Genomic DNA, 72,089 nt, shown 5'->3' with positions numbered 1-72,089 from the left:
TGCGTAGAGTATGGGCCCATTTATAAGTCTGAAATATTCATTTAGGACTGTTGATACTGAAACTTCAAATTATTATTATTACTCTTTATTTATAGAGGGTAATCTGAGTTACAAATGAATTGTAATTTACATCAGAGCCCTCGTCAAGAAAGCAACAAATCAATACAAAGTAATTAATTATACATCAAAAGAAAAAAAAGAAAAGATACAACGAAAGCATCTAATCCAGTGATGAACCCTCATTAATGAATTTCTGAAAAAGAAAATTGCGCAATTGAGATTTGAACTGCGATAGTCTTTCAACACTTCGGATTGAAATAGGAATATTATTCCAAATAGTTGTGGCTCGATAAATGAACGATCTCTGTCCAGTAGCTGTTTTGAAAATTGGAGCGCATAAATTCCTGTTACTAGAACTACGGGTAGTAATACTACTCACGTCAGAGATATAACGGAACTGATGTAAGTAATCAGGTGCAAGCCCATTCAAGATTTTAAAGGTCATTACAGCAATGAAATAATCAATTCGAAAGTTAATGGGTAGCCAATGAAGGCGAGAGAAAAGTGTACGTGTAGAAACTGTAATGTCAACACCTAAAATAACCCTGAAGCCTGTAAATTCTTTGTAAATTACTCTTTGTGGTGTTTCCCCATACAGTACAGCAATAATCAAAAAAAGAAAGAAAAGTGGCATTGTAAACTAAAATAAGGACACTATAAGGAGTTAAAGGACGCAGCCTTTGCAAGACTCCTATTCTCATAGATAATTTCTTACACAACTTATTTACATGATTATCCCAGCTTAGAGTACTGTCAATCTCAATACCGAGAAGGTTGTGACTGAAAACATTTGAAATCTCACAGTTGTTTATACATACATTAATTGTTACATTTGACTCTTTTAAATTTTTAACCTTCGGGTTAATAAATATATTATGATAAATTTTATCAGAAATAAATCTTATTAATTTAAAGACACATCCACCATGAATTTGTGTCAAGTGTAATATGTTTTGAGCAGTATTGACCAAGAGTTGCAAACACGGGTGAAGAGTTCACATTTTATTGCAATGAATTCAGGGGCGCTGTTTCAATAGAAAAATAAACTACAGAATTCATATCACGGGCACTCTGTAATTTTTCGTCATTGTTTAGGGTTTTAGCGCGGTTACATCATAGGCAGTAGAGGGGAGCTATCTATGGTTGCACCCAGGCTGTACTCGGGCTCTTGTACTCGAAAGGGACGAACGTAAAACTAAGCGTGAACGATAGAAAACACCAGGTGAACTCAAGGTGCATCCAATGCGACATTGTCTGAACACTGTGTATATCGCCCTCTCTTGACGAACCTTTGATAATTTAGTTCGTAGAAACTGGGAAATTCCCCGTCTACCGTGTCAGAGGCCTACCTGTCGCAGACGGACGTTTAATACTGGCTTGAATATCATTTGTAATGGTTTTATTTTTCATGCGGACGCTTTCTAACGATAACATAAAAGAAGTCGGATAAGGTCTAGGCCTTCATTCATCATTTGTTCTACAGGTGAACGTCAAGTCGCTTACGAACTCGGCTGATTTCTTCTCAGATATATCCGGTTTCACTTTGTTAGCCTATCTTCGGTCGTGCAGTATAGTACAATTCATGGCGGCGAACTTCGACCTGTCGAAAGAGCTCGAAACAACTCCAGGTAGGACAAACTATGCTCGTCTCTGTCGACTGCTCATCGAGGGCGGCACGAAGGCGCTGCGCCAGGTATTCGATACGATTCACCCACCAAGCCAGCTAGCCACAAATTTAGCCGACCCGAAAACTCAGAGCAACCTGAAGTCTGTTCTGAAACGAAAAATCATAACGCAAAAACAGTATGATATGCTGTACCCGACGCCGTCCAGCGCGGTCAACTCGGTCAATTTCGACATTACTCTACTCATGATTTTGCTGCGCAACATATGCAAACTGAAACAGCCGCAGGACGGATGGGACAAGCTGCCGCGGCCTGTCGACAAGAGCGTCGGAGCCGACATCGCACGTATCAAGTTCTACCGAAACAAGCTCTGTCACGGTCAAACCGCAAGCGTGGATGACATCCATTTTCACGGATTCTGGGGTGATGTCAGTGACGCACTGGTACGCCTTGGCGCCAAGAAGGCCGATGTGGATTGGTTGAAAACCGACGCGATGGACAGGGAGCTGGAAGAGAGGTACACCAATGAACTTCTAGATTGGGCGAAAGCGGACGCCGATCACATAGAGTTGTTCAAGAGTATCCTTAAAGCCGTGACTGCTTCCGAAGAAGAAAAGTTGTACTGCGACGATCACAACGCGCATGCGAATCTTTACTGCGCCCACTGCCGGGAGTTCATCTGTTCGGCTTGCTCGATCGTAAAACACCAGGAGGAACGGTGCTTCGTCACGGATACCAGGGAGGTGGCACGGAGACTGCGTCATCGTATCGGACTCAACTTACCGAAGCTGCAGGAAAAGATTGTCGAAATTCGTGCAAGCCTTGAAAGGGCAAAAGAGGTAGCCGAAATGGTAAAGTCAGACTTTTTGAAGAAAGATAAAGAAATCACAGAGCTAGAAAAAGATGAAACGGAAAAAGCTGCGCTGAAAACGAGACTGAACGATCAGTACGAGGATATTATGAAAGAAACGATTGACGGAACATCGGCTCTCCGGAAACAGGCGGAAAACGCCGAGCAAAGTGCACGTTATCTGAAGGGCCTTCCTCAAATCGACAGCGACGATAAGCTGATGACCGAGTATAAGACGGCAGAAATGCATATAGAAAACATCAGTAAGTTTGAAACGTCTTTTCAGGTTTCCTACCAGAGCGAACCGGACACCTTTCATCTCTACCACCGAAACAATCCTGCAGCCTCGTCCGTGAAACCGACAAGACCGCCCCACGAAATAAGAGTAAACGACCAAGTCTCGTTCGATATCACTGTTCGGGATTTCAAAGGGGGCGCTGTTTATGGCGACAGCGAAGACATGAAGTGTGACGTCAAAGACCCTGAGAAGAAAAAGTTGACTCCGTCGTTAGAGAATTTGACAGGTGACGGCAAGACCCATAGAATAACATTTCCAGTTGAAAAGCACGGCGAGTATGAAGTGAGTGTGAGGCTACGCAATCAGGACGTCACTGGATCTCCGTACACCTTTACAGTTGGTTCGGCGTTCCAATATAAGTGTTCAAAGTACAAAAGTGATTCTCTAACATACAGTCAGATGAAATATTACGCGGAAAATCCCCATACGATGGGAAACGACTTTTTTCGCGAAAAACCATCTTTCCTGGCCTTGGATAAAGAGGGTAAGCTCATTGTCGTCGACGGCTCGGGGTCACTCGAGGTTCACCGGTTTAATCAAAGCCTCGTCCTGGAGAATACCATTAAAGTAGACGCGAAGTGTACATTTTATTGCTTCAGGCCAAAATGCGTAGCGGTATCCCCAAGTGGCACGTATCTATTCGCGAACGAGTCCATTCCAACCTTTTGCAAAAAACACCCGATAGTCGAATGTGATATGAACGGACGACGGCGAAATATCATCGGCGAAGGGCATCTTGAATCGGCCTTCGGCATCGCCATGAGCGACGTCACTGACAAGTTATACGCAACGGAAGAGAATAAACACCGTCTACACATCTTCCAGTACGACTCTGACAGTGGCCAGTACACTTACGTCAAGGCCGTTGGAAGTCTGGGCAGACAGCCTGGCCAATTCAGAAACCCGACTTTCGTGACCACAAACAGCAGTGGAGACGTCGTCGTTTCGGATTCCAGTAATCTTAGGGTCCAAGTGCTGAGCGCGGAAGGTGAGTTCCTATTCAAAATCGGCGGCAGAGGGGAAGAGTTGTACAACATGCAAGACCCATTGGGCATCGCAGTGGACAGGGACGACAACATCTATGTCTGTGACAAACCGAACCACAGAGTGCAGAAATTCGACAAGTCGGGTCTCTTCCTCGCCTGTTTGCTTCTACGAAGGGATGGCTTCAAATGGCCGCTGAGCATAGCTGTTACCAAGGACACACCATTTACAATTTTCCTAACGGATAACGAAACATACGCAGTCAAATCCTACACATGCGAATTAAATATTCAAGAATGAATCAGACTTTCCATTACTGTTCGACAGGACAGGTCCTTTTCAATTTATGATTTAAAACTGCTAAATTCTCTTTAATACTAGCAGAGCCCCAAAACCGTGGACATTCGTCTGATGACCAACTGTACTAAGAACTGTGCTCCGCTGAACACGTCTTATTCTGTGCGTTATTTAAATACCCCATTGCTTTTTCATTGAGACACTTAATCGGCATATATATCCTAACTGGAAACCATCAAATCTCCAAAGTATCGTTGTCATTATGAAATCACCGCTCAGTTGAGTCAATGATTATAATTCTATTCGATACAGTGCTGTATGCAGATTCCAGTGTTAAGTTTTTCGAAAGACTATTGTCGAGATAATTTCATACAATTACATTTTAAATCCTTGGACATTTCATTGTACATACTCAGAAATGACAGAAACTTCTCATATTTTTGCTAATAGTTTTGGAACGCGCTATCCTAATCTCTGATAGTTTCTTAAATAGGACGGGCAGGCTCTGTGTGTGAGAACGTTGCGTTTCGTCAAAATGTATAGGATAGGGACTTCAAATTAAGAAATAATCGTCTTGGTATATTGAGAGCGTTGACGAGTCAATACTTTGGTAGTATGACAAAGAAATCGTGCGGGATTCTGGATATGAAAATACCAGTGAAACGAATACAATGAGAGCAATTACGTCACGTATAATCCGTCGATCCTATTGGTCCGTTTATACTTCAGACTACGCCGATAGCAATGTTGATTTCGAAACTGCTTAGCATTTTTTCGTATTGAAATCGGTTACCAGGAACCAGTCGTTTTAACACTATTCTTTTTATAGTTTCGTCAAATCGCAGAGGTGTTAAACCGTTGCCATTGCTAATCTGTTCAATACATGGTAGAGAAAGAAAATTGAATACTGTAATCTATGCATTGTGAACTCTTAGTTTGTGATCAGAGAACTAAGTATTTCATTTCTTCTACAGGGAGTAAAGTCAAGTCTGTAGTCAATATTCAAACGTGGCTTCAGAGTCAATTTGTTTTGCCTGAAGGTTTCACCGCTGACGTGCGGCAGCTGCAGGATAAGGATGTCTCGTCGTGTTACCGCCATAAACGAAAGAAAACAATACAATATTTGCTTGTAATTTCCTTTTTGGTGCTCATTTACATGTTTAAATGACAAAATTTGACAACGGTCATGCCAGAGTAAACGAAATCATGTCGGCACTGGTGTGACTTGCACGATGTATCACCGTTAACCGCAAGGGCGCCCTCTCCATTCGCAGAGGGTGCCAACGCCCGGCTCCCTTCCTTCTGAAAATAAACAAAAGGAAAGCGAATTAATTTTCTGTTCACAGTAAAAAGGATATACGATTGGCAAAGTTGAAAGCATAGTAATTTCTTCGGATTAGACTCTCCTTGTTTGTTGGTTTGTAAAATCGAAATTCATGGTTAAATACTGTTTTTGGTTCGGCTTGCGATATACTTCTTGATCAAACTGAAGGTAGTGGAATCGATGGATGAAGTGAAAACACACCGTTTCAAGTGCCGTCAACTGTCACGTTACGTGAAAAATCAAAACCACTGAATTTCATGTCTTGGATTGTATTCACACTAGATATGCCCGGTGAAATACTTCTCATTCCTTTGCATTCTACCAGATCCGCTCACGAATCTAAATCATTCCACAGAAATGTTATGCACATTTTCCCCGCACTTCCACACTATATATACAATTTTCCCAAAGTCTCTCCGTAATCATTTTTTTACGGAAGTGATGGGGTTTAACTTCCGATGAAAGGACTGCAAACTTTTCAATCATTTTGTCTATACCCAAGTATGAAGTCACTTTATTGTACACGGGTTGCAGGGAACACATAAGTTCAACATCAAGCAATCCACGAGATATAACAGCCAGGCAGCAATCAGAACCTGGTCGGTATAATACAACTGTGACTTTTAACCTCAATCAGATTGTGGGATTCAATCTGAACTGCCTTCACAGAGATGTCGAAGGCCGGTCAGTCAAATCCAGTGGAAAAAATCGAAAGGTTTTATGATTAAAGCATCTGTACTTGTTCCATTGTATAAAGGGATGGTATAGCACGAGATTTTGACCAGTTCACGACATATATGCACGAGCGATAGCGAGTGCATATATGAAGTGAACTGGTCAAAATCTCGTGCTATACCGTCGCTGGGTGTGATTTATTGCTATTATATCATAACAGTATATTGAAATTCTGGCGTGGAACGTCATAAACAGATTTTTGCTCAAGCTGAGAGCTCGCGCGTATGCCAGCCGTGGTATATCGCCAATATACCACGGTTCTTTTCGCGTCTCGACCAATCAGATCGCTGTATTTGCGCCATCAATATGCTGGTATGATACAATAATGGATATACGTTCACTGTTAATTTCGATATCACATATTGATCTAACAAAACAGGGAATCCAATCCGATTTTTCAATGAAAATCCACAAAGTAATACAACACCCGCTCAGCTATTTGGGGTTTCACTCATTGAGAGTTTGCTGAGTCACAATGGCCAAAAATTGATTAATGAAAGAAAACTAACAATATATATAGGTACACATACCACATACCACAGTCCTCAGTCAACATACCTTTTCAGCTTTATTATAAATAGCTGTTCTCTTCAAATCGAGACGCAACCATGAATGACACTGCAAAAATTAATAAAGTGTGGGCCACTTTGAAAATAGATGAGCGGGTGTCGTACATTACGTTCTACTTCGTCTTAAAGTATGTTGGAATACAAGTTATTAGCCGTTGGAAACACAATGCATTGTTTATTGTATGCAAAATCATTGTTGTCAAGTAACTTCCAGTCTGAGCCAATTTCAGTTGCCAGTAATGACATTAGACATTACATTCGTTTAAGCTGTGTTGAAGAGTTAGCGCTCGATATTTTGAACTAATTTGGGGACAAGAACAAGAAAGAGTAAAAGTATTTTACGACGCAACAAAATCATAGAAAATGCAACCAAGGTTATGTATATCTTCTTGAACTTGACTTGCCTTCTATGAGCGTAACTAAGCTACATGAATCACGCAAATTTCACCAACTAGTCAAGTTGTAAAAATCTGACTTATCCTGGACATTTCCCAAGGGATGCCCAAAGAGAAACGAAGGTGAGAAAATCTCGGTCGTAGTATCGTTGCCAATATGACTGTACCTTGTCTAACTTGTGTACAGGAATATTTGCTAAAACAAAACTATGCACATCACCAGATCTTTGCAAGTTGAATGAGAAATCCTTGTGGATTCATGCAGGGGTTACAGTAGAAGAACTTTGCATTAGGGACCAGTGAAAACCCTTCTTTTCTGCTCAGTTGTCATATTCAGTAAATTATTCTGTGCTAATTTAGTCGATGTCGACGGCAGCCTGCAGGACCGTTGTTGTGTGCACGAGTTGCTTTGCCATTGAAGGAATCAATTGAACTGTAACAGTCTGTCTGTCCGTCCGTCCGTCCGTTTTCATGCATGCATGCATGCATGTATGTATGTAAGTATGTATGTATGTATGTATGTATGTATGTATGTATGTATGTATGTATGTATGTATGTATGTATGTATGTATGTATGTATGTATGTATGTATGCATGCATGCATGCATGCATGCATGCATGCATGTATGTATGTATGTATGTATATGCATGTATGTAAGTTTGACAGGTTGTAACTTGCGGCGCTGATTACAAGTGTACAAATGTAATTTGTTTTGTTCCTTTAATCCTTGGCGCATCAAAACCGTATGATGTATCCTACTTGCAAGCTCTAATGTAACTATTGTCTCTTTTAATGTAATTTATCTTTTCCATGATTTTTTTTGTCCATTTAAATTAAGTCGCCTCTCGCGTGCACACGGTGTGAGGTATTGTCCGCTGAGATTGGAGCTTGTCAATCTGTACTGTGGAGACTGTACTTTGGTGGTAAATCCTACTTAGCTGTTCCTGTAAAGACTTGTATCCTTATCTTGTGAAGGGATTTTACTTTGGTCATGTAAACTGACCCGCACCTCCCCTCGCATTGTACAACGTCACTCTTGGCCGCTCTGACTGCGATTTGATAGATAGGTGCTTCACAAAAGCAATCAAGACACTCACCAATTGTATTCCTCGCAGTCCTTGGATTCACCCTTTCTACCTGCAGGTAAAAAACTCTCTTTAGACAGAGAGAGTCTGCGTGCCCACATCATCCCTACTTTTGACGTAACAGTGTGTGCGCACCCGCGAACCAGCGTGGGCGCCTTCCATCGAGTCTCTTTTCAGAACATTCTCGGTTGTCGTTTTGTCGCCGCGATCGAACCGGCGTGATGTGGTATGTCCAACCAGGTTTCCAGGTGTCGCATCAACCATCACTTGACATCAGTCTTTAACACCTCACAATCTTGAGTGGTCCACGGCGTCGGAACGGGCGTGGTCCCCAAGCACCCAGGTTTTTGTGACATCGAATTCTCGAACCGTTAAGTTGAAGCCCGATTGCATTTTAGGCACGGGGGTGGTCTACGCTCTGTGTGCTGTATAAAGAGTTTGCATAAGGTTTCTTTTCTCCTGTCATTAGCTTGACAACATTTGTTGAATCGAAAACCTCAAACACATCCACTCAGACCCTTTCGTTTACAGTAGAACGCAGATAGCCCACTTTAATTTGCTGTCACCAAGAAACAGAACAACATTCCTATACAATTATCGAACTATTTCATTCTTGTCCGGATATCAAAGAAATCGACAGCACTGCTAATTTGAGGATATGAAACGTTTCTATACCCAGATCAAAAAATTCGAATTTATGATGATTATACTGACTGAAATTGCAAAGTGTGTGTGAGTGTACTTTATCGCTATAATTTGGTTTCGTGTAATTTTTGTTCGAAACTTTTGTGTGTGTGTGAGAGAGAGAGGGGGGGGAGAGAGGGGGCGGGAGAGGGGGTTACGTGCAGATAGAGTATAGTACTAATTGAAGACATGATGCGGAACCATCTTGTTATAATAATTATGTAACTGTAAGCCGTACAGTCAATTAAAACCACTTACAACGTTGCAATTCCAATAAATCATTGTATTTTCAGAGAGGAGGTATAATTAATGTATACTATACCCCTCAGCAAAACTCTGTAAGTGTTTAATTTATGTTTAAAACTTGATACTCGACAAATGTCACACGATAGGGAAATTCCAACGTCGTGGAGTACGGATGAGAAAGCCCGTCCCTTGATGAGTGTGCGTTGTCTATTCGTGCCAAAATACCGAGGATGTATATATAAAGAAAGGCAGAATCCGTGTGGTTTGAGGACAATGGCAAATTGTAGCCTATCCGGGGAAGGTAAACTTTTTCCTAGGTAATTATAATTCAAAATACTTAAACTGTCTGTTCTATGGACAGGTGAAAACAACTTAAGACTTTTGATGTGCTGAGATCTGAGGCGGTATATATCAGGTTTACAGCATGTGAGACTTAGGACAGGTGATGTTTTTTCGAGCTTGAAAGCTTTCCAAAGTCACCAATACCCGAATAGTATTTTCCACTGATTTCCTGCATTGACGTCTTCAGGCCTTGAATTCAGACAGGAGCTTGGCCGCTGGTAGCGTGCAATCACTACGGTGGGAAAAAATGTATTGCTTGCAAGTCTGTGCTGTACTGACAACCAGAGGAGACACTCGACCTATCGTGAGACAAGCAAATTTATTGAAGTCTCGCGTCCTCGCCCTCGTTATTTCGTACATACATACATACATACATACATACATACATACATACATACATACATACATACATACATACAAAATACTCCTGTTCAACTTAAAGTGTATCACAACAAAACTTTCTTTGATACTGACATCATTGATGACTGATAAACAGACTTCGAGTTCGTCAGCGATTTTTACAAGTTATTTCATGACATGACAAAAAAATCAGTGACCATGTCCCTGCAAATAAGAAAGACATCACTGTGAACCGTTGACAAATGGTTGGGAATGGTTCTATAGTTTCCAACAAATACAGTCCGATACAAACATGGCTCTTCCTAAAGTTACTCCTGTCCTGTTTTAAACATTCGTAACGTTCGGTGAAGTAACAGTTCCAAGTTCAACTTCGGAAATCATTGTGAAATGTCTAGTTTTCATACTGTGAACACAACCCGTGCATGCGCAATGTCCAATATTACTGTTAACCACAGAGTTCTTGTACGGACCCGAATTCACTTGTCAGCAATTGACGGTGCATATGATACACAGTGCAAGTTTGTGTTAGCAAGGATGTTACTTTTCTATTTCTTCATACTTAAGTACGCGCCTCGAAATTAAAAGACTTGAACTTTGCTCAAAATTTCCCCAATGAGACTCAACCACCCTTGTTCAAAGAATAAAAAATTGGCGATTTGAGATCACCGTGCAAATTTTGATATTATGTAAACGAATTAAATTCAAAATGGCCACAATCTTTGTGTTAACTTTTCAGGGAAAAAACTAAAGTTTCGTTAAAAAAAACTATGCTGGTTGATAATTTTGTTATCTATGAGCTTCAAAATGAGCCCCGACATGTCAAGTGGCATTGTAAACCAGACATGAACTGAAAATGCTCACGTGTTTAATTATATATTGCAGTTATGTGTAAGTTTGAACCTTTGCAACATGTTTGCAACTTCATTGAAAGTGTTATGATCAACATAATGAATAATATTCACCACAGATTGATTCTAAAGCCAAGTATATATCCCCAATCAGGAAAGTTCATTAAAATATGCAAATTAGGAATTGACTGAAATGTTCGCATTAAATATGCAAATTATGAATTGGCTGAAGTAAAAATTTAAATGACTTTCAATAATGTTGTATCATATTATGTACAAAGCAATTGGTCAACTTTGGTCTAGTCAAGACAGATAAATATCCTAAATTAGGAAATGCATTAAATTTGCAAATACGGAATCGGCTAAAGTAAAAATGCTTAATGACTTTTAACGATGTATCATAGTATCTTTAATGTACATAGCAAGTTTTGTCAAATTTGGTCTAGTCAATACAGATAAATATCCGTAATTAGGAAAGTTCAATATATACACAAATTAGGAATTGGCTGAAGTAAAAAAGTTTAATGACTTTTAATAATGTTGTTTTATAGTATCTTCAATATATGAAGCAAGATTCATCAACTTCGGTCGAGTCAATTCAGATATATATCCCTAATTAGTGAAGTTCATTAAATATGTAAATAAGGAATGGTTGAAGTAAAACTGCTTATTGATTTCCAATAATGTTATATCATAGTATCTTCAATATACAGAGCAAGTTTCATCAACTTTGGTCAAGTCAATTCAGATATATATATCTAATTAGGAAAGTTCATTAAATATGCAAATAAGTATTTGGCTGAAGTAAAACTGCTTAATGACTTTCAATAATGTTAAATCATAGTATCTTCAATATACATACCAAGTTTTGTCAATTTTGATCAAGTCAAATCAGATATATATCCCTTATTAGGAAAGTACATTAAATATGTAAATTATCCATTATCTTTTATGTCACCCCTTAATATTTTTCACAGATGATATATCTTGGTGTGATCAACATTTGTAGGAAATCTCATCGAATTGTGTGCTGTCGTTGTCAATATATATCTGCTTTTTCTAAAATCATTAATTATGCAAATGAGCAAAAAGTAAGCAAGCCACACCCATCATTTGCCATTTGCAAACTGAATCTATGTACCAGATTTGATTCTGATCTGATGAGCCGTTTTTTAGATACCGAGCACACAGACAGATAGACAGACAGACACACAGACACACAGACAGACAGACATCGCTGCGACATATGCTCACGTATGTCAACACGTGAGCAAAAATTGTATTGTAAAGTTTGAGAGTCAGAATACCCATACCTGGGGAGCATTCTACCTTAAGATAAGAATAAGATAAAATATATTTTGCTTTCTAGAACAAAAAGAATGAGACTATTGCATAATAGCTGTTGTCTATACAAGCGTCAAACCATGGGTAGAACTTAATTTCAGCTTTCTGTACACAAGTTATACTACCACACTTGAGGCCAAAATGCGAAGTAGGTTTATTTGGGCTACAGGTCAAACTACGCTGAATTTCCACACAGGAGTTGATGGACGACCGTGGTAAGGCGTCACTGTACTTTTAATATACCATGGATGCACTTCAACAGAAAAATCCCGTCATAATAAAAAATTGCCCTTGTCGAGGGAGAAAATATTACCACTCAATGTCTATTGAAGTGTCTCTTAACGTTCACCAGGGCGCTGAGGGCGTTTTGGCGCTTGCCTCAACTCAATTTGAATATGAACGCTATTAAAGTGATCATGATTTGCCCACTGCTGTGAGTCACAGCGCGGGAAAGAAATTTTATAGATCATATCGTTGATGCTACTACACAAGCTGGCTGGAGTTCAGGAGTCATCACCTGTATGTAGAGCATTAGTAACGTTATATTTGTAAGCTTACGCAACAATCACAGGAAATTGATCGAGGAATGTACGAAAATTGTCAAACTTCGGTAAACATCGAAGTATGAATGAGAACGTGACATGATATTTGATGTGATTTTGATGCGAGCGTTCAATCCTCTCCGCTGCGCGCTAACAATAAACAGTGGCCGATAATCATTATTATCCTCGCCGTGGCGAGGGAAAGTGTCTCAACTGCAGACATGAGGTCACATTTGAGTCCCGAGAAATGACAACGCTGGGAGTTTTTCTTCCCTTATTTTACGACGGCAGGACCTTTCATTCAGTCCAATTATACATGGCATAGTTATACTGCGCGGAACCGCTGTTCTGCGCAACAATGAAAGATGACCCCGCTGACCCCTATTGTGAGAGGACAATAGACCTCGGCATACCTGAGTTACCCACAATGCATCAATGCGTATATTGCTATGTTAATGTTAATACGGAGCATGCCGGTACATGCTCCCAGCTCCTTGTCCCGATGACAAATCTTTGTTTATCGATCACTAACCCAGTCAAACCGAGCGCTGATTAAAATCAGTGGCGTCGAGTGCTTGAAGTTCTCACCAGAAGTTCAACTCTCCGTCGCAGCTCGCCAGTAGCTATCTGTTTGATCAACTTGATCTCTCTCTCTCCCTCCCTCATCGTCAGGATCAAGTTAAAGAATGTAGAGCTCTAATCGCAAAGTTGGAGACGTCAGAAGAAATGAGGTAGGTTCTTGTCAAAATGTGGTCACCAAGAATTCAAAAGTCTGCGTACTGAATGATAATATTTACACTTCTTCTGGTTTGAAGGAACAGCCTGTCATGGGTACTTCTTCTAGCGTTTGAGTTGCCGATAAGAACAGGATTTATGTTACTGATAGACCGTACATGTGTTAACTTGAATATCAAGATTGTCCGTCTCGTGGGGAAACCCAAACCAGGGGTACATCAGTTTCTGGCTACCTTGCATAAGCCACAGTGCAGCGTGCTGCCTTTTATTGGGCCTTCCGCGACTTCAGGTGTTTTTTTTCCGACGCCATTGCAAAGCCAAGTGAATTTGTCGGGGAAAAATATTTTATTGGTCAAAGGTCATGCCGTTTGTCAATCATTTCCACTAAAAGAAATAGTCAAGTCGATATCAAAGCGAACAGAGTTCCAAAAGTGGGTCTATCAAGCGTAATCTTGTTAGACAATGCTGTAAAAAGAGACAATGTCCGACTATTAGAGTTTGGCCGCTGATTTGTGTAACAATGCGCTCTGTTGGCGTGTAAAAATATCCTCTTCTCTTATTTATCTTGAAAGAGAAGTCAGTGGTTTTGGCACAAATCTTAGAAGAAATATGGCCCCGGGTATGGCCTCCACCACCACTCGTATAAATCCGCTCATTAATTCATCACTTCTCCAGGCTCGTTAAATTATGTTGCGTCGCAAAGGACTTCCCGCGCTCCTGAGAACTTGCAAGAGTTTGTCGACTCAAATCATTTGAACTGCTTGAACTTGGGTGTTATTCTGCTATCAACGCCGTCCTTGATCATGACCCCCACTGAGAGATGATAAAAGTACAGTAGCCCTCTGATAATATTTTTTATCAACCAAAACCAAGCCCTTGAATCAATCTCATGATCACTTCGTGACCTCTTTAGGGTCAGCCGGTCAGTTTAGATGCCAACTTCAAGATGGCGGCTGCAGTCGACCCAAGAAACACGGATTGAACGTGTGTTGAAGGTAGAATTATGAAGATTTAGTCTAGTTATAGGGGCTTGTTGCAGAAGACAAGTAAACAAGTCTGAGCTGTTGCGGTATTTCTGCTTTGCTTTAAGTTGAATATTAAACTCGAAGATTCATAATTCAATGTTGGTCAATTTTCCTCATCCGTTCGAGGAAATAGGAAACTTAATTGCTACATATCCGCCCGACAAACGATTGTCATATTTTTTTCGAATCCAAATTAAAGTACATTTTGTGGTTGGTAGGTACCAGGTCACAGAAAATTTGACGTGTTGGCGCTTTGTCCAGTTTGCCGATTGACGAAACAGTGAACCCTTGGACGTCTGATAAGGTTTTCAAATGTCTCGATGAATTTATAGCTAGCAACTATGAGCCTGCACAATGAAAAATCAATAACTGGCGAAAAAAAGGACCAGGCCTCCGGTTGCGTTAATTTCTTACTTTGACAGGTACAGAATAGCAATGGGGCAATAACTAACACAATTATTACATACTCAATTCGTTTCACGTCTCCAGGAGTTTAAATATTTTAAAATCGAATCAACTGCGTCGAAGGGTAACTGAGTAAAATTAAACAATATCAGGAACTCACTCATTAAAATTGTTTACGCTTTCGAGTTGAGGTTTCATGCATCCCGGCCGAACGTGAAAATTTCGCTCAAACTTTCTCGAGGAAACTGCGACAAATCTGTCCCCAAATTAAGAATAACAATCAAGGGTCAAAAAGTTTGGTAGTAGAAAAAAATCACCCAATATTTACATACATTTGAAATTCAAAATGGCCGCCATCCCTGTGTTATCTCTACGGAGGAAATAAAATTCTCGATTTTCAAAAACAATAAGGCGGTGAAACCTTTATTTACACCAAAAGCTTCAAAATAAGCCCCAACAAGTGATAGATCAGAAAAGAATTGTAAAACTTCGAGAGTCCAAATATCTGTCCCCGAGGCGCATTCTACCTTAAATTCAGGACGGCGTCCATGATCATATGGCTCGCTTTTACCACTGGCACATACATAATGCAAGCATACATCACGGTCCCTCCACAAACCGTGCATACATACACCCACACGGATGCAGGCCAATACATCTACAAACACACACATAGCGATGACCGAACACAGAGACACACAAGGGTAAACTGGAAATCCGTTTTAGTCGATGTTTACCTTGTTTTGTGTTGTTGGTTTTTTTTGGCGATGAAACAGCGCTGCCGACAACAATTGATTTTCGATCGAACAATACACGGTGGTCCTTCCACCCACATGATAACGAGGCCACCGCAATCACAAATGTCATTTAAAAGAACGGGTCTATACTACTAGCAACAAGAAAAGAAATTTGAACCCAGTATGTTATAATCGATACCCTACATTTTACACGTTGCAAAGACGGCCAGCGGACGCAATGTTAAATTCCTTTGGTTGCCTGTCAACGGTTGGGACGGCGGTATCACGGCTCTGCGTGTCAATATGACCTCCATGCTGTACAGCTTAGACTGGTCGACAAGCCCCTGACGACATCTGTACGTGTGTGGGTGTGAAGGAACCCGTTGACGTACACAACAGCTACCTGCGCCCTTCATTGTTGCATGCACCTTGCTAACAATTGTTGGTTTTGCTGTTCTTTCGTTTCTTAGGAATGCTTTATTTTTCAGAGTGTCGATAAGAGTGCACGATTTTTTCACCTCGTTTGAGAGGCACACGCCAAGTTTCATATCAACCGATGTTTTATGGTTGCACAAGCTCGATAAGCGAAGAGCAGCCAACTAGCCGAATTTAATACATGTAAATGTACCATTCTCTAACGAAATTTAAACTATATTATTTTTGAACTGTTAGTAACTGTCCTACCGCTCCGATTCATAAAAATTCCACTCCCGTTCCCCTCTCTGCCCTGCCAGAATATCTTCGTGACCCCCCTCCCATCCCAGGCTCCCCCACTGCGAAGGCCATCTCTGTTCCAACATACTTACTCTGTACCCATTGGCAAACGCCCGAAACCAACCGAATGATACAATCCCCGGCCGCCCATGGCCCAATGCTCAACGGAATGAAATTTCTCCGCCTGCTAAAATGTAGGAAATCGGCCGGTCCTGGCGGAGACCAGTAATACCTGCGCGAAAAAAATTGCTCAGCCGTTCCCCGCCCGCTGACACTTGCAAATTAATGTTCGTCTGACCAGAAAACGTGTCAAGTTTACACGTTTGCTTTATTAATTATCCCGAAAGTGCTCGTTTGGACCGTAGGGGTACAGAGAAAGTGATACAATTTACTCACAGTCCCCTAGGGGGACTGCGATTTAATCATAGCACGGTCGGTAAATCTGGGGGTTATTTGTGCTGTGCTGCCGTGTATACCATTGTGAGAAGGGGTGCGTCCGTGTGCGATTTCAGCCTCCTCTCAGTTCCTCGACCTCCAACTCTACCAATCCGCCACTTGACGAGCCAAAACAGCTTAATAGTCACGCTGGTATTCTATACTCCTTGTACTGTCAGAATTGATTCAGTGAGATCCGCTGGCTCGCCGATAATTTGGTTACTAAGCTTTCAAAGTTCACCAACAACCTCAAATATTAATAAAACAAACCGTGCACATAACCGAGCAAACGGCGTTGCGTCACACAGGTGCGGTGAAGTGTGTCAACTCTCCGACATGTTCACAAAGTGTGACGTCTGTGCGGAGAGCCGTTACGCAAACATGCCTATCTGGGTAGGAATGCTAAACATAACGTAATCCTGTGATCCGGCTCCATCCAACACGACATGCTCATTACAGTTCTGGTTGAACAGGCGTTTCTAAATATTCACATCTCGCCGTCCATCAAGCATGTTAATGCGAAGTTATGGTAAACATCTCCTAAAGAGATCAAAAGATGCCGACACAGGTGTTCACAGAGTGTATGACAGCGCTTGTTTTTTGGGTGACAGTCGTGCACTTGAACTGTGGAACAAGAATGGATCGATCCCCATCTAATCGACCTACATGACGTATGTCAAGCGAGACTTACAAGTTACACAATTACGGATTTTGATTGTGCCCCAGACAGTCCGTGATTGTGCCGGCGCTGAGCGCAGTCGTTCAAAATCTTGACTCTGAACGCCTACACGCGTCAAATCCTAACAATGGCCACCTACGGTAGTACCACCGGCCGTCTCTGGCTTGTCAATGAAATTTTTCATAGCTTGTACCGGAGCAAAGTTGGGAGTGCTTTATTCTCGCGAAGTTCAGCGATAATCTCGAACATCAGCCGACATCTAGTCTATTGACAGTCATACCTGTATCAGACTATATGTATAGTGTGAAATTTGCTCTCCACAACCCCTAGGGGTACGCGTTGTCTTTGCTAGTGCGCGCGTGTCCAATACGTGCTATTCACAAACTATGCCTCGCTCAAAATTGCATGCATTTGCACAGGAAAATGATCCTCATAAACTTCTATAGCTCAATCTAAAATCTGAAGCTATTTGGTGAGCAAATTTTAATATGTGGCGCAGGATTGATATGAACTCTGCCTGATATACAATTCGAGGGCAAAACCAGTGGATGAATGGCCCTTTTGTTCAGTTTTGTCGGTCAATCTTGGAACTCTGCCGGTTAATAATCGTTGCAGTGATAAATTCGCGTGCTATCGAGTATATAACGATTAATTAATTAGTACACAGAACTAAAGAGTCAAAAATATATCGATCAGGTTAATTAATTAGTATCAAAGCAAGCTACAGAATATCATTCATGGTGGTATATATGTCGAGTACAGCACGGGTTAGGACAATTTTGCATATGACCCAAATATCTATTGATGCGTCGCGGTCAACCCATTGTGAACAATTTTGGGTTCATTTTCAAGTCAAGCGCCCCTGGGTGCAGCAATAGACCCACTGGCTCGAGGGTGTATGGTGCAGCGACAGAAAAGCCCGATTTTCATCCCCCCCCCCCCCGCCAGCAGTTTATGAGGAGCTCGATCGACGGTCAAGTTCATGCAGTTCACCTTGCCTACCCCCAGCCTCTTGACTCGGAGGAGGCGCTATTCAAAGAGACGACCATGAGTCAACTGGATGCCTTTTTTCAACGAATCGGCTGTACCCGACACGTAACTCTTACACACAGTACAAAAAGCTTCGCCATGAAGTTTCATTTGTGACCCCTTAGGATGAGAGCAGCGCTCCGGTTGAGTTCTATTTTTAGAACGTAATCCGAGATGTGAAAAGCGAACTCTTCAGTCGGGTTTCATTTGTAAACAAAGGGCTCTACACAAGATGTAAATGCAAGTACACAGCGATCTCGATAACGGTATTGTACGTATTGTCCAAGGTACATCTATTGCATGTGCATTGTGAGGTATATATATCTGGCGGCTAGATTGCTAGATACTTACCTATGTAACCTCAATGTATTGCACACACAATTGCCTGTTGGTGCAGGTATTGTCGTTGTTCCTGCTCTGATTTGCATACCAAAACTCATCACCTTTCTTAAGAAGTTTCTATTTCACTCCTATGCACGGTCCTAGGTGAACAGCTTAAATCGTTTGTAAATAAGTGTAATTCTATTTTCAAGGTGAAACGTCATACTGTACAGGCGACAATCCTGTTTAAACAGAATTGTCTTCTATAAATTCGAAATGCAGTGATATAACCGTCTTGCCAGATGTATACTTGCCTTTTTGTTGGTAAGCCTAAGGACTGATCGCTGAGCGGATCATACAAATAAAAGACAATTTTAAGGCAGTATGCGCCTCGAAAATGAAAGACTTAAACTTTTGCTCAAACGTTTCTTAATGAATCTTTCAACAATTCTCTTTCGAAATTAAGAATAAAAATCGGGGGTCACTGTGCAAATTTTGGTACTAGAGACGCGTTCTAAAGTTTATTTCTGAATATTGTACATTCAAAGGTAAGATAATCTGTCCAGACAGACACTGTGCAAATTTTGGTACTAGAGAAACAAATAAACTAAGATTTACCGATATTTAAAATTCAAAATGGCCGCCATCCCTGTGTTAACACTATGGAGAAAAAAAAAATTTTCGAATTTCGTAAAACTAAACCGGTAAAAAGTTTTCTTACACCAAGAGCTTTAAAATGAATCCCCACAAGTGGTACATCAGAAAAGAATTGTAAAAGTTTGAGAGTCCGAATATCTGTCCCCGAGGCGCGTTCTAAAGATGATTTCTGAATATTGTACATTCAAAGGTAAGAGAATCTGTCCAGACAATCTTAGCTCCTGTTGACTGCCGAGCAGTCAGTCCCACATAATCTCGGATCTGAAGAAGCTTTCTGAAAACAATGTTTACAAACAAACGAAGCCTGGTAATCGTGATCAATATGCAAATAAAAAAATATCATTTAGTAATACAAATTATTGGCCGTAAGCAAACATTTAAGCTTTCACACGACACTTTCTTGCTTACTACGATATGGACCCTTTTCATCATAGACGTATATATTCATCGTTAGTTGTACAAATAAGAAAAAAATTAACCATCGTGTTGCATTCTTCCTATCCACGTGACAGGGTCAGAGTGCATCGACACATGTCAGTCGAAGGTAGTTTTTACTTAAGGTTGTAAGCGTCTCCAAATTTAAAGTTTAAACTCCCACTCAAACTTTCTTTCAGGAAACTTTATACCATTCTCTTCATGATCAAGAACAAAAATCAGGGGTTACAAGACAAATTTCGGTACAAGAGAAGTAAATTATCCGTACGTTCCCGATAACTAAATTCAAAATGGACTCCATCACGATGTTAACTCAGCGGTGGAAAATTGAATTTTCGATTTTCTCAAGAACAAGATTCTTTACTGAAAACTTGGGTTGCTACACAAACTCCAAACCAGTCCAAATAAACAGCAGATCAACAGACTGAACAGAGTATTGTAAATATTTGAGAAGCGAATATCAGTACCTCGAGGAGTATTCTGCCTCAAACATACTTCAAAACAATTTCTCGGACGCTGAGTGCAATGCTAGGGTCAGCAAACACAGCAGAGACTGAGAACAAGTAGCCATTAACAACTTTCCTGGTAACAGTTCTCCTTCGGTCGCTCGGAGAGTAGAATTGTCTCGTTTGGATTCTGTCCTCAGCTTTTGTGATTGGACCGAATAAGAAATATCTGTATACCTACTCCGACCTTAAACTCTTTTTCGGATCCGCACTGGCATTGTTTTGCCAAAGTTTGCTCTTTTTTATGGATCGCAGACCATTACAATAGATCATAAAAAGTTCCCGATGGATCCTATTGCCGAAATGCATGTTAACGGGAATACTTTTTTTTCATTATATTTTTTTAACCTTAAACCTTGAAAAAATATTCACTAGAATCAACATTATCCGAATCTTTATTTATCTTATATGCCTGCGAAAGTAATTATTTTATATGCCTGCGAAAGTAAACACCGCGTAACAACACCAAACGAGTAGAGACTGGATGGTATTTGAAATCATACAGAATACATAATATTTATCATGGTTTCTCGTTGTTATCTCTGGGTGATATAGCCGTATAGCCTATGCGTGGGAAACTGATAGGGACCCATCAACTCCCAGTCCCGTACCTTCGCCATTTCATGAGTGGGCTGTTCCTCGCACGGTCACGTGACGCAAGTACCTCGACAAGTGCACTCTTCATGATCTGGAAGAGACGTGTGAGATCTTGCACTTGTAGACACTTTTGGCGCCTATTTAGGAAAAGCCTCTGTTACATTCTGTAAACCGTCTTTGTCTGTGCGTCGGTCGGTTGGTTGGTTTGTTTGTTTGTTTGCTCAAGGTGTTGTCAGGTTACAAGTTGAAGTCCGGGTTGTAAAGCTACCTGTACCAAGTGATGGATCTTGAATCACCGGAGAATTCGATTATTAAAGTCCCATTAGCAGTAACTTTCCATGTTTTTTTTCGCGCGTAAAATTCAGCTTCTTGTTCTTCTCCCAAAATTACGTCGACTATTTACCTCGTGTAGCGTTCAACTCGTCAGCCGGGGGCCTGGTTGTGTGCCGCATGTCGTACCATAGGGTCTTAGGTTCAACGTTATTTGTTGATACAGTGCTAGTCTCGACTACAACACAATGCATTGTGCTAGCTGAGAAGAAAATGTATGAGTGAGTACATAAGAAAACTAATAAAATATTACCAAATGTTAGAGCTTACTGGTCCAGTAGTAAAGGACTGTGGAACTACAATTTTTGAAATCTTTTTCGATTCTTTGAGCATATAAAATACGTTATGACTCTATTGACTCGTTGAGACGTTAGGAGAGATGAGACGAGGGGTCAAAGGTCAGCTATACTTGGCAAAATGTAATACTGTCTGTCGTTTAGAGAGATTTTCGAACGAGAGATTTGAGCAGGAATCTTCCTAAACATGCAGGATGATAACTCCTCATGTGGAAATATTCATGCTCTGCTAAACCAGAGTTGGACAATGGCCACACAAATATCGACACGATCAACCAGCTGGACTGGACAACTCGCCCAAAGCCACTCCTGGTTGTAAATGGCAGAATGAAGATGCATGACCTTGCCGGGACAATAGTATCAGCAAATCACCTATTCTTTGTTATTCGTGTGTGAACTAGTCGGGCCGCGGACCATTCTGCTATCTAGATTTGACAAGTTTTGTCTGTCGCATTTGTGTGGAGGATAAGAATGTTTATATACACTGATAATGGACTCTGAAGAAGAGTAACTCTAGATTTCATGCAAGTGACAGGAGACAGAGAAATCGTTGTAGTGGTCGACCCGTAATTTGACTGCCTGTCCACCAAAACACCTGCATATAGACTGATGTCCTGGGATGACCAAGATAATGGAAAGAAAACCAAAATTAGCCTCTCACCATTTTTTCACGTTAGTCGTTCATCATAGGCTGGCTATCAGAACGAACACGTTTTTTATTAGCGTAATTGCGATGTGTATGCACCGTTCCATACAGAGTCTACGGGAACTTATGAATACTAGTACAAAATTAACACTCAGTAACCGAAAACGTCGCTCCTAATCCTATCATAAACATGTCAAAGGGGCAAATACACATATTAAGAAATAAAATGTCCGTATGTTTTCTTATATAGATTTTATCAGACTGAAATATTACCTTCAAGTACCAAATCTATATTATATATTATTAGTAAATATATCTCCATTATTTCGATAACGTTCATACAAAGAACGCTGCTGATGATTTGTAGTTGCTATCGGGGAATGTATGAGCTACAGGCTCAACCCTAGCCCTCGGGCCTGAGATGGTTGCCGAAGAAGCCGAGAGTAGCGGGTAAATATGAAGTCATGCTGCGTGTCAACGCACTACATATTTTCAAGACTGCACAAATATTATGGCCGTCGTAAATTACATCCCCCTCCAGGTAATAAAAGATGGATCTAGTCCAGTTGACGAGTTTGGCTTTCTTCGTTTGAACTCTAGCGCGACCCTGATGACGTCAACCGTGATTTCGCTGCTCGGACACCGGACACTTGATGTGTTGCGACGCAGTTGGAATGTCAACAACTTGCAGTGACTTGATTCAGAAAAAATATTGTCCCGAACAAAAAAGCCACTGTTTAACAGTTGCAGTACAACTCCGGTCAGTGTATGAAGATGTTTCGGTTCTTCACCGAAGCGTTTGTCATTTCTCTTCATTGTAATATTTTCCTGCTTTGTTCTTTAAACAAAATAGCCGCTTAATCGTTAGCCGGGGCAAGTATGGACAGCAACTGAACGCTCCACACGTGCCTGGGAAACATGCAAACAATACCCATGCTTACAACGGTTGCGCTGCGTTGCTATAATTTCAGCAGGGACGCTGGCATCTATATTTTCCAAATTTACTTCCACTTGAGTGTAGACCAAATTCATTTAAATGGGGTGATAAAATGATTGCAACGCGATTAAAAGCGCGAGTAGGTTCTTCTCGGGGTGAAGGAACTGGGTACTTTTGAGACGTTGAAGATGAGACGTCACTGGCGTTTTAAGGTCACGGCCGTTCATTGGTTTCTTGGTGGATGATGATCAAACCAGTTGTCATATTGCAGTAGTTAGGCAACAATCCATTCAACGCAAAGACCGGCACTTCACACCCTAGGCTCCTCCTAATCCATGGCTATACAATGCAGTGTTTGCCTACGAGGATTACAAGTAGTATGTCTTTTTGAAGTCTTTTGTGTGCCTGCAGTCCTTACATCTAGCTAGCTATAAACGTTGCGTGATGATCATTTCAGAGAAATTTGTCCCTTTTTTGAGAGGGGTATACACAATGCACTTTATGAACTTAGCTTGCATCACATGAAAATATGAACGAACAATGATAGTTTGCCCAGTCAGCGAATACTTGGAGTACAATGTCTTACCTCTGTAGAAAACATTTTGATAGGGTATGCAGTGTACACATCGACCAAAAATTGACAATGAAACTGACAATGGACAGTAAATGGCACATGAACCCACTGTATAATTACACCAGCACTTTGTATATAATTTTAAAATGTTGTGAACCTCCTGCGTTTGTTAATTTGACATTGAAGATAGCGATGTGGGTCATCTTTGGCCAAAGTTTGAATACTGTGTTTGCATTTTTCGTGTGGATTTCTAAGTTGTCGGGTAAAAGCAATTTGTGTGCCAACCATTGCAAACACTTCTCTGCCAATCACGACATTCAAGGGTTTCATATAGTCCGTAACAATGTCACATCTGTCGGTTAGTCCATTTATCATGGCTGAAGTGACTTGCTGAAATTTAGCGTTGTTGGTTATCAAAAGCGTACGGCTGCAATCACCAAATTGCGTCCAGTCACAGTAGTTGCATCGAGTTAATCTGATCTCATCACTTTTGGTGAAATTTTACACAAAGTGTTGTATAACAGAGCGTTATGCTCCGAGATACGGATGTACTCGTCTGAGAGAGAGAGAGAGAGAGAGAGAGAGAGAGAGAGAGAGAGAGAGAGAGAGAGAGAGAGAGAGAGAGAGACAGACAGACAGACAGACAGACAGACAGACAGACAGACAGACAGACAGACAGACAGACAGACAGACAGACAGACAGAGACAGAGAGAGACAGAGGAAAGGGACAAAGTTAAAGACAATTAGAGGGCAAAGACGGAGACACAGACACAGACAGAGCCAGATAGATAGACAGACAGACAGACAGACAGACAGACAGAAAAATATAGCAAGACAAGTTATAGAACACGAAACAGTAAGAGATAACAGGGAGAGACAGAGAAATTCAGAGACAATGACCAGGAGAGATAGTCACGGACAAGGATAAATCAACAGACTGACAAAGAGCAAAATAGACAGACAGAGCTGTGGACAGAAGTGATGTCAGGCTGAGTGATTCTCATCTCTCCGTCAAGAGTCAGAACAACCATGAATTCAGCTCCTGGTCCCACTGTTACTGTGATGTGAGGGTACATGCACCGTTATTTATAACAGGGCGTTCTCTCTGACAGCATACGTCCATAGCATGATATTAACCTGTATGCATTGCACGGTTGCGAAGACTTTAAAAAGGTCGAAGTACAATGGGAAGGTCCGTCTTAAGTTTGTATGGGTGCGGTTGACTTCAGTCTGTTTTCACCGGCCCAACGGCGCACCCGGCACCCGCTACCGAGGCAACCAGTGGACTATGGCGAAAATGCCACCGTATTGTGTGCGCCGATTTGGCTTATCCAGTCGTGCATAGGTAAGAGCGATTTCAGAAATTGTGGAACGATTGTCCCCTTTGGACAACTTTCATGCCTTGACGTTTGTTGTTCTGTCAAAATTACGAAGGCAAATTATATTACAAATAACTATTCACAGTTGGCCGTTTAATGACGATAAGCTTCGAAACAATACGATACTAATGATATATACGAAGTATAAAGCCGTTATATTAATTATCATAAATCTCGAAAGACAAAAAAAGTCGAAATATTGTTTCTGATATTTGCAGTCGACCACATTTTGATCTTTATTGCAAAAGTATATCGAGAACAACGCGTTCGAGAGATCTCTCATCCACAGCAGTTAGAGAATATTTTGGAGGGTTGACGGCCAGTTGAGATTACATTCACGACCCGAAAAAGGCTGACCTGGCAAGGTTGACAGGCTTGAATGCTCTTGCATTGCAACCGCAGAAAGAACTCTGCCCCTTGCTATGACAGACAAAAGAAATTTTATTCCACGTGCACCGTTGCTTGATGTTAATATCATAAATGGTTCATTTGCACGCAAAGATTTGAATAACGTGTATCTAGGTCAGTTGCCAACCAGAGCCACGCTCCCCACTGCGCAATTTGAACATTCTCGATTTTGAGGCCAAGGCATTGAAAAATTTAGCTTTAGTGTGACGATGTCTGCAAACTTGGCCGAGTCGTTGTACCTTCCAGAGCGACATGTGTTCTGGCATACACTAGACAATCAACAGGTGGTTGGCCAAAGATAACGCTGAGATCGTTTCTCCCTGTGTTTACAAATTCACGGGATAATACAGGGGGGATTTAATCCCCGAATTCACATTAAAATACTTCATAATTGTTCGATTCCTGTGATAATTCTTCCATCTGGTCTTGTCTATTAAGAGTATTTGTCATTCTACGCATGTGTAGGGATCGGTCATCGGTTGGTGAAAGCCGCGTTCACACAGGCACCGTGTGAACGTACTTACAAGGGATATTACTGTCTATCGTTACCCACACGCCAATGCGACAAATCTACGCGACCATCACACTGTGTTCTCTTTGTTTTTCAAGTTTATGTCTTGTGTGTTGCACTCACTCAAGATCGATGCTAGAACCATATGGTAACAGCTATTGTCCTTTTAAATTCCATGTGTGAACCACCAATTCACTTTAAATTGATCTCGTGTCGGATGTTGACTTTCGCAAACTTTACAGATCTCTTGTTGTAGACCCAATGTTCAGAGGTCATCATTTTTTTAAAGCAGATAGTCGAACCATCCATAGTTATCTAATCGAAATAAAAATTATCAGGTGAAAAATGAAATGCCTGTACTTGCCCCACGTGATTCAGGCTATAATTTATCATCAATGAAGATGTGTATGTTGAATCACGTGACAGGCCATTTTGTCGACCTTTATAATAAAATAGAGAATGTTATTGGTCAATGATGGTTCCTCCATGTATGTATGTATGTATGTATGTATGTATGTATGTATGTATGTATGCACACACGTGCGTATGTATGTGCGTACGTGTGTGCATACTAGACTATGCTTTTAAAATATACATTCGTCTGCAAAATTTTGTACTGCATCAACTCTATCTCCGACTGAACTCGATAACGCAGCGCTATAGCCATAATCAAGGCTCATAAATCTGACCTACAGTGTATCTGGTAACTCAGTTATCTCTGTGTGATGTCAGTTCCTTCCTCCGCTGCTACCGGCTCTTGGACTCGTTCCGAATATACCTGCACGAACCTTGAACGTTTATCAGATATCTGACGTGAGATACGTACGGACTGCTAGTTTCGATTAAAAAAAACTGGCAGAAGATCTCGATAAACGTTTAAGAAGTCACAGAAGGGTACATAGATCGATTATCTTGACGAGGCTGACGAAGGTCCGTCGTATCATGACGAGACAACACGCTTTAAATTTGTCTGTGATCATGTTGTATGTAAATGATTCTTGAGTCATATCATGAATGGTTCTGACCAAGGTTTACTCAGCCCTAGTTCTCGCAAGGCCGATGGTAAAGAGTGGACCTATCTTTTGCATGTTTTTTGGGTCGAAATAGTCGTCTTTCTCAAATACAGGGCACCTGGCACTAAGCAGTCGATTTTAGAATAGCTGTTCATTTGATAAAATGTTTTGCGAGTTGTATAACTGCAAACTATTAAAGGAAACAGACACAACTGCGAAGTTGAACACTTTTCGAGACTTCTTGTTTCACTCAATAAACAAATGTTGCCGGCAGACTAAAGAGCCACGGGTGTGATGTCACAGGCGGCGGTCATACTGTTTCTGTGGTGATAATTATCTTATTAGAAACGTTCCGTTGCATGGTTCCTTAGATTTCCGCACAAAATCTTAACCATGCGAATGAAACGAATGTAAGTTTTTTGGTCAAGAACAGGGCTGTAATCTTTGCAAAATTCGACATTTTGTCATGTATTTTAAACACATTTGTGACATATTTGGCTGACCAATTCAATCCTTCAAGGTCGCAATCGTTACGGTAGCTAGAGTGCGTAAGTTCACAGCTCAACGGTTGCTGGAAGTTCATATCATGGATCTCGCGGACAACGAGATAACGCAGAAGACTGCGTGAATTGCTAAAAAAAGACACCATCGCGATACCGATATCTTTCCATGGGACTTCCAGTACATAGCGTGTAAGAATGCCACGCAAATTTGTAATAAAACTAATCTCTAAATCTCAAAATGTGCTCATCGTGACAATCAATTTGATGAAATCCGTCGTTTATCTGTCGTAGATATTTGCACTATGGACTTTTTATTGATCGTTCTGTGGGGGACCAAGTCATTGTATTCGTATAAACTCTCGAAAGATGGGCGTGTTGACTGACCTCTTGCAAACAGAATTAAACTTTTAGGAGTAAAATCGTCAGTTATAGGCACTAGGGGAAGTCCCGAATAACGTCATCACGGATTAATTGTATGGAGTATCGGCCATGAGAATTCGTGATTTTTGCGTCATTTGTATTTGCAAAATCAACTTATTGCGTGCGTGCAGTCGATGCATTTTCGCGCGCAATTGACGATGATTGCTGACAGAATTGTATGCAAATGAGACAGAGTAGAAACACGCGACAGCTGAAAGCTTGTAGTGCCACACGAACGTTGAAATTCTCGGCGAGGTTAATAGAATAATGACATATTTACGATAAGTTGAGAATTATAGCTCATTATCTCTCCATTTATTAATTTTTACTGTGTGATAATACTTAAATATGTAAGTGTTTATTTTACGACGACACAATTCAGCGGATTCCTCGCAACAAGCTTCACGGTCGTAGTAGCGTAGTGTAGTGTAGTGTAGTGTAGTGTACTTGTGTAGTGTAGACTTTGTTTCATGCAACTCAAATTTTTGGCATAGAAACTGGATTGGCAGCCATTTTGATTGGCATTCTAGATTTTATCTAGTAATCGATGACTGCAATCTGTTTTGTGTTCAAAATCCAGCAAAGAAGACCGTCCTTTTTGACCGGTACATAGATTCCCCCATTACTGCTCATTTTGATGCGTAATAGTCCGATCGACTTAAAGTCTAAAGTTGTTGTGATATCACCTTTTTTTACAAAATGGAGAATTATTTGACCACACAATAAATGAAAAATGTCATCGATAAGCCACCCGTGTAAAGTTTGATCAGAATTTAGGAAAAATGTTATGCTTTAATTTATTTGTCAAGTTCAGTGAAAAAAGTATGTTTCCTCAGTTGTCATTTGGAAACGGTACTGCGACATGCTCTACAGTCAATAAATAAAAAAAAGTTTCTATTAAAAGTCGTCAAGGTTGCGCCCAGACTCACAGGCAGCGTCCTTGGAAATGTTTGTAAAGTAATCTTTCACGAGCGTTCATCGTACATCATTGGATTGGGCATTCATATCCAATGACACCCCAGTGACAATAAATTTTATTATTGATATGTAATTACCCTCCAGGGTCGTGACCTCTTCAAGTGGCTACATCCATCAATCAGATATGCTCAGAGCATTGGTGCAGCGTGGAACTTGAAGTTGGAACGGAGTTTGCGGGGAATTTCCACACCGCTGCAACTTTTTCTCAAGCCTGATAATTTTAACCCTGTAAGCGCAGTAATTTTTCCCGCCAAAATTTCAACATTTTACCAATTTTGTGAATTTTCCTGCATTTTTTAAAATAATTTTGGATCAAATGGACATCACATTTCATTGGTTACAGATTTTTATCAAAATTGTAGCAAAACTTTGACAAAATTTACTGGTGTTTATATGAGAAAGGCCACAAAAATTGACTTTGGCGCTAAGAGGGTTAACATCTTCCCCGCTCCGTCCGCTTCTGCCATCATCTCCTTATATCCATGTTATCTGCCAAAGCAGTTCACATATCCGTCAACAATCAATGAAATCATTGTCAGTACACGAAAAAGGTATGATCTTTCAATTACTCCAGTCACCTATCGATCACGATGATTTTGATTGATACGGTTTCATAAAAAATTTGGGACATTAATTTTGCGTGCCAACGCCTATAAGTGACATAACGGAGTGCCCACGCAGGGTAGCACTAGTCAGGAATGTGGACTGAACTAAATAAAGCGTAGCGTGTACCCTGGATGTGAAGTTAAATACACGATCTAACAAGTTCAGCGTTGTTGGCGTTATCTATGCAAATATGTTCAAGTACATCGGGGGACCATCGCACTCAGCTGTAAATTACGTGACAAAGTCTTATCTCACTACCAAAACGTTAAATCACCGACTAAACTGGAACGCGGTGAACTCGATACTTTTTTATCAGGATCCAAATTCGGGAGATAATTCCTCACAAAGATTTACACCTGAGGTGAAACTTCACTATTAATGGAAGAAATTTGCTACCTAACACTATGATTCTCTGCCACATTTTTAATCACCACACCACCACTTGATAACAACTCGCTTTAGTTTGGAACTTTGGACCAAGACTCTTCTGAATATTCCATTCCGACTCAGAAGAAACCTTGACTTCTTAGGAATTGCCTCCAAGCATACACACTCCCTTTGAACCCATAATCGATAGTCATAAATTTAACAATTTAACTTCGCCGACCGACGGTGACACGCTTCTATAAACTTGCTAATTCGACTATAATTTGCGAACCGTTTGAAACGCAATCGCTTTAGGCGAATTTATGAGATAAAATACATCAGTGCAGTCACCGAGTCCACAATGACTTTTGAATGGAACAGACTAGAATGATCGCTTTTCAAAAATCTTACAAAGATGTCTTCCTAGGCATACATCGGCCTTACTACATGAAAACATTTCTGATGATGATGTGGAAAGATGCGCTGTGTACGGAGCAGTTTTGTTAGGGGGGGGGTTCGATATTGTACCGTGAGAAGAAAGCTGACCCAAACATCGGGGTATCAGGGTACCAGGCTATCTACGTTGGTTGGACACTTGTACTAGAGAGGCATACACAGAAATCGGTGTGCGTGTACTATGGCGCTTCGAATTCTAAAATCTCACACGTGTGATTTGTTTTGTTAATTTCGAACATAAATGGCAAGAAACCATAGCTGTTAACGGTCTTTCAACCCCCAACGACGGAACTTCATCCCCGAAAGTTACCATGACCTCGACAGTGTTCAAAAACCAAACGTGCTGATGTGCGAACCCATCTATTTCGTCATCAATTGTAGCGTTACCTTGAGCAGCATTTTTTTCATGAAAAGGAAGGATGGTGTCAGGTGACATCATAAAGTGTCGGGGCTGAAAACGGTGCGACCCCAGTGTTCTGCAAACAATATTTGTAGCTCCATGCATCGGGGAGCAGAGGTCTCCCGCACTCTATATTTTGTTTTGTATTCTCAAGTGGCCACATATTTGGCTTTCAAATTTTCTGTCACCCTGAAGAACAGTTCAAACACTTCGTTTTGTTTGGGCGTGTCCTCTGAGCGGTATAAGAGAAGGAAACTTCCAAGGTTGCGTGCCATATTGTGGTCGGATAAGACAAAGGGCGTTGTGTTTTGTTCTATTCCACAATGAAGAAAAGGAAACGGCTTTGTCATTTAAAATATCACCAATACCGTTAGTTTTCTTCGGGGAGACCAGAGTACGCATTCTATAGTCCTCCTTCGGTCTTTCCGGTTGCGGTGTCGGCGCATCGCTGGCGATCTCCCCTCTCCTTTATTTTCTCACTGGGCGAGATCCACGAATCGGGGCACGAAGTATGAGAGGTGTCGACGCAGTGTATGACAAGTAAGTCACCGCTTTTTATCAATTCTTCCTTGTCAACGATGCTGTTCCAGTATTCCTGTGATTCAGCGACAGGCCGCAGGAATGACTCGGAGATTACGCACATGGAGAAGAAATTTTCGCCGACAGACAACTGGGGGAAAAATCTCGGACCGGTCTTTTAAAGCAAATCTCGTTTTCTTCCTGTCGGGTTTACATCGGGACGATATCGTTTTCACCGTTCGGTCTGTGATGGTTTGATCTGGTCACGTAAAAACCGTCTTCATAGTCCATAATGCACTTTTTTCTGTTCAAAGCAAATCATTTTATGTGCAAATCAGAGGAAAATTCTGTTGTTTGTTGGTTTTGATTGTTTGTTTGTTTGTTGTAAATCTGAATTATGATATGAGTATTTGTCTGAAACTGAACATTAGCTTCAGGCTGATAAGCATTATGATACATTGAACTTTGTATGTTAAAAAGCTATGAATTTTCGGTTGACAAGGTTTCTTCAAAGTCCGCACGCATCTTCAACGCAGTAACGGTGAGGGAAAAACTTGACGCACACATTCGGGCACACGCAGGCCATATAAAATAACACCATTTTATTAACGATATATACAAGCGCGCGTGCGCAAAACAATCACACACGCGTGTGACCGTACCGAGTGAACACGGTGTACACGGTGTGTACGCTGTTATTAAATTCAGACACACATTACACAGAAACAAGCGGACAACTTTCTGCACCATTTACTAATTTAGAATTCAGCCGCTCCTGAACTACAACGTTGCAGTGACCCACCTGGCAGAATGACCCAAGGGGGTCAAAGTTGAGCTTTAAAAAAGATTCTTATCAGCTACAATGTCAAGAACCAGCCAAAAATTTCTTAGTTGCCTTGAACCACACAGATAAGAAACGCTGTTATATTTGCTAAAAGGGTGGATTTTAACATAGGAGCTGCTTACGTGGAACAGATGGACTAACTCGCCCCGTCGAATAAACTCGTATTGCAAATGTTACAAAGAAATTTGAATTTTGCCTGCGTGCAGCTGGCTGATCGTACAATAGTATCGATAACCCAGATGAACTGATGGATATAATAATGGCGGAAAAAATCTTTTTGGTAGATAAACTATCAGCTTACCCTCGGAAATACACGTAATTGGTCATTCATTGGCTAGTTTGACCAGCATTAGTTTGATAATAGTCCAACGGCCCTGCATCATTGAATCAAAGCGTTAGAGTGACAATGTGTCCAGACTTTACTCTTTTCTGTCATTTTCCCCAGAGGCTGGGTCGAGTATGCAAGATCTACGTATATATACTATCCCGTCTTCATAGAGACGCTTTAGTTTTATCAATTGAGTGGGACTCCTCTTTTTATCCTTTTAAAAACTTTCTCGAGCGAAATTCAAAGCGCTTTGAAGGTAATTGACGTCATATGCATCGCTGATGGTGTGAACTTTTCATCCAAATAGCGTTCCGACAGGATGGTCTCTAAGCTTCTGAGTCGAGACAATAACTTTGTGGAGTAACCGCATACATTTTTTTGTTCCATAATGATTGTGACGTAATATGTACGTCATTGTGTCACAAAGTCTCTTTTCCTTAGCTGTGGTTTGAGAAGCATGAGTGATTTCCTGCGGTAAGATAAAGACAAGCGAAGGAAAGATTGATGTCCTTTTTGCGCCAGCCCTGAAGCGACCGTACATTCAGCTGTCAACGAAGACTCTATTGGCGGCCTCTCAGGCGCAATACTAACTTCTACGGCTCCAATGTGGCCCGGATTTATTCATATGTAATAAATCAGTGCACTGGTCCATAAAACCTTACACTTCATTATTTTTTCTCTCTCATATTTCACTTGCAGCCAGCTCAACGTCACCCGACAAGGGAGTTTGCCTGACCTTCGGGAAACTTCGGATTTCGTCATCGACCACGAAACGAAAGAAATGCTGGAGCTTCGGGATGAGATGCTGAACCTGCACCTGAAACCGAGTTACAACTCGCCGAGGAGTGCCTGGTCGGCTGGCACGAGCCGACAAGAGTTGGACAGAATCAGGTTACAGGTAAGACAGAAAATAAAATACACAATAGAATGTTTTTGGAGCAAAATAAACCTCTTTAATACTTATGTATGTGTATTCGTGCGTTATCACAAAAGGTTGAAACCGTATCAATTGACTATTGTTGGTATGTACTGAAAGACGTGGATTCTTTACTTTTACTGTAGTTGACAGGTAGGTAGGTAGGTAGGTAGGTAGGTAGGTAGGTAGGTAGGTAGGTAGGTAGGTAGGTAGGTAGGTAGGTACGATATATGAATGGATGGATGACATGGATGGATGGATCTATGTATCTATCCATGTATCTATCTGTGTATCTATGCAGCTATGTATGCATGCATTTATGTATGTATGGGTGTGTGTGAGTGTATGTATATATCGGAATTGATAAATCGGTTGCAAAATGCCCACTGAAGTTCTCCCCAAGGAAAGCCAAAGGCAATAGAGTATAAGAAGTCTAAAAACATAGGAGATTCCAGAAATTTCTGCAAAATGTTTTATATGAGTGCGCGCGCACGTCTTCCAAGGGAAACGCTGTATTCCCGCGATTGAACACAACCAGTAACCAGTACCCAGTACTTGTCCCCACTGTCCAACACAAACAAAAGAACATCAAATAAACCCAGGTGCATTTCCGTTCGCACATTAACATATTTATTGACAGTACTGTTTGAATTCACTAAATGTTACCAATGCCAATAGACAGCATTTGTCTGATCAGCAAAATTCTGACTTTTGGCCATGGCATATAGACAGACCACCATCAATTATCCATAGTCTAAGAAAACAAAAACAAAAATTAAAACAAAAAGTTGGCCGTATATTTTAAGGGTATTCATAATGAGCTACTCAAAGCTATACCAGCTTTAGCTGACTCTAGCACGAGGAAATTGAAGTGTTTGCAGATCTTTATGCACGAAGTGATCCCTCTGAGCTCCATATGATAACGATACGCTCTCTTTTACACTTGTTGGTTTGTTTGTTTACACTTCTTTACACCTTTAAATGTTCGCAAAGTACGAACAAAGTGGGTAAAAAGCCAAACACATACCACTGTCAAGGCAAATTGGCTCCAAAGCGAAATATAAATCTTTTGTTATGCCAGAGCATTTGAGCATTTTCAGCTCAAACTGACAATCAATCAGCAAGACCAGGCACACAAATTTTGAAACATCCACCAATGGTCAACGTATATTGTTTGAAATTACCGGTGCCGGGCGTAATAGAAACCCCGTGCATTTGGAACGCGCGAAATTGAACAAGGTAGTTGGTAATGTTTGTGAAGAAAGAATTAGAATAAAGAATTGTCTTTCAAAGTGTAAACAGGGTGAAGCAGAAGACTGTCGCGGAATTACACTTTACCCAAGGAGAAAACTGAAGATAACAGCGTCCCCTACAGTTGCAAGGGTTAGATGTCACCCAGTCGCTGCGAGTGAGCATTGTACATAACAAACACCCATATAACATGATAAATACGTGTTTTGGAACACTCGTTTTCCATGGCAACGTCTGCAAGCCCAAGGCTGTTTTTCGTACTTCAATAAGTTATATATTCTGTTTCCGTTTCTCTGCAGACTCCCCAGACGCCTAACGTACAGCCGATCAAGCCACAGACGCCGCTGACGAATGGCGAAGTCAACCACAACGTGGTCAAAAAAGTGCCCAAGCCGCCAGAAAGCCCCCAAAATGGACTTACAATTACAGGACGAACTCTACCTCTGCCGCCTGCCAAACCCCAAACGAACAGCCACACGCGACCGATTGTCACTAAACCGCCGAAGGCGCCCTCACCGGGGCTTCGAGGAAAGTCGGGAGAAGTCAACGGGTGTTGAGCGCCGAGTTCAGCTGGGGACATTTGAGGAAAAAGTTTTTTTTTTCAGTGATTGAGATAGCTGTCAATTTGAAATTTCAAATACACTAGGCTTGATATTATGAATGAGAGCGCAATTTCGATATAATTGGGACTTATCCGAGCCAGTTTTCCAGTCAAAATAAACTCACTTCAAAAAACCGGACGATAGTTAAGTTTACCAACATACCTTCTTGAAAGGAACGGAAATAGATTGAGGAATTTGGACCAAAATGTTAAAACTTGGAGACACTATAGTCGAAGAAAAGGCGGTTTGAGTGTTCCTTGTTGGAAGAGTAGGAGCCTTGGTGCCTGCGGATGCTTAGTACTCTACTTCAAGTCCCCGGCTCCAAGTGATCAAGATGCTTTGGAACGAGTGAATAATCATCAAACACACTAACAAAAGGCTTTAAATTACAGTTCAACCAGAAAGACCCCGAGACTTAATGTCATTTTTTTTAATTTATAAGATAAGAATTGGTACTACTGGTTATTAGATATTGTCATTTTCATAACGTAGGGTAGAAAATCTTTCCCTTGAATGGGGAAACACATTTTTTTTTCATTTTGTTTCAAGGAAACGTTACTTCGTCCATTTTCTAGAGTAGAAACGACCGTGACCTTCGACTTAACTGTCGACACGTCGGCCCGCAAGCATCACCGTCCAAGTATTATATACAAACAACTTCCAATAGATTTTAGCTAGTAGATACTTTTGAATTAAAGGTCAAGCAGGCTTAATCATCAGACGATTATTTGCTGAGTGACAATAATTCAAAGATATCCAAGCATATTCGTATTGCTTTCGGATTCGCAGGAATCGTTCACGAATCCGGCGTACTGTGTAGTTTAACGGTTTAATTCGTTGGAGGGGAAACTCAAGCCTTTTAATAATTAGCCATGATAGCGCTTTTCCTGAGGAATACACGATCTGATCCAGCTTGCGATGGTATGTGGGAAATTCACTGGCTATTTGCAGACGCCCCAGTATGCGTTCATTTATACATACATTTTGCTCACTTTACTTTCCCGCCAAATTACAAATTAGCTCAAATTACGTGATATGATTATAGCCAAGAACTATGAGAGATCGACAACACGTAAACGCACAAGTCAATTAGTAGAAACATAGACTCTTTTGTTTCGAGTATCTATAGTGCCTTGTATTGTACTTTTGATTCCTCTCGTATGCTGTTTCCTTTGGCGGGAAAAATTGTGTGTTTGGGAACCAGGGGAAATGACGTTTGAAAATTAACATATTGCTCTAAAAAGTTTTATGGCAGCATATGATAATTAATATGGCAGCATATGATAACAGAGAGATACGAAATAATTGATTTTGTCAGTTTTAAGAAGCCTCGATACATTTACCATAGCTCTGTTGGAAGTTATCGAATTTTGAAGTTCAAGTTTTTACTACCTTCGGTTTTTCTTTTTTTTCTCCGAAGTAGAGATTTAGTGTATTTTAGTGTGTGTTAGTGCAGTGTGTATTCCGTGGTCGCCAGTTAGTAAGCCAATGCAATACGGGTATCTCTGCCCAGGGTGATGTAAATTACGATTCATGCGAACGTTCGATGCCCGGATGTTACATAGAACTGGTGGTCGCTTTAGTAACGGTATTGCGTTGAGCAATGGAAACTTCTTTCAGCATGTTTTCTTTTGTTTGTTTGTTCTTGAAAAGTAAAAGAGAAAATTTCTTTATCCTCTATCATCAGAGTCCTGTGCATTCCTTGTGTGAAAAGAACGACATTGATTTTGTGATGCATGCCTGACTCAATTCATGTTCTCGTCGTGGATGCGTTGTTTGAGGAAACTTAAAGGAATACAGTCGTCGGAAACCGCGCTCAAAGGTCGTATGGGACCCATACGACCAATGTAAGCACTTTCCAAGGTACGATGGTAATTGATGAGAGTTAAAACATGTCTGTCATAATCTATATCGTATAATTTAAATGTTGCAGCTATGATGATGAGGTGCATCGAGATATCGTGCACGAAATACATTGTTTGTAAGAAACTCGCACAGGCGCAGTTCCGACGACTGTTTCCCTTTAACCCTTCTAGCTCAAATTGCTGAATGAATGCCGACGCAATAAGTTTTCATTTGTTCTTCTAATTGTACCCATGTTGTGTTCTGCCCCGCCCGGGCATTTTAAGATATTCCCTTAAGCAAGAACGCGCCTCGAGAGTGAAAGACTTAAATTTTTGCTTATACTTTCCTAAATCAAACTTTCAACCATCTTTTATCAAATCAACAACAAAAATCTGTTGTCACCGTGCAAAGTTTGATGCTATTTGTATAGTTTGTGAGAGCTGGACCATAGCTTTTCAGCATCTTTAAATTGTCGAAAGAGCAGTCAACAGCTTAACATACCTTCCATCCCGTTTTATTTGCTATGCGCGTGTTATAGTAATCCACGGTCCCTAAAATAGTCGCTAAATAGCCTATAGCGTCCAATTTGTCATGGTGTCGGGGATCGGGGGGGGGGGGGAGGACTCTCTTGTACACGCCCTCAGCATATCACTAGTACAAACTTAATTAAATCACCTTGTTAAATGATTGACGCGTGGAGGCGCTGTCCTGAATCCACCTAAAGATCGCTCTCCCGGATACCTGACGCAATATTAAAACGATTGGAATCTAGAATGCAAGAAATTGAGAGATCGACTAGTAAAGCGACCTCATGCTAATCTTCGACTATTGCCATGGTAAGTCCATGTTTACAAATCTACTACAAATTCAGATCCAGGTAATAAAGTTACCTTTAGTAATTAAGTTAAGTGATTTAGTGATTAAGTTTGTTTATCTTCACATCATCGCTATCCTTCACAGGTTTCCATAGTTTGAAGTAAATTTTGGAGCGATTCTATAGCATTAGACTGAAAGATCTGTCGCTCGAGGACGCTCTCCAGTTTCCTCTCCTCTTATTTAGAAAGCGCCCTCCAGCGACGGATCTTACAGTCTAATCGACCATATGGTGCACTCAATTTTAAGGGACTGGTCAGTTTCTTCGGCGGGGGGGCGGTGGATTCAGGGAGGGGTCACCCTGTTTTTGACTTTGGTCATGGGGGGGGGGGGGGTCACCATGTTTTTGAAATGCCCGATGGGGGGGTCAGTGTGTTTTTGAATTTCGACACAGGCTCATCATTGCCTAAAATGCATCGTGTCAGCCACAAATTTCATCATTCAGTTGCATTTTTCGGCGCGCCCGTAACTTTAATAAGCAGACATATTTTTCAGCACTCCCAACTTTCGCATATCAGGCATACATACATCAAAGATATCTGTATGTTCAATATTTTTCAGCATGCTCTTTAAGCGCATTACTTTGATATATCAGACATTTTTCAGCATGTCCTGTGCATGACTGTAATATACAAGACATATCAGAGATATCAGGATGTTTCATATTTTTCTCCGCGCCCTTCGGGTGTCATACTTTAATAAATCAGAGATATATGCCAGAGATATCTTGATGTTTGCTATAAGTGAAAGTGTACCGTTCTGAAATATGCATTTCATATGATAAGCAAGACAAATTCCTGATGCTTTTCTGTTCTCTGTATGAGAGAGAATTCAGTATGAGAAAGCAACATGCACAAATATTTCACAATATGTATTTGATACAGTGACTTATTTTAGAGGTAGAAAAATGACAAGATATCTTTCGTTCTCATTGATGCACTGTTTTCCTTTGTGTCTCAGGTTTTCTGTAGAATGATGCTTATAATGACCAAAATAACAGTTAAAAAGGGCAGTTTTTGTCATTATTAGCGGTGCTTTTATGGTTTCAATGTTACAAGAAAAGGTCATCTCAGACACTGCACACCTCAGATTTGGCTAAAATGCCTCTCTATGGCTCCTCAGGAGATTTCATTGGAAGGCTGGCAAGTCTTAAGCTTAACACCCATCAAAATTTTTGATTTTCTTTGATATTAATGATTGACATCCATTTCTGTACAACAGTTCAGGACATCTGGTTAAGCATAGAAAGTGTGAAATACATTCACAGCTCATTCAAAATGTACTGTATTCAAACTTTAAGACTTAAACTTTGAAATTCATATCTTACAAGTGACATGTCAACAATTTCTTTAAAGCACAGAATGACTGTTAAAATATAAATTTATGTAATATATATATATATATATATATATATATATATATATATATATATATATATATATATATATATATATATATATATATGATTTGTGTCCACCTTTTGTTTTACAGTTGTCACGTGCGGGGGGGTCACCCTGTTTTCGAAATTTGGAATAGGGGGGTCTCCCTGTTTTTAAAAATTTGGAATAGGGGGGGTCAGCCCCTTTTTGACGTCGGCAAAAAATAATTCACCGGCCCCCAGGCCAAAGAAACTGACAAGTCCCTAAGGATTAGCCTATATTTAAGATATGATTGTCTGCACCAATTTTTACAGTGATTTTAACTTGAGAATAACTGTACTCAGGGATTCTCTTGATCTCCCTACAGTGGTAAAGCACGAGTACAACACGGGAATATACATGTAGTTGTAACAACATGTATAAGGTCTAAGCTTAATGTGCAGAAAATGTCGAAAGTTCAAGAACATGAAGCTACACTGACTTCTTGCCATGAAATGAGAATTGTCTAGGATTGTTCTGTTCATAGCGGTGTTTGCAAAAAAGAAAGCTGGGGCTAAAAAATAAAGACTTGTGTCCGGTCACCGCGTGCGTAATTTCAGAACCTGCACCTCACGTTTTTTTTAGGGGGGATGGGATTTACAAACTCATCAGTGCAGCTATCCTTGATTTTCCCTGTTTGCATGTCCAAAAATGCTAAAAAGAAAACGGAAGTATTATGCAGCCAGTGATAAAAGACAATAACTGTTGCATCAATAGTGCCAAACCAGCATTGTTAGGAATAAAAAAAGAAAGACTAAGTAAGGAACAAAGGGATAAAAAGAAAACCGCGTCGCTTGCCGAATGTCAAGAAGCAGAAACATTTTTGTTTTTGGCCTGGTCCAAAGGCATCCTTGCTGGCGGAACCGTTCTCAATGCAGTAATTTTAATACCATCATACCCCAGGGGACTCGGACTTCTTGTTTATTTGTGTCTGTGTTTGTTTGTGTGTATGTGTTTGTGTTTGTTTATTTGTTATTTTTAATAAAATAACAGCGAAAAGCTGTTTGGTTAATATTTGTCAATAAAGAGCAGTTTATATATTTGTTTGTTTGTTTGTTGATATGTATTTCCGATGGTTAGGGTTAGGGTTAGGCTTAAGTTAGGGTTAGGGTTTGGGTTAGGCTTAAGTTAGGGTTAGGGTTAGACTTATTCACTCCATCTGGTCTAACCCTATCCCTAACCCTAGCTTAAGCCTAACCCTAACCCTAACCATCGGAAATACATATCAATAAACAAACAAATAAATAAATAAATAAATAAACAAACAAACAAACAAACAAACAAACAAACAAACAAACAAACAAATAAATAAATAAACTGCTCTTTATTGACAAATATTAACAAAACAGCTTTTCGCTGTTATTTTATTAAAAATAACAAATAAACAAACACAAACACATACACACAAAGAAACACAGACACAAATAAACAACAAGTACGAGTCCCCGGTGATCATACCCGGATATAGTACATCTTCCACTATACATTTTAGAGCCTTCAACCGGATCTCGTTGCGTAACTGTCAGTAGACGTATGTATCGATTTCTTCCTGGTTTTTCCGTGTTTTTATGTCCCTTTAATACGCCATCTGAGAATCTGACTCCACAATTTACTTGTTTTGTGTTTTGTGTTTTTTTATTTTTTAACAAAAGCTGCCCCGTGAGATAATGGAAAGGTGCGGTTGAAGTGCAAATGAATCTAAAGCTGTATATACTTATGGTCAGAACGTTGTAGCACAAGGTCTGTGTTATTTGGCCGCCAGTGGTAAACGCTAGTCTTGACGATCGAAAGTTATCGTTGGCAAAGCGACAGACATACGCGAGAAATAACAGTACATAGGAATATTCTCGGATATGACAACCACAACCGTATATGGGTGATTCTTTCAGAGAGCGAGTGGGAAGCTGCACATGGGGATACATTGACGAGAGACGGGCAGGTCTGTCCGAGTCGTAACAATAACATAGAACAAAGCCTTCAAAGTCCTTCCGGGATACACCTTTCGTTTTCAAAATTAGACCAAGAGAGGCGCTAAGACCTGGGCGCCGGAAGTTGAACAAGTTGTACGCCTTTTGTTTGTTTTTTCTCGGGACAGGGTCAGAGGACATCCCGTCATATGCCGATTAAGTTTCTGTTGAATGTCTATTCTAGTCTGATGACAGTGATCATGTACGCAACGCGGGGGAAAATGCGAGTGGCGGCGTTTGTTGTCGTACTATGTATAGTGTTCACCCGACAAGGAAAGGGCGATACCGGGGATGGCAAAGGATTCGAAAACCACAAGAAGGTAAGAGCGACTTCTTCAAGAGGAAATCCCACAAAGTATCAGGTGGAAAGTCGAACTCAGTACGACGCTTATGTTTCAACAACTGTCTTTGATATTTTATAAGCATTAAAGAATGCAGCTTGACTTCCTTGTAACTCATAAAATCACAGTGCGCCTGTTTTGACAGCTCGACGTGTTGATCGGGCAACAAACGCTGTACGACAGAGCAGTCACAGCTAATTGCGAGAGCAGACGTGCATGTAATATTTCGCAAACGTTGGCGAAAAATACCGTTGGAAGTTCTAAATCTAAACTGTCCATATTTTGATTTTTCGTTTATTGAATGTCCAGGGCTGTTAAAGATCGAGGAGACTATTAAAGACCGACTCCGCCACAGGGAAACGCACCCTTGGCTAAGACAATACGACAGAAAGGATATCGTACGTGTTTAAAAACATCGCAAATTCATCATTTTAAAGTTCTATATCCCTCAAGAATCGAAGTGCGCGACATTGGCCGGTTCTCCCTGAACTTCATAAAATGCGGCCATTTTAACAGGCAGTGCTTGGTTCCGTGTTGGCAATTTTCCAACTTCACGTTTCCTTCTTCTGCAGATAATCGATACGGAATATGACGGGTCTTTGGAGCTTTCACATCTGTCGGGTTCGAAGACGTTGCTAAGAAAGACCAGAGACGCCACGTGTGGTAAACACAAAGATACAAGTATTTTGTTTTCACTCCCTCTGTAACCCTTTCAGGCCTGACTTTCTACTAACTTTAGTACCGGAGCTACCTCTATATATGTTTAGGCCCGAGAGAGTTAAACAACATTTAATCTATCATCTAACGCGACTGTTGTTCTACGATATAGGTCACTCACCTAATTATGAAGTTAGATGAACAATAGCCGGCGTAGCTGTAACGTTTGATAATTTGTTCACTGTTTTGTTCAATAAAATAACAGTGTAGATTCGTCTCCTTGAAGTATATGGATACAAAAAGTATTATTTTTAGACTACAGTGGAAATAAGTCTTTGACTGTTCTGTGTCATCCCAACACTATGATTCTCGGCTTTTTCTGTAGTAGTATTTCTTTATATTTGGACATATTGTGCGGGATAGAGGGACTGTGAGTAAATCAAATCAAATCAAATCAAATTAAGGAAAGTTATATTCCCCCTCCCCCCGACATTTCGAACCCACTATACGTTCTGGGCTTGGGTTCGAATGGTTATAGCCAGTGCTAAGGGATTGAATATCCGATATGGTCTCAATGTTCGAGGACCTTGTCATTCTGGTCAACGTGCAATGTTTGTTGTTGTTGTTGTTGTTGTTGTTGTTGTTACTGTTGTTGTTGTTTCCGTGTTGTTGTTGTTGTTGTTGTTGTTGTTGTTCTTGAAAGAAGAATTCAAGTCCGGATCAAAATGTGGTTGTCAATAATAATATTAAACAGCCCTATGCCGGCTATGTTGAACACAAGGTTGCACACTGGACATTTCAAAATGATCTTGAGAGCAAGAAACCTTATTTTACAGACAAAAAATACTTCCCCTTTTTGAACGACTCGCGTATTATAGTTTAGCGTTGACAATCACCGCAGTACCCAAACGGTGAAGTACAACGGAAATAACAGTTTTCAATTTTTTGGGTTAAAAATAAACTATGCTATTTCATATTTCAGATTGTAAATCAGGAGGCCCCGTACCTTTTTTTATCTGTGAAGCAAATTACCCCAGGCTCAAAATAACCACTGCATTTTTAATTCAAAATGGCCGCCATTTACAAGAAAAGCCGTTATTCTTTGCACGTTCACGACAAGTTCACACGTTTCAGACAAGACAAGAATTCAAAGATTTAGAGAGTTCGAAAAGGTACATCGAGGCGCAGTATGCTTTTTAGCGCCGAAGTATTACTGAAGTCATTCTATAGTCACAGACACGCTGTCACACAGATATACAACTAAGTCGGGTTTTCAGGGACATCTCAGTGTTCTACCACACAGAACTCAATATATCACTCATGCACACATACACACACAGCTAGACACACAGACACACACTTCAAAGGTGAAATGAGAAGTCTAAACTTCGAAGTCTGTATTATTTTGAAAAGTATTGGAAATCGTATGTCATCTGCGGCTTTCGTATAATTCCCGATGAAATGTCCTTATGACAATAAAAAGTTTACGAAAAAGTTGATGGGTTCAGCTTTAAGGCTTGTCACTCTTTGATTGGCAAAACTAATAGAACAGCTAATAAAATTGTGCGGAAATTTGAGTAAGTGAATATACGATAAATTTCATTCTCTTTTCTGTCACAGAATGTGCATTATTGTCATAAACTTTTCGTTAAATTGTCGCTTCGATCAACGAAATGCTTCTAAGTCAGTGCAGTCTGTATATGTGTGAATACCACTTTATTGTTGACAACTGAATTTTAATCCGAACTAGAATCCATTCATTTACATATCATTCAGTATTTTACAAGCTTCGCTGCCTTTCTTCCTAAAGCAAAAATAATGATAACATCATCAAGTGTTACAGATTGGACATTAACATTTAATTAATTAATTAAGCATTTCATCATCATGATTTGTAGATCAAGGAACTCTGTTGAAGGTATACTGTCACCTGTTCTAATTTTGCCATAGTTACCATGGAAAGAGAAAATCTAACCAATCACAGATTTTAAGCGGGGGCCGTTTTTTAAAGACAGCGCCCCCACATGGGCATTTTGAATACTAAGGAACTCCCTTTGACCATATATGGACATATTTTAGATTACAGGTGACTGTATACCTTTAAAGAGACAAAACCTTTGGGGGGAGCAATCAAAATCGCAGCTCAACGAGATTTCTAATGACCTAAATACCCTTTTACTGTTTCAGGCGCCGCGAAAGTCCCCTCAAATCTCCCGGAAATAAAGGTTTACGAGTATTACGACTTTGACCATGATGGCGGTTGGTGGGAAACCACGCTGCGCTACTTTCAATTCTGGAGGGCAAAGGCAATTGAAGGAATCTTCGAGAAGGCAAGGACCGAGGCTGTTGCTGCATTCAAGACAAAAGGTAGATCTGTCAGAGAAAGGGAAAATATCACCCTGTATTTCTGTGGGGGAATATATGTATCGATTTTTCCTCCTGGATTTAAGTTAACACAGGGATGGTGGCCATTTTCAATTTCAAACATCGGCCCTTATGGTCAGTTGTTTCTGTGGTACTAAATTCGCACGGTGACCCTTAATTTTTATTATGGATTCTGAAAGAGAATGGTTGAAAGTTTCATTGAGGAGCGATAGATCAAAAGTGTAAGTCTTTCACTTTCGAGGCGCATACTACCTGTGAAAAGTCAAAGATAGACGACTGACATTTCGAGCCTAGATGCCTGCATAAGATTTACCAAGTTTTCTAAACGACATGATAGCATTTTACCGTAATTTTTAATACGTTTTTTTTCAAACCCTGACATTTATTTGTAAACGATGTAATTGTTTTATCACCGGAAGACCTAAATGCCGTTTGTCTTCCTTTGTGTTACATGCCTCGATGTGCGTGCAAATCAGCGCATTTATTTGAAAAGGAACATCCGGGGAGTTAGCGGGCCGGTGAACGATGTACTGACCGGTTTCCATGGTTACCCGGTCCAGTGAAGCCCTTCGACGTTTTTGATGTCAAAGTAAAATAGCCATGCTCGCACTGCTATTTTGACTTTCGTTAGAATCTGTTTGACACGATAATGGCAAAATTGTTTGAAAAATGCCCTGCATGTAACTAAATATCATATAGCATAACTGTGAAGAGGCATGTAATAAAAATATTTTCGCCTGAATACATGGGTTTATGTGCACTCGCAGCAGGAGACAATTTGCCCTCCTGGCGTCGGGCAAATTGTCACCTGCTCTCGGGCGCATAAACATTGCACCATGTACTCAGGCAATAATATATATATATTGCACTATCTCACTCGCCTCTGTTGCAGGTGAACAAGATGCATTTTGGTACGCCCTAGCCAGTTATAGAGTCGCCAGGGAGTACAGTTTCGACACGGCCAAACTGTTCGGCGATGCTCACGAGAGGGAGCGCTTTAAACCGTTGCCGGAAAGGTTGATGGCCCTGCACAACAGAGAAACTGGAAGGTGCCTAGCAGAGGATCTCGACAATGAAAAGAAACCTGACGTCGATGTTATCAAGGACGCGCTCACAAGCGGCAAGCTACAAGTTCATCTTGACAGCACATATAACGGTATGAAGGGACAATACCCCACGGACACTGCTATAGGAAGAATATGTACATATGTTCCGCGGTCACCCCTTTTTCCCCTCACGTAGATTCTTGCTTTAGGATATGTTGATGAAATGTTGACTTGACCTCTGTTTTTGCCTCAAGCACGATTTGAACCCATTGTTTCTTATGCCAATATTTGGGCAAAAATGTTGACTTTTGACGCACGTAGTTCGGACTATCCAGGATACACATTTAACCCCAAAAAGGGGGTAGGCCTACGGGTATAGGGGTGGGAATGATTGATTAGAGTGCCCCTGCGTGTTACGCCCAGTTTCTCATATAGATGATAAATTTTTTCAAATTGTAGTATATTGGGCTTTTTATTTGCTTATTTTGTTGTAATGTGATTTGGATTGGACTCCACGTTTTGAACGTTGTGCTACATTGGGAGAGGGGAGGGGGTGAAAAATACCGTAATAGCAAAAGGATAAAAGTACAGAAAGTCTCGAAAATAAAAATATGCAAAACATCCACAGGTTAAGATTTAATATTCCTAGGGGATAGATATTCAGATTCTGAAACTTTTACTTTGGATCAGCTCTGAATTTAAAAGGCAAAGCTTACAACAACAGTTGATAGTGGTAACACCAAACGAAAATTTATCTTATCGAGTATGTTATAACTTGCCCTCTGTTTTCAATCACAAAAATCCAATTACAATTTAGATTTAGGTATCATTGGAATTTCTTCGACGCGAAAGTACACAAAAAGCGCTGTCCATTGCAAGAGAGAGAGAGAGAGAGAGAGAGAGAGAGAGAGAGAGAGAGAGAGAGAGAGAGAGCGAGAGAGAGGAGAGAGGGGAGAGGGAGAGAGAGAGACAGGCAGACTGACAGACACAGACAGACAGACAGACAGACAGACAGACAGACAGACAGACAGACAGACAGACATAGTTTAAATTTACGGGCGGGGATAAACTCTTAGCCTATATAACGCGCTCGTTGCACTCGCGTTACGCCTCTCGTGACATCTTAGAATGATTAAAGCCTCCGCGATTCCAATCACCATTTCCGGTACTTTTCAGTCGTAAATTTACAAATTTATGTCGTTTTTACACCTCCAGTGAAATGGCCAGACTTCACGGCGTTGTGGTCTAGTTATCCCCTGTATGACAAGTACAGTTCGACCACGAAGCCTACATTAATCGAATACTGCAAGCTGTCGAAAGACCTGGAGGGCCAAAATTCGTGCGCAATAAGAGTGAGCCGTGCCCTGATTGCTACCGGTGAGTTCAAAGAAAAACGTATTCAATATATGTACTAGTTGATGGCAGTTTGTTGACTTGTTGTTGTTGTTGTTGTTGTGTTGTTGTTGTTGTTGTTGTTGTTGTTGAAGGTGTTGTGGTGGTGGTGGTGGCGGCGGCGGCGGTAGCTGAGAGAGAGAGACCACTGATGATTATAGAAAAAGTCTGATCGACGGACAGCCAAAATGTTAAAGAAACACGGAGACTGAAAATTTGGAATACATCTCTAAACATTTTATAAATTAGCAAATTATCTACACCCACAGAACATAGACTATACTTCAACCCGCACGGAGTGGACTGGGCAAGGTTTGTGAACGAAGACGGCGAAAGATACATCATAAGGGTGAGGGTGATGCGAGCGTACCTAGAGGGCACGAGGGGAGATGCTAAGATTACAGGAAGCACAGAGGACAACTTCATAGTAAGTCGCTTTTAACATGGCGAGACCGTGTATAAATTGGAATGCCAGGCGAGCTAGGGTCATGGCGAATGACAGACCTGTTCATCTCACTGTTTGATATGAGAGATATTTTGCAGGAGATGTTTGCTTACTCACTTGTCAAGGATTCTTTGAATTCGACTCATAAATCGGATATCCTGTTCATAATCATGTCGCTGGCCCAGTTCTTTTTTCTGATTCGCCCATCAATCAATACTCGACACAGAACATATCAAGTATCTATAGATGGTAAGGTTGAAGCGAGTTATGTTAAATAACCTCACCCTTTGAGCGCATTTCATTCAATTTTACGAACCAGTGGGCCTCGACAGGTACCGGATGGTCAATCAAATTAGCGGCGGAGTACAACTTTGTCAAAAACACATATCAGCTTAGTTTCAGTTTCAAAGTTTAAGTAAAAGGTTTGTAATTTCAAAAAAAAAATGTTATCGAAATTGTCGAAACACATGCGTCGCCAACTCTAAATAAATTTGACGACGAAAAAACATATTGTTAATATACAACCGTTTCGCCTGAGAAGATCCCTGTGTACATGGTTTGTGTATATTGGTAGGGTAGGAGTGAGAAGATTAGTGTTTTTACGTTGGTTACATACCATGTTTTTAAAGTTTAGGTTCAACATGTAAATGATCCATACGCATGTGTGTATAATTTCATCCGGCAAACTTTCGAGGCCCGATCACCACTGCCACAGAAAACTGAGCTGCAAAATCTACCTGCTTCTCGACTGATTAATAAAGTGGCCCTGTATAAAAAAAAAAAACAAAGAAAATAAATTACAGCAACATCGTACTGAAGATGAAATTTCAAACTTTCAAACCTGCAGACCTTATTGTAAACATCTTTCATTCATTATCAAAGTCTTGAGGGAAATATTGCAATACACTTTCACTTGAGTTCAAGAACCCTACAGAGTAGAACGAGTGATCTCAAGATGTCTTCTCTAGGTGGGACTTAACTATTTATGACCCAAAGTCGGATGACAATCTTACGTACTAAAATTAATCTCTCTCTCTCTCTCTCTCTCTCTCTCTCTCTCTCTCTCTCTCTCTCTCTCTCTCTCTCTCTCTCTCTCTCTCTCTCTCTCTCTCTCTCTCTCTCTCCAGGATAAGAAAGGAATCATCGTATTTGAAGGATGCAGCTTCAGCGACGCTACAGGCCACGTTGATCTGTGGAACGGTACAACCTGCGCTGGAGAATGTTATTTCCATAAATGCAACGATAACAGATTGTTTGAATTTTAGATACTGGACTTAAATTGCCAAGTCTGCGTTCCATGAAATCTCGCGAAAAGGACACCGGTCGTCAATTCAGCGCATGTGCCAATTTTTTGTGTACAGGTGTATTTTCTCCTAGTCTGGTACCCTACCTCGTTTCATTTCAACCTCTTGCTGTGCCTTGCTACAAAAAGCCCAGCTTTTGTAAGCGGCGCATGTTTCAATTTCTTATGTGCAGGTGTATTTCTTCAACAAAATACGGTGACAACAGCTGTAAATTGCATGAAATGTTAGAGTGTAAAACAATTCAGTATAAACTAATTTTCGTAGCTTTCGATCTTATGGAGTGTGACTTTATGCTGTTTGTGCGATCTTTGAGCAAACTTTTGGGTCCGAAATGAACGTTGCCCTCTAAGATTACGGATATATGCGTTTAATAGAGATTACGATCCGACTCGTCAAAAAATGCACGGGGTGACACTACTACGAAGGGTCACAACGTGAAATACAAAAACGAGTGTATTTGAAATGTCATGATGTAATTTGCTTTGTTTTGCTGTGTTTCAACAAGTACTGATTGCTTAAAAATTTCAACTCTCTTAAACTTTCGCTAATAAAAAAAGTAAGTTTTTAGCGAGTCAATTCGTCTCAAAGTTTTAATATCTCTTGTACTTTCAGCACTTCTGCACGTGACCGTGGGGGTAGTACTGGAGGATTGCCCAAAGGGAAAAACTCGGAGGGCGCGCTAAATCGCAGGTCGTTGCCAAATTCTATCGCAGTCGCACTAGCAAGGTGGGAAGATGTCCAAAGCAAAGTTAAAGAACGCCGAGTCAGATTTCATTGTGGAAATCGGTACTTGTCTGAGGGCGCCTTTTATGGTCAATAAATACCAATGTACCCTTGAATATAATGTTGAAGTGCACTTCAGCTGACAACGAACCCAGTATTTCTCATTCAGTCTTGCCAAATGTGTTTACACAATAGAATAGGAATATTCAACTGATGAAATGGCCGAACCAATGAATGAATCGTGATTTCACATTCTACATGTACATAGTCCAGTCCCGCAATGCTGAAGCACCCCAACCCCCTCCTTACGATTTTTCCCCGTCCATTAACAACAGTCACGGGGCAAAAGGTGTAATTAGGCATAACAAAAGTTGTAAAATTTCTTTATTACTGATAAATTTGTTTTTATGAACATCGTTGATCAAGAATATGATATTTGTGTCATTTAATACTTCTATAAGTACCCAACTGCACTGGAATCCTGTAGCAAAGATCCTCCTCGGAAATAGGTTCGTAGCCTTGCGCAGTAATATGTGGTCATACACGGTATTGCCTTCCCATTGTGTGACTGTGTACATAATTATAGATTTATTAATAGCATAAAGAATTTTACACAATTGTTATGACTCGGTACGCCTTCTACCGCTGTGCAACAGTGTGGTCCTTGATTTATGCATCATGTCTGAGGAAGAGCTCTTTGGACCGACAAAAATCAGGACTGCTATACCAAATTTTTTTCCGGAATCTCTGTGCTGACTTTTTATTCATGTTTATACAGGCAACAAATTGTTCAATGCGATTGACCAGGCCCATCAGCGGTGTTGCTTTGTAATGGTTATAGCGCCACCTATAGTACCTTTAAACATTACCGTCTTTTAAAGAACCGGAGGTAGGTGGCGTTTTCCTTGAATCAGGGAACTACGTGTTATGTGAGTGGTCTTCCAGTCTTTCATTGTATAGTGTGAATTCATGAATTGTCACCAAACGGAATCATAAAATTGTTAATTTAGGATTACGTCATTGTAGCTGATTTAGAAATCCGATTTGCGTGAGCATGAGAGAGAGAGAGAGAGAGAGAGAGAGAGAGAGAGAGAGAGAGAGAGAGAGAGAGAGAGAGAGAGAATCAATAACAGGCCAGCCTTTCGTTAAACTAGTCAAAAACTATGGGTCCTTTTGGAGGATCAAAGGTTACAAAAATAGCGGTAAAAATTACGAAACGACAAAAAAGGGGGCATTCACGGCGATTATACTTGATGTTAAACTTGCTCTTATGGTCTCTCTGATATCTTTCGCTTATTTATGTCATGGTTGATTTATTTAGCGAGACCAGGAATCACATATTTATCCTGATTTTTTTCATTAATTCAATAAATACTAAAAACCAATCGTTCTCACAGTAATATAAATGTAAGTATTGTTGTCTTAATGATCAAGTAAAATCGCAGATCATCGAAAAATGATATACGTTCTCTTCTTGCATTATCTACAGAACCTCATCTGTCATTCTATTTTAAGTTCTTTTCCTCTTACAATTTCTTAATTTATTTTCTACAGCACATCTTATTCTGCCAACTGATGATATGATGTGTCTTTCTGGTAGAATATCAAAATACCGTGGTTTTTTCATCACGTATGTTAGTATGCCACATTTACACAGGAACTTCAACAACTCTTGATATAAATAAAGACAATAGTCAACCACGCATTATATAATGACAACCAAAATGTTGCTGTAATATGCGTACTTGACATGTCCAGGCAATTTTCCCGCTATGATCTAATCTTTCAAGCATTTCTTTTACACTCTGTAATTTTTTCCATTTGAATCAATTTTAACCAATACTTGATACATTTTATAATACAAGTAACAAATACAGGTAGTCTGTCAAATTCCCCAAAGACTTCACATCTAGACATACTTGACCTTACACATACAGAGAATATTTTACCAGCTTTTTGTTGAACCCTTTCAATATTATCATACTGCTTATAACCCAACATTTCAGCTCCAAACGTCAAAATAGGAGTAATCATGGCATTTAATAATTTAAAATTCAATGACAAACTTTCACGAAGGCAGCTTTTTGATTGCCAAAGTATTGTAACTTTCAACCACGCTACAGTAAGATCAATCGGTCTCGTGACGTCATCCATAAAAGCGCGAACGACGGTTACCATGGAGACCATCTTTACTCTGCGTGCGCAAAGTCTTACTGCGTGTCGACCTATTTTTGATAACTGACATGAAATCTCCTAGTGGGCTATTCACCTTAGACTTATTCTGAAAATAGAAAATAGGCAAAACTGACGTGGAAGGGGGCTAGTAGAGTAATAGGTGGGAACATGATTGAGCGGGAATTCTGAGAGTCGCGAGGATAGACAAAATTCGAGACACTGGGACAGTGAAACGACAGCTAGACGAGAGCCGTGAACACGTCAGCGGTATCAGGCCAGAGAGAGGGCGCCAATATTCACTAGCAGAGCGTCAGATGTCGAACATAAAAAATACCGGGGAAGTGGGGATGGGCTGGGAGGAACGGTGAAAAGTGGTTATTGCTCAATTCTATCATCGTTGACTTTACAGATCCAAGATGTTTCAATGGCAAATGTCCAAGGTCTGTTTTTTATCTTCCATGATAGGAAAAAATTGTGTTCATCTTTACCAAGCCAGATTTATTTAACTTTATATCGTCCGAGTATTCAGATTATTTTAATCACTCCTCCTCCAACGGAAGCTCAAGACACAAGCTGCCAGGAGTCGGTATAACTTCTATCCGTTGGTATATTTTGCACAGTTGAAGAATTGGTACATGTGGTTAGGTTAGGGTGGTTAGCTCAGGCCTATATTTATATTTTGGCCAGATCTCAAAATGGGTCGACCCCCCCCCTCCCTCCGAATCATATTTCCTCCATCTCAATTCTTAAAAGGTTGATCCTATTTTGTGAGCGATTGTTCAGTTGGTTTATAGCAAGCGGACATGAACTTTGAACTCATTATCGGCGCGCGTTGGTCCAGTGACCTATCTTTGACGCACGTCGCACACCTGTTGAGTGTAAAGCCAACGAAGTTGGGGGAGTCATCTCTGATGAGAGATATACATTTAAAAGTACGGTTAATTGTAATAGTGGCAGTGTCACGATGCTTCAACAACGCATTCTCAATCCAGTAATTCAAGTAAGAGATCAGTGTGCGGGGTAGGGGGAGGGGGGTTTCGTAATTTGCTACAAGAAGGGGCTACTTTTCCAGTGCCTGTGAGGTATCTCCCCGAGCTCCGAGTCACAAATCGTCCATTTACTGACGTGAAGTTTTCGTGCCTGATGACCGAGCTGAAGACCGGTAATATCCCAGTCGATGTCGTTTTAGGTTTTCTGTCCATAACTATCTTCTCTCTGGCGCCATTTAATAAAGTTAATTTGTAGGTCAAGTACCACTGGTTTGATATAAACTTTAACCTCCGTACTCCTGACGTACGCGGGATACTAAATAGCCTTTTGGTTAGATCGACTCTTCGAGCACTGACCTACAAACCGACTAAATGCCGCCGTGATAGTAACGAACGTCCCTTGAATTTGGGTTCGTCGTCGGTTCACACGCGTGCGCGCGTATCGCACGTCACTGACGTCATCGTTATGTGATTTGCGAACGACATAGAGTTAAATATCCGTAAACGTACCGCCATGTCCCTCCGCGCGAAAGGACAGTGATGAATCGATACCTGATTTTGTTCAGTGACATGCCCGGTTACCTAAAGCTCACCAATATTCCAACAAAATCAGCAGCTGTCGCGTGATTTAAACTCAAAGTTTCTGAACAATACAGCTTTCCCTCCGTAGTGATCGGATCATCACATCTCGAGCCTCAGGAGATGATGCAAAGCTTAACACAAATACCTACATGTAAAAGTGTTTTAGTTTTGCTTTTGGGTAGGGAGGGGGATATACATGTATTCGCATGACTGGAAACTGGAAAAAGTGCGGGAATCTGCCCAGTCTATTCCATAGCCAACGTATTTTTGCCTTATGGCGAAGGCGCAAAACCCTCCGAAGGCAAAAATACCCCGACTAGGCAATAGACTAGAATCTGCCGTGCAACGACACGAAAGCACATGTATTCCGCCCACTCTGAAAAATATGAAGAATGTTGGAAGCCAAAATAAATTTTACATTTTGTCTGTCTTACCTTCCTGCTGAGGCAATTTATCCTGGGTCATCATTTCGTGGCTTGGAGAAGGTATAGCAGGAGTAAGGAGGTTTCTGAGGAAAATCGCGCTCATCACTTCATGATCATTTACGCCAGTGAAAATGTAAACGCAAAATTAAAAGCTTTTAGTTCTATTAGGCTGCCATATTAGCACATGTGATAAAAGGCAACACTTTTGAAGTGGCATTTGTAGTAGATTTTGAATTAGTCAGTTTAGTTCACGTGAGTCCCACGTGATAAAAGTTTGCATAAAATTGGATATATGTCATATTGTGAAAGAAATAGAATGTGCAACAAAGACACGGATACTATGACATAATAATTTTACTTTAATGATTGTACCCCTTATAAGAAATATTTTAAGCTGCCTATATAGTTAGTGGAGCTCCTTTTATACAGAAGTGAATTTTCTGGCTACACCTCGCCTGGCACGTCTGCCTCCAGCGTTGATATTCAGTGTCGACATTTTTGCCTTTCCGAAGAATTCCGAATTATATCGAGTACATGGGTAGACGTTAATACTTTTGCTATATACGTCCTCATGGTATTGCACGCCAGAAGCTCTTGTCTAGGAATGGTTCATTAAATCTTTCACAGGGGTGGTCAACAAAAAATTAATATAGAAATAACGGGCGTCGCGCTGACCATTAACATTTATTGTGGGCAAGGGCGAGAGGAAAGCCAAAAAATTAACGGGCGAGGCTTGCCGGGCCCGTTAATTTGGCTTTCCTCGAGCCCGCACCCACAAATAAACGTTAATGGTCAGAGCGGAGTCTGTTATTTCCATTATATTATCAGCGAACCCGAGAAAACCGTCAAAATTTGCAAAAATTTCTGGAGCGAACGACAACTGGGCCCCAGAAACTGAGCAATACGCGACGCACTGTCACGCGCGCTGTAAAAATTGGCAAATCCGGAGATGTTTTCAGAAAAAAGTATCTCAACTTGACCTACAAGTGCTCCATTTTATTTTGTGATTGATTATGATTTACGTTTGAGCTGTAAAGTTACGATACTTTGAGTTGTTAATCTTATTATACATATTCACGGCATGTAACAGACAATTAGGCCAAAGTAATTAAATTCTTTGTTTTGCGTCCCCACCCGCCTAGGTTTTTAAGGTTTTCATGAATAACACACACGGTATATTTGAATAGGAAATTTAGAACATAACCGCTTAGCTTTTCTGAACTAAAATTTTAATACCATTTTTATTTGCTGCAATCAAATATTATTGTGTTAATTTTCTTGTGTGTGTTTTTCAGCCGCTTAGACGCATACCTTTTCCCATTTTGAGTGGACGCCAAACAAAGAATTTAATTACTTGGCCTTACTGTGTATTTGTGGTCAGTCACGTGGTTCAGCTCGACCAATCAAAATGCGACGGGCAGGGCATGGTAATATAATGGGAAATATCGTGAAGAGCAAAACTGCTGAAACAAATGATTGAAAATTTGAACGAAAAGTTGCATGGCCACTTGTTGCGTATAGTCCGTGTGTAATTTACACATTGTCATATAATTTTTCGGGGCAGGGTCATCATATTCCTTATCTTGTCGAACGCCCACCAAACACTAATTATCACTTCCTGCCATTTCCAAATAAAATCCGTGTATCAAATTTCATTCCAATCCCATAAGCCATTCTTGAGATATCGGGCTAAGAGACACACTTACACACACATACATCGCTGTGACATTAACAAATCAGGGCTCAGCAAGAAAATGTTGGTAAAAGAGACACAAATGTTAATGTTACCTAAAAGTAAATCACGGGGAAAATTGAATTTTCTATTATTTACAAAACAAGAACTCACGGCGAAAGAATTACATACACCATCTGCGTCAAAATGAGTGACACTAACAACAGACTAATATTGCATTTAAACAAATTGAGTGTCCAAAATAATTTCACCAAAGATCAGTCTGACTCAATTTGAAATGGTAGTCATCAGCGCGCCCGAACTACAGTTTTTGCGATGATTGCTATGAGGTGGTGTTTTGCTTGTATTTTTCTCGGAGTGTTATTCTTTTTTCAAATCATTATGCTTTATATTGACCAACATCCCATGAAAATTCTGCTAGCTTTTTGCTACTATGATGTGATCATTGAATGCTGTCATACTAAAACCCCGAGTTACCAAATGGTTGTCCTGTGACAAGATTTCTCATAACAATACGCCTGTACCTTTTGTTTCAAAGTGTTGCACCCCCGTTTGTGAACAAGGTTATCGATCGGCATAAATGTGCGTTTCCTTGTTCCTTGACCTCAGACCCAAGTATATGAGACTAGTTCTCGGGTCGGCAAAAACTTTTCTTGAGTGACAACTGGAAGAGTTTTCGAAATCGCTTGAATAGATATACCTGTACAGGGCTTACAGACACCTAGCTACTGGGACTGCAAACGGCAAACGAAAGAAAGACTGGAAAATGAAGGGTGCTGTGTGTCTTGTGGTTTGTCTGTTTGGTGTCGTGTTGGTGGTGGCAACGGTGCCACAGGAAGGTAAACAAGGAAGTAATGAGACCAGTGATCGAAAAGGAAATGCACAGACAGACGAAGTCGCCCCTGAAAAGACTGGAACGGTGAGCTGTATTACTTTGCTCGTTTGAGCTCAGCAAAGAATTTTTTGCCAGAGTCCGCTTTACTGTATTGAATTCCTTGAAGCAAGTTAAGAAAAATTGGCGGCATAAATGATCGGCATAAGTGTGTGTTTCCTTGTTACTTGACCTCAGACGCAAGTGTATGAGACTAGTTCTCGGGTCGGCAAAACTTTTCTTGTGTGACCACCGGAGGCCGGAGTTTTCGAAATCGCTTGATTTAAACAAGGAGCGGAAGGTTTGGCGGCTGTAAGATTCGCTAAGTTCCGCAAAAGCACGGCTATCCTAGCCTGAAACTGTAAATTTTGCAAACCACGACGGTGAAAGTTGGAACAGTGTCGACGTCGGGGTACCTCAAACAGCAAGAAGGAGGAGGCCATAATTTCAACTTTGACATTCTACAGTGTGCAAAAAGGGTTTTACACCATTGCGTGCACAGCATGTTTGTTGTGGCATGGCTGACGGGGTAGGGGAGAGATTTGGAAATCTGCGCTACTACGTTTCGTGTATAAGTTTCCTAACATTTTGTTCCCTTTTAACAGAAGGACGTCGACAGTAACGAGGTTAAACTCAAGAACCGGAGATCGGCGCAAGAATTGCCCAGGGAGAAGAGGGATAATACCTGCGGTAAAGTCTATACTTAGCTACCTTCACAAATGTTTGATTGTTGTAAAGCCTTCTTTATTCAAATATCCCAAAAATTTCCGTCGTGTTAGGGTAAGAATAGTTTCGGCTCCTCTTTAATTCCTAGTGGTTTCATCAAATTAATTCGGCTTTTTCATGTTAGTTATTTACTAGGACCCATGGTAGATTACACCTTCCTTTCTAGATAGGATTTTCACCTAGTTATGTCTGTACATGGAGAAATCCTTTAACGAGAAATATACAAATAAATAAATAAACGAGTGGTTGTGTTTGGCTGCCGATCCATCCACATACAGGCAACTCTCCGGGCAAGTTTGTCTATTTTTGTCTTAGCATCATATTTTATTTAAAAACATCTTGTCAAGACTCCAAATATTTAATGCAACACTGGGGTCTATCATGAGACTAGCGACCTGTATATGGCAATCGTTCAAGGTATTGGTCACGTGGTAGTGTAAAATAACTTTTGTGGCAATCTGTCTCAAATCTGGACACCCGTTCGCCTCGACATGACTGGCTTACAACAACAATTGCAGCAGCAGGTTTTAGAACACTTCGAAAATGAAGTCATCGCCAAACCAGCCCGGGTTTTTACAATGAAGCAATACTGCTGTCTGATCTATGCCCCCGAAAGTTTTTAGACACTAAAACCAATTCCGTATGCATCTCTGTGCCACGGCGGTGTGCATCTCGCGGAAAGATATTCTATTTTTTAAAATTCCTCCGTTGTTTGCTGATCTCAAACTTATTTTGGATCGCTGACGAATAAAGCTTTCTCGTCTCTTTAGTACGAAAACGTAATTTTTACAACGGAGTTAACGTCTGTAACGCAGACCATTCAATCACTTCGGACTAAAGGCATGGGTAACTTTTAGCTAAATGCTTCCCTTTACATGACTGAACGATGGTGGCGCTTTATTTACATCTTGATATTGCAAAAATTGAATTGTAGTTATAACACTATCGCATTTGATTACAAAATTGAAATACGGTTACAAAACAAGTGACATTATCCTAGAAATAAGAAAATAACAAATAAAATGTAGTTTGGGTGACGGTTCAGGTGACGATGTGGCGCTGTCTCCTCCGTGAAGAGAACGCCTACTTACGTTCGATCGTTTTGTTACTTGTATTTAAACATTTAAATTGTCCACAAAATAGTTGTAAAAACAGTGCCTGTTGTTTGCGAAAGGAATTCTTACATTAAAGAGAATATTCTTCTTATAAATAGACAAATAGACAGATAGATGGACGGTGATGGATGGATGGGTAGTAGGCACACTTTGTAACAATTGGTGAATCATATATCTTTGCATCATAGAATGATTTTAATGCATAATGATAATGCTCCATGAAATCATTTACCATTTCAGATTTAGATCGTGTACCATCAGGCCTGACGGAAAGGAAAGCTTACAAGCATTTCAATTTTAAATTCTTCGATAAGCATATAAAAGATGAGATACTGAACATCCTTAACTCTGACATAGCGGTGGAAATCGGCAAAATTGCCGAAAATAGCAGGAAAGATGCTGTCGGTGCTTTTGATACAAAAGGTGAGGAAAAGAAATCGAGTTTTATTTAAAGACTTTTTCACAATCACAAGACTGAGACAGCACGATCAGAATTTACAAAAAGATTATGAATTAGTCCTATTTGTACTTCTTACAAAGCTTTTCCCTCTTCTCAATTTTAATAAGAGCATGATAAATTCTACTTGACTGACACGCATTTAAATTTTACATCAACTTCCATCCATTGCCTCAAACTGTTCTTTACAAGACTGCGTTATTTTTGCAATGATCGAGATCTATGTGTTCACTCTTTATTGAAGTTTTTACAAATATATAATATGATATAAATTCATTAATTCTACCATTTCTTCATAACTTGATATAGGAACACAGGACGCTTTTCGGTATGCTCTGACTAGCTACAGAGTCGCTGAGAAATATGGCTACAACACAGCGAAGGCATTTGGCGATGCTGACGAACGGACGCACTTTCGAGACTTGCCGACGAGGCTAATGGCCCTGCACAACAGAGAAGTCGGGAGATGTCTCCAAAAGAATCGCTCTACTCCAGAGAAGAGCGAAGTCGAAGTTATAAAGGATGCGCTGAAAAGCGGGAAATTGCAAGTCGTTCATGACACCAGCTATGACGGTATGAATGTGTAAACTGTCTCTTATCGAACAGACATATGCCGTTTACCCATGCTCCCAGCTTACGTCCATACATTGCGTATACCAATTATTTTAAAGACTGATAGTTCCCTATTCTCTCATTCTTTTAATAATATTCTCGCTGAAAATAACAAAAAATGACATGTCGACCACAAAATCCCCGAATCACGTATTGACGATATATGAGACCATGATTTCAGAGAGATTATCAAAAATTAGTCCTGGTGTCATAAAACGTGTTAAGGATGCAGATACTGAAGGCAGCAACAACAGAGACTAAGTTTCAATTTCTTCATCAGCAATTAAGATTTCCATCAATATCTGTGACACATAAGCCTAGTACCTGAAAATGTTATTTTCCCTACGGTACGAAGTCGCTGTTTTTTTCCGTGATTTCTTCTGTTTCTGGGTGTTTTGGTGACGTCACAATCTGCCTTCTCAAAATGCAACCCCAAGGTCGACTAATTTGATCATATAAGCTATAAATGTCAAATAAACCCTCAGAATAGCGTATTCCTGGTTTGTAGTTGGCAGTTGAATTGTACTTTGTTAGACAGTTACAGAAGCTGGTAACCAAATCGATATATACTTGTAATAATGTACAATGACACACTGATTTATAACCGCCATATCCAAACCTCTGAGCTTACGACATATTGATATTACCATGTAACACTATAGAAAAAAAAATATGCATTACTGAAGTGTGACTTTCTTTTTAGCAAATTATTTTCAATGAAACTGCCGGTTCATTTCAAAATCCGTCATATCTATATAAAGTTAATATTATGGTATCTTTTTTGTTTAAGCAAAATACCAAACATTATGCGAACAAGCCATATTCAGTAAAGTAATTGCCATGTTATTCCCATTTATACATACACATACATATACACATACATACATACATACGTACAGGTAGACAGCTGCAGTCCGGAATATATATATATATATATATATATATATATATATATATATATATATATATATATATATATATATATATTATATATATATATATATATATATAACAGTTACTTCAAGAGCAAAGTAATATCGGTTTCTTAAGTTTAATCACAGTCCCTCTATCCACAGGGACTGTGGTTTAATTTATGCATTCTGCAATCATCAGATAGATGTATATGTGATATATATATATATATATATATTATATATATATATATATATATATATATATATATATATATATATATATATATATATATATATATTTATATATATATATATATATAACACAAACATGAAAACAGAGCACAGGCCTCCACAAAGGCTTCCGCTTTTAGAACTGCTCATCCTGGCCTGTAAACACGAAGAAAGCTATTGCATTGACAAAGGTTCCCTTCAGCTAGACAGTTGTCCGTACATCACATTAAATATTTCTGATTTTGGAATAATCAAATCTCTTTTTTTATTATGTGTTTTGCAGTGAAATGGCCAAGTTTTCAGAAATGTGGTCAAACTATCCTAAATACTATACTATCAATTCTAGTCCAACCATCGTACAATTCTGCAAGCTTCCCTCAGACTTGGAGGGCAAAAATTCGTGCGCCATGAAACTCAGTAGATCACTGATCGCTTCTGGTGAGTTTGGTGCAATTTTTAAATTGAGAGAGAGAGAGAGAGAGAGAGAGAGAGAGAGATTCAAAACCTGCACAATTCAGACACCTTGTACCGTGTTAACTTCCTAGAGCTACAGATGAACTGGTAGCCTAACCGATCGTGGCATTGATAGGCGTTGTGTAGACGAACATACTTTTCGCTTGTTCTGGTATTGTAGACGTAGCATAGTGTTGCTCTGGAATGAGTAGAGGCGGCACACAATTAATCCCGTGCTGAAAACGGGCTTTACTCGGGACGAGACAGGCTTTCAGTGATAAAGAATAGTTGATGTCAGGTAATATCATCGGTTTGTGATCGATCTGTTGCTTCTGTTCTTAATTTCAACAGGCTTTGTTCTTATGCCTTCACGTTTCCAGATCGATATCACGTGTTTAACCTAACAATGACATTCATAGTGTCACAACAATAGATTTAAGTTTCTTTGACAAAAGAGTGAGCAAAACTTTAAAACCCTGATTTTTAGGTGCGCTAATCGCAGTACAGTCGTTCGCAACAACCATTCTGGTTTTGGGGACTATGTTTTTTGTGGTGTACTGTTCCGGTTGGGTGAGCCCGACTTGACGTTGCATGTTGACACAGAAGGATGATCGTCCCCTATACAACCGAGTTGAGTCAGGCTTATTAAGTCGCAAGGGATCGGGGGGGGGGGGGGGGGTGTCGGATGTAAGGTTAGACATTCTTTTTTCAAGTATTGTCACATACCAATTAAAGGGAAAAAGTCGACGTCGGAACTACACTCAAAGGTCGTACGGGACCCATGCGACCAATGTAAACACTGTATCCAAAGTACGATGGTGATTGATGAAAGTTAAAACATGTCTGTCATTATCTACATCGTAAATGTTGCAGCTATGATGATGAGGTACATCTAGATACCGTGCACGAAATACATTGTTTGTAAACAAGAAACTCGCACAGGCGCAGTTCCGACGACGGTTTCCCTTTTAGAGATGATTGCATGTGATATTAAACTCACTGGTCCTCGTCAAACATGAACTTCGTCGGCAATCGTTATATAAGTCAAAATTCATCTGCAGAAGTATTGAAACTGTCGTATTGAATAAGTACCCCAATTTTCATACTTTGACTCAACAAATGAAGCCCTTTAACTTTTACAGGACACCGGATCTATTTTGACCCTCATGGATCACAGTGGGGTGAATATTCCAACAGAGATGGCGATCGATATATCGTGAGAGTTAGAATGATGCGAGAATACTTGGAAAAGACCAGAGGTGCTGCAAAAACAACAGGAAGTAAAGAGGAAGACTTTAAGGCGAGCTTGTCGGTAATGCTCAGATTTGAAATTTAGTGACTGAGCCTGTGAAACTTCCGGGGGGGGCACTCCTTGGGGAAAGCTGGTATCCTTGAGTTTTCGTAGGTTTTCCTAGAGGATGTCGTGTGTTCTTCATCAAGGTCTCTGAAAAACAAGAGAAGAGAGGCGCTTTTCTCAAAACCTGGCCCGTGAGAGGATTAGATTATCTCAAAAAAATAAGAAATATTTTAAATGCTAACATGTCACCATGTACACTTTGTTTCCAAAGGTCATCAGCTTGCTACAGACTGTAATGGGGGTAACCAAGAGACTACACCGATGTATTTATATTGAAAACAGTCTCACTGCCCCTATACAACATTAACACGGCTGCAAGTGTATGGTAAATTACCTCTCCTAGATTTGTAAATTAGAATGTGGTTTGGTTTATTTTCTCCAATACTTTTCAAAATCAACGTGGATTTTTATTTGAAGTGCCGAAAAGGGGGTATCTTGAAATTTTGCGAATTACAAGGGTGAATACCCTGCCATCATCCGAGTGCCACAGCCGGAACCATTTCTGATTGCCGATATGAGAAATGGTCGTGATGGTTGTCCTTACAACAGGCTATTAACGACACCCTAAAGTAAGGTTACCCTACCCCTGATTGAGTAACCGTGCCTGAAGCAAGTACAGGTGGGCTACAACATGTAACTGTGTGGCCACAATATGCGTTTCAATATACTAATGGAGTGGCCGTGGATTGGCGTATTTCGATTAAATCAACGTCTGAATATTGGGAGTTAAGTTTCGAAGGAGCGACAACTACCACGGTTTGGTTGTGAATTACACTGACGAGACAGCTTGTGCATTTAAGACGCAAGATTCGTATTATCCTCGACATTCAAGACTCTCAATTTTCAGTACATTTTGATGAAGTTTATAAAAGTTCATGATGGCCAGTGTAACTTATATTATAAGCTTATAACAAGATTGGAACTATGTTTTTCAAAAGCTTGAAGTGAAAATAAAGTCGACATTTCTTTTACTTATAGTAAGCTTAGTCATGCAAAATTATGAAAATAGTTCCCGTCTTGTCATATCCATATGACCTACGAGTCCCTATCCCAATTCAAAATTTGAAATTATGGGTTTGATCAGGCCTTTAATATTGAGGAAAGTTTTGAAAGTAGTGTTTTGCATTTTTGAGATATTGTAAATCTTATAACTTTACATCTCTCTCTCTCTCTCTCTCTCTCTCTCTCTGACTCTCTCTCTCTTCTCTCTCTCTCTCTCTCTCTCTCTCTCTCTCTCTCTGCAGAATTCGAAGAAGGGAATCATCGTGTTTCAAGATTGCAATTTCTCAGACGCAACTGGTCATGTTGATTTATGGAATGGTTATAAATGCCGCGGAGATTGCTATTTCGACGACTGCAATAACATCAGGTTGTTTGAATTTGAATAAGCTTATGGTGTGCTTGGCCATGTCAGTGCGCGTTTCGTGACAGTTGATCTGACGTTATGAATTAAGGAGAAGAGTTTCGTCATCGGTTGACATAAAGCGGTGCCCAGTGTTTCATTAAATATACGAGAATTTTTGCGAGGAAAAGTTTGAGACCTTCAAAAAAGTTAATAATAGGAATAATTAGGAAAGTGTGTCTGCATGTGCCATGAGGCATTTTTCGTCCACTATAGGGGTATGAAATATGGCGGGGGGGGGGGGGGGGGCATTTCCACTTTAGAAAATCTACCAATAAATGGATGTCTTGAATGTCTAGTCTTTCTGTCATGTACTCAGTATTGGTTGTGGTGCCTTTTAGAAATGTACTTAACTATGTTTCCGATTTTGTAATTTTTAGCGCATTGTATTTTTACTTGGTTTACATTTTTTCTTATATTACGTATATTTTTGCATCCCTTTGTTGTGTCTAGAGTATTGTGACCAAGTACAACCCCCTCCCCCAAAAATTGTCCCTGCAATGATTCTGTGCGTTCGTTGTATCTTCAAAGCCTACTGAATCAGGATCTGCATGATGCCACCATGGTACCCTTGGGCATTTTAATATATTCAAGATGGCCACAAAGATGGCCGTCAAAACATATAAATGGTAATATCTAAGCTCTATGAGATGCTGTGAAAGTGATTTTTGTGCTTACAAGGGATGTTGAGTCGAAAATTTCATTGACAGACATGTGCATGAAAATTCAAGATGGCCGCAAATTCAATCAACGACGATTACTCTGCCCGTGGGGTAGAGTAACCGTGAATCACCTGGGCATGTTGATGTCTCTTAAGACAGGTTTGAAGGGTCGAGGAATTTAGATCTTTTGTTATGCAAACAGTAAGGGAGCGTTCAGTTATTAAGGTCGGGGTGAGGGAGAGGTCACCTTAAACTTGAAAACTGCAAGAAGGGGTCATGTATTTTTCAAAAAGCAAAGAGGGGGTCACTTAATTTTCATAAGTATCTGCCCGTCAAAAAGCAGTTTTGGTGTTCAAAAATATTCTAGGAAAAATGTTTCACTGCATGACTTCATTATCTGAAGTCATTTAACTCTAAATCTGAATAAAAGTATAATTATCTGTCACGTGAACATTTTGCCTTGGCAACTCTTAGGCTTGTCTTCTTGTAAATCGAGCTTACTGAGGGCAATGAACAATTCCTATTATTTACATATTAGAGATATAGCAAGTATTGTCAGGGAAAATGTTTAACAGTTACCAGTAGACTCTCATGAAAAGTGAAATATGATAGGTGAAATTTCAACATCACAATTGTTGTACACATCTGAACTTTCAAACACCCTATTTGAACCAAGTATCACTTGTCAAACACCTACAAAAGCAAAGATTTAGTTAGTTTAGTATTGTAAAAAATATTCATAGTTTTCTCATTACTCCAGTGTATCGTGAATCAACATTTTGGTGAAATTCCTAATCAAATTTCTTGTACACACATCACTTGTAACCACCCTAGCCTAATCAAGTTCATTCATATAAATTATTTAACATCCATAAATGTACATATATTGTTAGTTTCATATCTGAAAAAAATGTTTTTAGAGTAAAATTGTCATAGACTCCCATGTATATTGAATCAACATGTTCGGTGAAGTTCCAAAATCAATTTTTTGTTCACATACGAATTGTAACCACCCTATTCCAATCAAGCACATTTATGTCAATTATCAAACATCTATAAATGCATAGATATTGCTAGTTTGTATTGAAATAGTATTACATAGTTTACTCATAGTGAATCGACATTATCAATTAAATCCAAATGTCGAATTTTCGTACATACATGCACTATTTGCCTGCCACTGCAAGCAAAGTACATTTATATCTTCAAACATATGTAAATGTACAAATGTAGTTTTTTATGGGAAAATGTTAATAGTTTGCCCAATACACTCCCATGTATTATGATTTGGTATTTTAGGATGGAGCACTTTATCAGACACATTGTAATAACTGAACGCTCCCAAATATGGATACCAAATAGCCAAGATAGCATTGGCAGCCAAAATGGTTTCCACAACAAATATATCTTAACTTTAAGTGAATTTCAAAGAATGGTTGATTTCACTGTTTTTGATCAAGTTTAACAGATGTCGAGGAATTTGAAGCTTTTGATTTATAAAATCTAAACTTATTCGTGGAAATGCACAACGGACGCCAAAAATCCAAAATGGCAGAAGTAACACAAAGCATTTTTGAGACCTATTTCGGTGTCTTTTGTCAGGACTTATTGATCAAGGAATTTGTGTCTTGTTTTCTGAATTGTAAAATTGTCCATAAATATCCTAAATGAAGAAAGAATATGCCTTATTGCCGCCAAAATGGTTGCATTTGAAGCTTTGAAGATACAAAAACCACCAAAAACCATTGAGGAGTCAAATGTATTATCCAAAATATTAATGTCAGTCTTGTCACTTTGTCATTAAACACGATTTGCAAATATGATGATTTAAATGTTATGTATGTATGTATGTATGTATGTATGTATGTATGTAGGTAGGTAGGTAGGTAGGTAGGTAGGTAGGTAGGTAGGTAGGTAGGTAGGTAGGTAGGTTATAGGTAGGTAGGTAGGTAGGTAGGTACCTACCTACATACCTACCTAGCTGACGTCGTAACTGTGATAGCGCCAACTACGACAACTTTTATGCAAATCAATGGACAATACCAGTAGGTGGCGCTTTCCTCGAGAATCCAGGCCCTCCAAGTCACCAAGGTCTTCAATGGGCCTACTCCGAAATAAAATATCGGAATCTTACTACTGCTGCTTTATGTTCTACAGAAAAGGGATACACAAGTAAACTCGCGCACAGAAATACACATAAAGCATTCTATGTTTCTGTACATGGTTTCGTTGCATCTTGCCATTGACAATTGTTATGGTTTAGGCCTAATGTTTTAATTGTAAGCATATGTCGCCATAACATAGAGGCTTAGGACTACTCTCGATGTGAAGCTAATTTAGAAAGACTTTATTTATTTATTTATTTATTTATTTATTTATTTATTTATTTATTTATTTATTTATTCGGAAATCCTACGGGATCAAGTCCCATTTACAGGTTCCTCAAAAGCTCAAAAGAAAACGGTTAAAAAACACTGAACAAGACAGCACCAAACAGAAAGTATTTACAAAACTAAAATCAAGTGTAGGACACACACAGACAAAAAACAAAGCAAACAACACAACAAGAACAGTCATTAAAAAATAACTTGTCTAATGTCAGACTTAAATGAGTCATTAAAATATCAATATTACGATTATTATGAAACAATTCATTAAAATTACTCATACGTCTGTTAAGAGGATTAAAATTACTCATACATCTGTTATTACTTGTGTAATAAGACATCATAACTTACGACCACGCAAAAGAATGAGGTATCAGCCTGGTGATGTCACCTTGGAAACACTAACGACGGTTACTAGGGAGACCATCTCTCGCCCGCGTGCGCGCGAAGTTTTAAAACGTATCGACCTATTTTTATCGGGATTTTTAACTATCTGACCTGTGATTTTCACCGGCTGTTCACCTAACATCTGAAAATAGACAAATTTACGTGGAAGGGGCTAGCCCACAGGCGTTATATGGACCGAGTACTTTTAGCAGTTTTAGTGTAGAGTTAGGCTACGTTCCGACGTTCTGATACGTAGACTATCCATATGGATACGTATCAGAACGTCTGGATGTAGCCTACTAACTTTACACTAAAAGTACTCGGTCCACATTATACGCCTGTGCGTCAGCGGTATCGAGTCAGGGAGAGTCGATATTGATCAGAGTGATCAAATATACAGAATAAAAGATCTGGGAAGTTGGGAGGGGCTAGAAGAACGGTGAAGAGTGGTTTTTGCACTAGATCGCCGACTTTAAAGATCCAAGAAGTTTCAATAGCAATGTTTTTTTTTTTATCTTTTTATAAGATAAAGGAGCGTTAAGTTATTATTTCCAGGGGTGGGCCGGCCTTCTTGTGCATCAGTCGAAATAAGTGACATCCCCGTTGGCCCCAAAAATTGATGACCTCTTTTAAGATGACAAAAAATTCATGAACCTCCCCAATATTGCTTGATCCGATTTTGAATGATAACACTGGCCATACCGGTGCATAGATACAATATAACATCAGTGGAAAAGAGATTTTTCAAGATCCTGCTCTACTTCCAGATCTCGTATACACTGTATACTGTGTCTCGGAAGGTTCAAAAAATCTTCATCACTTCTGCTGCTGCAGATTTCATGGATTACAACATCAACATCCTCTTCCTCGGCAAAAATCCCTGCAGAGTATGATATATATATCTGCCACTATAATTACCGATTTACTTGTTCAATTCCTACGTTGTTGCCATATCACTCCAGTTGTTGCAATCTAACATATGGTCCATACACTTCTAAAGAATTTTTATATTTAAAATAAATGTGTGTTTTATTCTACTTTCTATTTCATTCTGTGTAAATCACCTGTATGTAAATTAAATATAGTTTTCCTCTTTAAATGTAATTTATTGTGTACTTCTCAACAAGCATTGAACCAAAATATTAACCTGCATGGTCATTCAGTGATTTTTCTTGGACCACGCATCCTGGTATTTCTGTTGATATACGTCTACCAGGTTGATTGAAAACTCTGTAACATGCTCAACCACATTTCCATCGGACCTCACTTCCAAGGGAAATTGTGCATTTTCACATATAGATGCATTTTTAGAGGGAAGTGTTGTATTTGGAATTCCCTTATCACTAAAAATGGTCAGGATATAGGGCAATGAAGGATTCAAATAGCCAGTTTACAGTAGGTACCCACCGCTCCTGGAGTAGGAGAAGCAAAGTGAGCTAAAAGTGCTTGATCTAGGACATGCACCTTAGTGGAATACTCTGGCCACAATACCATAATGCTACCTGAAGGCCGAGGATACTTAACCGTATAGTATGTACACATATTTTATATTTATTCTAAGAGTTATAATACATATGTCTTCCTTTAATTGCTTAGTGGCATAAAAACAAAGTCATTGAAACCTTTCGTTTATATTCCAGCCCTTGTATTTATTTATTCAGATAAGTTTTGTAATGCTAGTAGTGCTATACAACTGCACAAGGGGATCCTTTCAATGTATGCCAGGTTTCAGTTTAACATTTAGCTTGGACCTAATCATTGCCTTACCTCAGCAAAAGGCTGATGGGAATTGTTCATTTGCCCTCAGCGAGCCCAATTTACAAGAAGACAACCTTGTATAGAATTGCAAAGGCAAGAATGTTCATGTGACAGATAATACATATACTTTTATTCAGATTTACAGTGAAATGACTTCAGAGAATGAAATCATGCAGGGAATTATTTTATTTCCCAGAATATTTTTGAACACTGAAACTGCTTTTTGACGAGATGGATACTTATGAAAATCAAGTGACCCTCTCTGTGCTGTTTGAAAAATACATGACCCCTCTTTGCAGTTTTCAAATTTAAGGTGACACACCTCCCTGGATTTTGCCGGCCCACTCCCGACCTTAATAATCGAACACTCCCTACGAAAAAATCTTGTCAATCTTTACCAAGATGAATTAACTAGACTTTACATCCAGAACATCATAGAATGTTTTTAGATTAATGTACTCTCTTCTCGTCCAACGGCAAATGGCCAGGAGTTTTAGGTAACTTCCGATCCATTGGTGTATTTTGCGCAATAAAAGGATTACAATGTAGTACCGAAGGCCTACTTTAAAACGGGAAGAAAGTATCGTGCAGCGGCCGAACCCTCCCCTCCCCCCTAATTACATTTCTCCATCTCAATTCGCTATAAAGAGGTCATTCCATATTTGTGAGCGATAGTTCATTTCGGACATGAACTTTGACCCCATTATCTGCGCACGTAATAGTAGTCCAGTGACATATCTTTGACGCACACCTGTTGAGTGTAAAGCCCACGAAGTTTGGGGAGTCATCTCTGATGAGAGATATACATTTAAAAGTACGGTTAATTTTTTACACGACGGTAAGTTGTAATAGTGGCAGTGTCACGATTTTCAACCACGCATTCTCACTCAAGGAATTCAACTACTGCAGGGTGCGGGGTAGGGGAGGGGGTTTCGTAATTTGCTACAAGAAGGGGCTACTTTTCCAGTGCCTGTGAGGTATCTCCCCGAGCTCCGAGTCACAAATCGTCCATTTTACTGACGTGAAGTTTTCGTGCCTGATGACCGAGCTGAAGACCGGTATCCCAGTTGATGTCGTTTTAGGTTTTCTGTCCATAACTATCTTCTCTCTGGCGCCATTTAATAAAGTTAATTTGTAGGTCAAGTACCACTGGTTTGATATAAACTTTAACCTCCGTACTCCTGACGTACGCGGGACACTAAATAGCCTTTTGGTTAGATCGACTCTTCGAGCACTGACCTACAAACCGACTAAATGCCGCCGTGATAGGAAAGAACGTCCCTTGAATTTTGGGTTCGTCGTCGGTTCACACGCGTGCGCGCGTATCGCACGTCATCTCTATGTGATTTGCGAACGACATAGGGTTAAATATCCGTAAACGTACCGCCATGTCCCTCCACGCGGAAAGGACAGTGATGAACCGATACCTGATTTTATTGAGAGACATGCCCGGCATAATCCTAAAGCTCACCAATATTCCAACAAAAACAGCAGCTGTCGCGTGATTTAAACTCAAAGTTTCTGAGCAACACAGCTTCCCCTCTCCGCAGTGATCCGGTCATCACATCTCGAGCCTCAGGAGATGATGCAACAAGCTGAACACAAATACTTACATGTAAATGTGTTGTAGTATTGCTGTTGGGTAGGGAGGGGGATATACATGTATTCCTATGACTGGAAACTGGAAAAAGGGCGGGAATCTCCCCAGTCTATTCCCTAGCCAGCGTATTCTTGCCATATGGCGAAGGCGCAAAAACCTCCGACTTCAAGGCAAATATCGGCTAGCCAATAGACTAGAATCTGCCGTGCAACGCCATGAAAGCACACATGTATTCCGTCCACTCTGAAAAATATGGCTGTCTAGCCTTTCCTGCTGGGGCAAATTCTCCTGGGTCATCACTTCGTGGCTTGGAGAAGGTACAGCAGGAGTAAGGAGGTTTCTGAGGAAAATCGCTCATCACTTTTCATTTTCACAAGCGAAAATGTAAACGCAAAATTAACAACTTTGTGTATACCCTACTGTGTTCTCTTTTATTTCTTTTAAGCTGCCATAAGCACATGTGATAAAAGGCAACACTTTTGAAATGGCATTTGTAGTAGATTTTGAATTTGCCAGTTTAGTTCACGTTAGTCCCACGTTATATTGTTTAATTTAAAAACAGGTTTGCATAAAATTGGATATATGTCATATTGTGAAAGCAATAGAATGTGCCACAAAGACACGGACAATATGACATAATAATTTTACCCCTTATAAGAAATATTTTAAGCTGCCTATAGTTAGTGGAGCTCCTTTTCATACAGAAGTGAATTTTCTGGCTACACCTCGCCTGGCACGTCTGCCCCCCAGCGTTGATATTCACCGTCGACATTTTTTGCCTTTCCGAAGAATTCCGAATTATATCGAGTACATGGTAGACGTTAATACTTTTGCTATATACGTCCTCGTGGTATTGCACGCCAGAAGCCCTTGTCTAGGAATAGTCCATTAAATCTTTCACAGGGTGGTCAACAAAAAAAATTATGGGAAATATTTTGCAGAGCAAAAGCTGCTGAAACAAATGATTGGAAATTTGAACGAAAAGTTGCATGGCCACTTGTTGCATATAGTCCGTGTGTAATTTACACATTGTCTTCTGGAAGAGACTCTTTTCGGAATGTTTATTCTCCTCGGGGATAGATCATTCTGACTCTCAATTTACAATCACTTTTCGGATCTACCACTTGTGGGGTTTCATTTTTGATGCCCGTGAAGTAAATCATTTTTGGGAGAGACTAGAATTTTCACATAAGCTTACGAGCGAGGAAAACCGGGGTGAAAAGTTAATACAGTACATGGTTTCATATTATTTTTGTAGTGTCTTTCACAAGAAAGGTTAATTAAACCATAAAAATAACATTTTGAGAACAATATTAAAAATTTAATACTAGGTAATTTACAATTTATATTTAGCTTATTATTAACACTGTGTCATTTAATTTTTCGGGGCAGGGTCATCATATTCCTTATATTGTCGAAGGGGTTCGTCATTTTTGGGAGTGGATGCAGGCCCGGGCGATCTTTCATGTCCGAGTTGAAAACCAATAACAGGAATTTGCCACCCCTTCCGTATAACCTGAACGGTCCCTTATCTCTTATCGTTCTAAAACTTCTGTGCATCTTCAGGACTCAATCTGACCTAAACTCTTATGTAGTTGACGCACCGTGCCAAGTCCAACGAGGCAGACGACATATGAACATCTAAAATGTTTACAAAACCGCGTATTTCCCAACCTCGAGCAGAGGCATGTACGCGCATGCGTACACGAGGGGTCCATAGAAAAGTCAAAGATTATTAAATACTAAAT

The 72,089-nt window shown here is 40.0% G+C and overlaps 3 protein-coding genes across 5 annotated transcripts; all 3 read left to right on the top strand.

The window, feature by feature from the left end:
* Positions 1-13,031: 13,031 nt before the first annotated feature.
* LOC139143762 (uncharacterized) lies at positions 13,032-36,829 on the top strand. 2 transcript variants are annotated; one of them, XM_070714311.1, is made up of 3 exons: positions 13,032-13,321; positions 33,080-33,278; positions 34,847-36,829. In XM_070714311.1, exons 1-3 carry the CDS (start codon positions 13,317-13,319, stop codon positions 35,102-35,104), a joined length of 462 nt encoding a protein of 153 aa, XP_070570412.1. In that variant the 5' UTR covers positions 13,032-13,316; the 3' UTR covers positions 35,105-36,829. The 2 variants fall into 2 exon arrangements, with proteins under 2 accessions (XP_070570412.1, XP_070570411.1); XM_070714310.1 differs by lacking the exon at positions 13,032-13,321 and adding an exon at positions 30,196-31,229.
* Positions 36,830-40,992: 4,163 nt separating this feature from the next.
* LOC139143765 (uncharacterized) lies at positions 40,993-49,398 on the top strand. The gene is made up of 7 exons (XM_070714315.1): positions 40,993-41,572; positions 42,166-42,256; positions 44,438-44,617; positions 45,528-45,791; positions 46,897-47,058; positions 47,343-47,500; positions 48,646-49,398. Exons 1-7 carry the CDS (start codon positions 41,402-41,404, stop codon positions 48,781-48,783), a joined length of 1,164 nt encoding a protein of 387 aa, XP_070570416.1. The 5' UTR covers positions 40,993-41,401; the 3' UTR covers positions 48,784-49,398.
* Positions 49,399-55,963: 6,565 nt separating this feature from the next.
* LOC139143764 (uncharacterized) lies at positions 55,964-66,032 on the top strand. Of its 2 annotated transcripts, none has more exons than XM_070714313.1 (7): positions 55,964-56,328; positions 56,886-56,970; positions 58,362-58,544; positions 58,888-59,151; positions 60,619-60,773; positions 61,931-62,100; positions 63,390-66,032. In XM_070714313.1, the coding sequence occupies exons 1-5, from the start codon at positions 56,176-56,178 to the stop codon at positions 60,744-60,746; spliced, it is 813 nt and encodes a 270-aa protein (XP_070570414.1). In that variant the 5' UTR covers positions 55,964-56,175; the 3' UTR covers positions 60,747-60,773; positions 61,931-62,100; positions 63,390-66,032. The 2 variants fall into 2 exon arrangements, with proteins under 2 accessions (XP_070570414.1, XP_070570415.1); XM_070714314.1 differs by having other exon boundaries at positions 56,005-56,328; positions 56,889-56,970.
* The last annotated feature ends 6,057 nt before the right edge of the window (positions 66,033-72,089 follow it).

Source organism: Ptychodera flava, chromosome 11 (assembly GCF_041260155.1).
Source record: "Ptychodera flava strain L36383 chromosome 11, AS_Pfla_20210202, whole genome shotgun sequence".
Taxonomy (NCBI): domain Eukaryota; kingdom Metazoa; phylum Hemichordata; class Enteropneusta; family Ptychoderidae; genus Ptychodera; species Ptychodera flava.
Note: the sequence above shows the minus strand (reverse complement) of the source record. Positions and strands in the feature narration are given on the sequence as shown.

Excerpts from the sequence above, each read along its gene's own strand:
- LOC139143762 (XM_070714310.1), top strand. The coding sequence starts at position 31,201 with ATGAGAGGTGTCGACGCAGTGTATGACAA. Across the intron at positions 31,230-33,079 it reads GTCGACGCAGTGTATGACAA|CCAGCTCAACGTCACCCGAC; the intron begins GTAAGTCACCGC and ends TTTCACTTGCAG. Across the intron at positions 33,279-34,846 it reads TGGACAGAATCAGGTTACAG|ACTCCCCAGACGCCTAACGT; the intron begins GTAAGACAGAAA and ends GTTTCTCTGCAG.
- LOC139143765 (XM_070714315.1), top strand. The coding sequence starts at position 41,402 with ATGCCGATTAAGTTTCTGTTGAATGTCTATTCTAGTCTGATGACAGTG. Across the intron at positions 42,257-44,437 it reads GACCAGAGACGCCACGTGTG|GCGCCGCGAAAGTCCCCTCA; the intron begins GTAAACACAAAG and ends TTACTGTTTCAG. Across the intron at positions 45,792-46,896 it reads TCTTGACAGCACATATAACG|TGAAATGGCCAGACTTCACG; the intron begins GTATGAAGGGAC and ends TTACACCTCCAG.
- LOC139143764 (XM_070714313.1), top strand. The coding sequence starts at position 56,176 with ATGAAGGGTGCTGTGTGTCTTGTGGTTTGTCTGTTTGGTGTCGTGTTG. Across the intron at positions 56,329-56,885 it reads CCCCTGAAAAGACTGGAACG|AAGGACGTCGACAGTAACGA; the intron begins GTGAGCTGTATT and ends CCCTTTTAACAG. Across the intron at positions 56,971-58,361 it reads GAAGAGGGATAATACCTGCG|ATTTAGATCGTGTACCATCA; the intron begins GTAAAGTCTATA and ends TTACCATTTCAG.